This window comes from Sorex fumeus, unplaced genomic scaffold, assembly GCF_029834395.1.
Source record: "Sorex fumeus unplaced genomic scaffold, SorFum_2.1 ptg000034l, whole genome shotgun sequence".
Lineage (NCBI taxonomy): Eukaryota > Metazoa > Chordata > Mammalia > Eulipotyphla > Soricidae > Sorex > Sorex fumeus.
Genome location: NW_026606091.1, coordinates 13105042 through 13177130, shown reverse-complemented (window position 1 = coordinate 13177130; position 72089 = coordinate 13105042).

Below are 72089 nucleotides of genomic sequence, written 5' to 3'. Positions count from 1 at the left end.
TAATACTTATTGCCTGATTACTAAAATTGTCAGATAGAAACTTTACAGTCTTGTATATTTTGCTTGTATTTTTCCCCATTTTCTTGATTGTGTCTTTAATTTTGCTTTTAGTACTTTTTTACATAGAATATTCGCTTATATTTAACCTGGAACTTTCTAAAATATGACTGCCAAGTCAAATATGAATTAATAATTAATTTAAATTTTCTTTCATTTATTAATGTAACTAATGTATTTGGCTTTAGTTTATGTCACTTAAAAATAAAATCACTAAATGTTTACTATGTTTTCTACGTAGGTATTTTTTCAAATTAAGATTTTATTTCAGGTTATTTTTTGACCTTAGACACTTTTGTATATCTGTTTAATAGTTGCTTTTTATAGGATAGTTTTATGAAAAGAATACCATTCCCTATTTCTTTACTTAGGTTTCTACAATTTGTTTCTGGGGTTATCTTTTATTCACTTTGGTTGTTCAACTGTCAATATCATTGCCATGTAATTTTATTTATTTTTTAAATTTTTTCATATTTTATTTTTATAAAGTTGTTCACAGTAATTCATTACATTTAATATTTGAACACCATTCCCACCACCATTGTACCTTCCCACCACCATATTTAAAATGTTTCCACCACAAATTCCAGAACGTGTCCCCCAAAGCAGAACCGAAACCATTAATTTTGTATTGCTTGCTCTGAATAATCCACTAAAAATGGTCCAATAAAGTTTCCTTAGAGGAAAGTGTGTGAAGATTGTTGTATTTCATCCTGGAACCATTAAGCACTTGTATAAGGGATTACTAACATGTTTGTTAAAGTCAATCAAATATTGTGTGCTGGTGTAGACTATTTGAGGTTCAGGAATTCTAAAATTTAGAATATGATTATACAGCAAATTAACTCATGGGTGAGGTCTATGTTCTTCTCTTCCGGGAGCTTTATTTTTGAGTTTCCGGATGTTGACTATTGATGATATTATATGGTGGCAGGGGTAGTTTGTGGGTGTGACTGCAAAGCTACTGGTAAATTTGGGAGACAGGGGGCCCATTCCCACTCTGAGCGAGCTTGGAAATGTCAGTCATGGGTTCCACATACTTGGGTTTTTCTGCAGATTCCCTCATGGGTGAGGCTTGTCCGAGCCTCTGAAGAGTGTCTGTGAGCATGGCAATGGTTGGATTCTGGTAGTTTTCAGCTGCTGGAGCTCTGTTGGGGTGGGGAGGGAAACTCAATCTGGCCACATCTGAGTTGCCCAGTGAAGGCAGCCTGGTGCAGGGTCAGGGTGTTCTATCACTTTGTAATTTTATAAGCTTTAATACTATTTTGGAACATTGCATTTTTTTCTTGTTTTTTGTTTGTTGTTGTTTTTGTGTTATTTTGGGTCTGCACCCTGTTGTGCTCAGAGCTTCTACACTAAAGGATCACTCTTAGCAGGCTCAGAGGATCATATGGAAGGCTGGGGAATCAAACTCAGGTCAGCTTCATGGAAGACAAGTGTCTATCCACTAGACTGTCTTTTCTTTGCTTTTGATTTTGGGTTTGACTACTTAACTTCCAGGGATTTGACTATGTTGTCACTTTTTTTTGGATGCTTATTTTCTGGTGTTTTTTTTTTGCTTTGGTCATACCTAATAATCAGGGTTTATTCCTATCTCTGTGCTCAAGAATCTCCCCTAGCAGTGCTGTGGGGGACTATATGTGATTCCAGGGATAAGACCACAATGGGCTACAGATAAAGCAAGCAAGGTTTATCCTGGATGAAGAAAAACTAAAAGCCCTCTAAGATCAGGCACAAGACAAGGTTTCCCACTCTTGCCACTTCTATTTAATATAGTACTGTAGGTACTTGCCATAGCAATTAGACAAGAAAAAGATATCAAAGGCATCCAGATAGAAAAGAAAGAAGTAAAGCTGTCACTATTTTCAGATTACATGATACTATACTTAAGAGAAACCTAAAGCTACAAAAAAGCTCCTGGAAACAATAGATTTGCATAGTAGACTGGCAGGTTACCAAATTAATATTCAGAAGTCCATGGCTTTCCTATATAAAAATAGTGAAAGAGAGAGAGATTAGAAAAATAATACTATTTTTATTATTATTAGTCATGCCTCAGAAAATCAAGTATCTCAGAATCAGTTCAACTAAAGAGGTAAAAGACTTAAGCAACAAAAACTACATAACACTACTTCATGGAATAAAAGAGGCCAGGAGAAAATAGGAACATATTCCCTGCTCATGGATTGGAGTATTAAAATTCTCAAAATTGCAACACTCCCAAAATCATTATACAGATTTAATGTAGTCTCTTTAAGGATACCCATGACGTTTTTCAACGAAATATATCAAGCACTCCTGAAATTTGTATAAAAAATAAGCTCCCATGAATAACTAAAGGAATTCTTGAGAAAAATAAGATGGGAGGCATCACCTTCCCCAAATTCAAACTGCACTACAAAACTCTAGTAATTAAAACAGCATGATAGTGAAATAAAGACAGACCTGCAGATCAATGGAACAGAGTCTTATATCCTGACACAAACTTTCAAATATATGATCATCTAATCTTTGTTAAAGTAGCAAGTAATATGAAGAGGAACAAGAAAAGTCTCTTCAACAAGTGTTGCTGGAAAAAACTTGTTTCTCTAGGGCAGCTATGTGCAAAATAAAAAAAGAAAGAAATGCAAACACTATCTTTTGACAAGTTCCTCTATTATCTTTCTGGCCCTTGACTATGTAACTTTAATAGACAATCACTGTCACTGTCACTGTCACTGTCCTCCGTTGTTCATCGATTTGCTCGAGTGGGCCCAGTAACATCTCCATTGCAAGACTTATTGTTACTGTGTTTGGCTTATCAAATATGTCACAGGTAGCTTGGCAGGCTTTGCCATGCGAGCTAGATACCCTCAGTAGCTTGCCAGGCTCTTCAAGAGGGGCTGAGGAAACAAACTCGGGTCGGCCATGTCGGCCGTGTCCAAAGCAAATGCCCTAACCGCTGTGCTATCACTCCAGTTTAACTGACAATAGAGTGGAATAATATACTATTACATTCAATTAGTTAATTGATCTATTTCATCTGTTATAGGTACTACCTCTACTGGTGGTGAGGCAGGGCTTGAACAGAGGTGTCAGATTCAAGGCCTCATGTACTAGACATTTGTCTAACACATGAATTAGATCTATACCACTACGGAATCTTAAATCCTTATACATGTCTTAAATATAGAAGCATTTATGTGTTGTATGTATGCATGTAGGACATGAATAATTTGAAGTTATGGCCTTAAGCAGATACTATAAGCTTCTGTGCTATTTTTATAGGTATACATATCACTTTTTTATGTCTTTGTGTCCTTTGGGTCAGAAGTTCTTATTATTTTTGCTCATCTCTATTCACCCTTGCACTTAGTGAATTACTTTTCATTTTTGAAATGAATTACTTTTCATTTTTGAAATAATTTTGGTTTTTGTAATTTCTTAAGTTCAGTCAGCTTTGATTTCACATGTTTTAGTGTTTTTTCACTACTTTTCTGAGTTCTTCCTTTTGGTTTTTGGGTCACATCCAAGAGTTCCTATTAACTATTCCTAATTAAGTGCTGAGAGGGTCACTCCTTGTGGTGCCCAGGAAACTTACAGTGCCAAGGCCACCTGGTACATTCAGCCCATTGTGCTGTCTCTCTCTTTCTTCTGAATTTTTAATTCTGGATCTTTGATGTTCTTCCATGACTAGAATTGTTTCTTCATGTTACCTAATTTGTCTTAGAATGTTATGTAGTAATTTTCTTCTGGTTCTTAATATTTTCCATCTGTAAACAAACAAAATATGTATCTTCTGTTTTCTTATAAACCTTTTATTACTAGATACTTGATTTTTTTTGCTTATCTATATTTGTTTTACATTATTTTAGATGGCCAATAGTGGATAATTGAATAGTGATGGCATAAAGGTTAAAGAGGCTATCTTTAACTCAGTACCTTTCTGAGCTACAATTCAATATTATTTTAAGAAATAATCCTGGAGAGATACTCTGTGGGCTGGCCCAAATGCTTTATATGCTAGAGGCCTTGGTTTTCTTTCTTTCTTTTTTTGGGGGGTCACACCCAGTGATTTACAGGGGTTACTCCTGGTTCATCCACTCAGGAATTAGTCCTGAACGTGCTCAGAGGATCTTATGGGATGCTGGAAATCAAACCCGGGTCAGGCTGCATGCAAGGGAAACACCCTACTCACTATGCCAGGACTCCAGTCCTGGCCTTGGTTTTTAAACCCAGCACCATGTGATTCCTTGAGCTTTGCCAGAGCAATCTCTGAGTACTGAGCTGGGAGTTGCTTCTGAGCACCACTGGGTGTGACCCCAAACAACAAAACAAGCATAAAAAAGTAGATGTTTTTGTCTATGATTTTTTTGAAATTTGTTGTTGCTGCTAGGCATAAGACAAAACATACTGGGAAGGGAGATCACAACAGTTAGTATTGAGGATCGGATTTTATGTGAAGCAAGTGTTATAATTTCAATACTCTTACGTTTAGCCTCTGTAATATTTTAGTTACCTTTTAAAAATATTCTCCAAAAAACAAGCCAATAAATATTAGCTTTATTTTCAATATTCATTGTATATTCCAACCCTCCTGCCCACTCACCTATTTTTTTTTTAGTTTTTTTTTTTATTAGTGAAACACCATGAGGTACAGTTGTAGATTTACAATTTTTGTGCTTGGGTTTTGATTATACAATGATCAAATACCCATCCCTCCACCAGTGCCCATTTTCCACCACCATGGATAATATCACCCCACCCCCATTCTCCCCATCCCACCCTGCCTCTGTGGCAGGGCAATCCTTTGTGTTCTCTCTCTTCTTTTGGGTGTTGTGGTCTGCAAAAGAGGCATTGAGTGGCAAAAATGTTCAGTCCATAGTCTACTTTCGACATGCATCTCCCCTCCTGGGAGGATCCTCCAAACACACTTTATTTGGTGCTCCCTTCTCTATCTGAGCTGCCCTTTCCCCTAGAATGCCCAGCTGGCCTCTAAGCTATGGAGTAATCCTCCTGGTGCTGATCTCAGCTATTCTTGGGTATTAATATCAAACTTTGTTACTTTATATCCCCCAGATGAATGCAATCTTTCTATGTCTATCCCTCTCTTTCTGACTCATTTCGCTTAGCATGATACTTTCCATGTTGTACCACTTGTATGTAAATTTCATGACTTCATCTTTTCTAACAGCTACATAGTTCTCCATTGTGTAGATGTACCAAAGTTTCTTTAACCAGTCATCTGTTCTTGGGCATTCGGGTTTCTTCCAGTTTCTGGCTATTGTAAAGAGTGCTGCAATAAACAAACAAGAGCAGATGTCACTTCAACTATACATTTTTGCCTCTCTGGGATATATTCCCAGGAGTGATATTGTTGGGTCAAATGGGAGCTCAATTTCTAATTTTTTGAGAATCGTCCATACTGTTTTCCAGAAAGAAAATGGGAGGAATCAACCTCCCTAACTTCAAACTCTACTACAAAGCAGTAATAATTAAAACAGCATGGTACTGAAACAAGGGCAGAACTGCAGACCAATGGAACAGGGTTGAATACACTGATATCTCCCCTCAATCATACAATCATCTAATCTTTGATAAAGGTGCAAGAAATGTGAAGTGGAGTAAGGAAGGCCTCTTTAACAAATTGTGCTGGCATCACTGGACGGCTACATGCAAAAAAATGGGCTCAGAACTCTTCCTAACACCATGTACAAAAGTAAGATCAAAATGGATTGAAGACCTCAACATCAGACCAGAAATCATAAGGTACATTGAAGACAACGTTGGAAAAACCCTCCATGACATTGAAGCTCATGGTATCTTCAAAGATGCCACGCCACTGGCTGAGCAAGTGAAAACAGAGATAGATAAATGGGACTATCTTAAACTAAGAAGCTTCTGCACCTCCAAAGAAACAGTGACCAAAATACAAAGACAGTCTACAGAATGGGAAAGGATATTCGCCGAATACACATCTGACAAGGGGTTGATATCAAGGATATACAAAATACTGGTTGAACTCCACAAGAAGAAAACATCCAACCCCATCCAAAAATGGGGCAATGAAATGAACAGAAACTTTCTCAAAGAAGAAATCCGAATGACAAAAAAACACATGAGAAAATGCTCTACATCATTAATCATCAGGGAGATGCAGTTCAAAACCACAATGAGATACCATCTCACACCTCAGAGACTGGCCCACAATCAAAAGAACAAAAGCAACCGATGCTGGTGCGGATGTGGCGAGAAAGGGACACTCCTTCACTGTTGGTTTGGAATGTTGACTGGTTCAGCCCACTCACCTATTTTCTTTGACTCCATAGCAGTCTTTGGTCAAAATCATCAAAATCACAGTTTCTTAACCAGGGGACTTGAGGAACTATGTTTACCCCAGTGTATTTCAAGAGAGATGCAAGGGAAATCATATAAATGAGAATGTGGTGACATAAGATAAGAATAAGGGCTGACTGGTAGAATGGACTGGGAGAGCCCAGGAAGGAAGCAAGGTGGGAATGGGGCCACAGTTAGGAAAAGTTTGAGAAACATGGGTCTAAACTAACCAATTCTATGTTTCTTCAGATGTTTCCTCAATAAAATGAGGGAACGCTTTCTTTCCAAGTTGCTATATGTGTAGGGTGATATCTTTAATGAGCTGCTAATGTGGGCCCATTGCACACTGCCCCTTGGGACCCTTGTACACACCCCGCCTCCCTCTTTTAGTGTGGGCTTCACGTCGTTTGGGCGGTATCAGGTTTATAAGCTCTTGCCCGGTGGTGCGTCCAGGCTAAGTTAGCATGTGTCTTGACTGATTTTTTTACTCCTTGAGTTTTATAGCATTGTTGGAGAATGTATGAAGGGATTAAATGTATTCAATTGTCCTACAGAGACCTGGAAACCCCATATAAATTTTAATTATATGAAAACTCTCATATGACTAATTTCAGAATTCAATTAGAAAAGTTTTGTAGTTTATCTTATTAAAGTATGAATGTGGCTCTTATGACAGACATTATTCAATGGAGTGCTGAAAAAAAATGGGAGGAGGTTTTGTGTTCCAGCTATGCTCAAAGTTTATTGCTAGCTCTGTGTTCAAGGATCACTTCTAATAGGCTCATGGGAAACGTAGGGTCACAGGGATTCAACTGTGTGTATGCAAAGCAACTATATCCCTGAAAAGAAAAAAAATTTAATGTGGCATACATATATTTGTTTTTGGTTTTATTCCAATCATGTTCTATATGGTATATTATCATGTTATAAACTTTAAAGGTGCATTCTATATAGCACCTGTGGTGCTAAGTTTACACAGACCAACCTTGTCTATTTTATAGTGATGATGAAAATGGTGGCAATTTCTCTAGAAAACAAAATTCCTGGCATTGAAGATATAGCTCATTGGTAGAACAGATTCTTCATATGTGTAAGGACCTTTATTCAGTCCTTCTAAATAATATATATAAGGAATTTAATAAGAATATGGAAATTTATTCTTTCAAAAGTATTTTGAAAGAATTTTTATTCATTAGTGGTTTGAGTTTTATTCAGGAGTACAGGAGTACATCACAAATATATGTTCTTTTTTTTTTTTGGTGAGATAAGGGGTTTCCTAGGAGGATCTTAATGGACCTTGGTGCCACTTTCATTAACACGTGAACTACTGGCCAGTAGTTCAGGCTTAGAGTCTGAGATTGTAGTGCTACCTGATCCCTACAGTATCTGGGACACTCAGGGCCACCAAAATGGTGTTTGGAGGCCTGTAAGGCTGTTTCCAGGACCATAGGAAGGATATGTGGTGCTAAAGAATGAACCTGGGTCAGGTACATGTTAGACACATGCTCAGACCACTATACTACCTCCTTGGTCTGCAAAAAAACCTATTTTCTCTGCATTTAATATCCTAGACCTTCTTTGAGAGCAAAGGATATGTTAAAGCTAACGTATATAAGGAAACATATATGGCAATTGAATTGTTTTTGCCAGTTCTCACTCACTGGAAGTTCTCCCTGTCAATTTTTACACAGGCAGTAATTCAATTCATGCTTCACACTTGAGCTGATAAGGATGTTAAAGAGGTATCTTTTGCTTTCCAAGAAACATATTTTTATTACTGCCATTTTATTTGACAATGGGGGTTGAGGTAGAAACTTAAAGTAGAAAATTGTTGATGGATTCTTGAAGTCTTATATATATAATAATATCCTAAAACATCTTAAGGTCTCTGTGATGTCAATATATTCTATATATTGTGCTTTCCATCTATCAAGGTGATAATTTCCTTGCTTTCAGTTTTAAAACAAAAGATTAAATAGAAGTATCATTTTCTTGTATCAGTTATACTATCATAGGAAGCAAAATAAAAGAAAATATAGTATATAAAGAAAAAGGCAGAGTGATAATAAAATGAAAGTTTAAATCCCAAATTGAAAATTTGTAAGGAGAAGAGAAATGGCAGCTAAAATTCATATGAATTTTATGAGTTTCTGTCAGTGTGTTGTAAACAATGATTAGGACTAGAGGAATGTTATACTTAACCACTAAGCTTTGTACTATACAAAATAAAGATAACATCAAAGCCACGGTTAGATGGATATCTAGCTCTTAACAACACCTAGAAGTAGGTGTTTAACATGTCTTTCCACTATGATATTTCTAAAACTAAATGTTATAACCAAGAGGTAAAATTAATTCTGCAATAACACTTTGTAGTAAACATGATAAATTGCAAAGTTCAGAATAATAAAAACTGGAAATTACATAATTAATCTAATTTAAAACACATTACTTTGCTAGTATAGAGAAATGACATAAAATACACCAACATAAAATAACCTAGTATTCAAAAATTAGTTATACAAGCAGTATATTTCATTTCTCAGTCATTCATTTATTCCAAACAATAAGTGCACATTGGGAAGTATCAGTCTTAAGGATTGGTCAGTGAGGACAAAGTATCACTGTAGGACACTTACGTCTTAGGTTCATTTAATGGGACTGCACTGTACTGTAGGACTGTCGTTCTGTTGTTCATCGATTTGCTCGAGCAGGCATTGTTCATCCCTGTCGCATGCTAGTGTAGCCCAAAGGCATCTGCTCGCTCCAGGAACGCGAAGCGAGACTTCTTGTTATTGTTTTTGGCATATCAAATATGCCACAGGTAGCTTGCCAGGCTCTGCCATGCAGGCAGGATATTCTCGGTAGCTTGCTGGACTCTTCAAGAGGGATGGAGGAATTGAACCCAGGTTGACTGCATGCAAAGCAAACACTCCACCAGCTGTGCTATTGCTCCAGCCCATTTAGTGGGCATTTAGAGAAAATGATGAAAATGTATACCCAAGAATAATCCTATTGGTTAATAATATTTTATAATATTCACTGAGTATAATTTTTATTATTGCCCAGAATTTTGGTAACTTTTGTTCTAGGAAGAAATTTTCAAAGAGTGCAATCTGGAGTGCAATGTTTAAAGTCAAATAGATAAGCCTTCAAATTTTGATCGTGCCCCTTCTCTGGGATATTTGTTTTCAGATACTTTCAGTTATATTGAGCCACAGTTTTCATGTTATATAAAATATATTAACATATATTTTGTTATTAGATTGCTTTTAGATTAAGTGCAATAATCTTTATAAAAAGTCTGGTAGGGAAAAAAAATAAATCTAATTTCCTCTTGATAGCTTCCTTTCCTTCGATAAGAGGCAGGAAAATATGATAACCTAGGAAAAGTCAACACAGTATGCTCCCTATGCCTAAAGTGTTCAGTAGTTTAGTTAAGGTTTTGACTTTAAGGAGCAAGAATGAGAGGGACATAAAGCAGAAGTAAAACAAGGAACTTAGAGAGTCAATATAAGGATATGTTGAGTTATGATATCCATATGTTACCAAGTTTGATCCCTCTGGACCCTCTAATCTGCTTCAGGAGCTGCATTAGGAAGCAGGAAACTGTCCACTAACACCAGAACGGAAGAGTGGTTATCTATAAAATTCACATCCCTCATTGGCCAAAGGCTAAGGCTCTGGGCATTAACTACTCCACACTTCCAAGGTGTACAACTCTGAATGCTGCACTGACTCCCAGCTCAGGAAATTCCTGAGTAGGAAGAGGAGAGGTGTTAGTTTTCACATTGCACTCAACCCAAGCAGATCAAACTCCACTAAAAAACAGGTTATTGCAACAGTGGTTGTGTTGAGAGAATAAAAGGCTTTGAAGAAGTGACAGTAGTTTAACAGAAAGAACAGAAAATAGTCATTTTGGTTCACTTCCTGTGCCATTCATATCTCTGCCTTTTTCCTGTTATGTCTAGTCCTCCGGAATTTACTTTTAGGTTGCAATTAGCTTCCATCTCTGAAATACCTAATATAAGATAGTGGAGTAAGTTTTTGCTACTACTGCTGTAGTAGATGCCAAGATTTTATCTGTCTTCATTAATATATTCCTCACCATTAACTCTCTCCTCTTTACTCTAATTTCCCTTCACTTTTGGCCAATGTCTTGGGTTATTTTGGTTGTTTTGCTAGTAAGGAAACTGAAGAGTCGTTTTTTTCCTTACTCTATTTGGATCATAATTAAGTTTTATTTCCCGGTAAATTTATCGATGGATCCAGAAAAAACAAGATAAGTCCCAGTGAATTAGTTAGATTCCATATTTTCTTCCCTATCACGATTGCTCAGTAACAATCACAGATCATTTTACTAATTATATAGCCATGCCATACTTTATTTATTATACCCATTTCATTTCATCCATATAAGTAAATGTGTTCATGTTAAATATTATGTTTTGATAACTACTTTTTGAATGATCAGGTTAGCAGGAGTTTATCAGTAAAAACCAGAGTTGTAACAGTAGAAGTAACTGTAATGCATCAAACTCAAAAGCTTCATTATTCTATGGAAATAATCCTAATTCTCTAAATTATGTGTAAATGTTATCTCCCTTAAGTAGGGGATGGCTAAGGGTATAGTGTCATAATACCTTTCTCAATCTTCTATGTGGCACCTAGAACATATTTCTTTGCATTTCTATAATATATATGCCTATAAAATAATGGTTCCATTATTATGCTGATATTTTCCATATATTAGCAATATGTTATTTAGTATTAGCCTGTGAAAAAACAGTTTAGAAACAAAAATGTTTCACTTGTAGTTTTGTAGTTATTTATTAACAAATCGGGATCTGAATTTAGATCCATTGTCTCAGTACTATATTATGTCAGTAGTCTACTGACAGAGTTGAAAACCTGGCTTAGGATGATGGGCCCATTTTCCTGATATCTACACTTGGTGTCTTGACAGTAGACTTTTAAACATTTCACATAGTTTAGAAAGAATCAGTCACTTGACACAAAGCGGAAGAAACAGGTTACTATATCCAAAAATTGAAAACTGGGATAAGCATCCCATTTGTTAAGCTGGCAAATGAAAACAAAAATAGGCAGAAATCTGAAAGGACACGCACTGACCCTAACCACATAGTTGACCCTGGTTTCATCCCCCGGTACTGCACATGGTCCCCAAATCCTTGCAAGGAGTGATCCCTGAGCACAGAGCCAGGAGTAAGCCCTGAGTACTGCCTGGTATGGCCCCCAAACCAAACCAACAAACAAAAACTGATTTTCTATAGAAAACTGTGAAAGAAGTAGAGATACCCAAGTACTGTGGAAAAGGGGAAACGAGACAGAAGAGGGAAATGTAAGGAACCAGTAGAAGGGAGGTTGTGACCACTACAGTGAAAGAACACTTTCAAGGCTAAACTTCAGGTTTCAGAGTTTCACTCCTCTGAGAGAGAGAGAGAGAAGAAAGTATAACACATCAAAGGAAAAGGAATTAAAGGGTTGATTTTATCGAGATCATCATAATAATCTGAAATAGCTCTTATTCTGATAAACTGCCAGAAAATACATTTCATCCTGAAATGGGGCATTTGACAACTTACAGAAAGAAAATGTTGAGGTCATCTTGCAGATCTCACTTCAGTTAATAAAGTAGCAGTTCAAGCCCTTGTAATGACAGTCGTACTAACATTTTCTATTATTAGCAATTAATTACCATTTTCCTCCTGCTTGTGGAAGGGTAACTTACCAACTGGAGAAGCTATTTCTCTCACTGCTCATCTTTTGATATACTATAGACCTCCATATTAAGTAATTACTTTATTACTTAGCCTAGCCCTGCCTTAAAAAATAATCTTTGAAAACCCCTTTTGACCAATAGTCTACCTTATCAAAATTAGATGACTGAATTCAATGGAAGAAATCTCAGACTATATAGAAAGAAAGAAAGAAAGAAAGAAAGAAAGAAAGAAAGAAAGAAAGAAGGAAGGAAGGAAGGAAGGAAGGAAGGAAGGAAGGAAAGGAAGAAAGAAAGAAAACATTACTGTTCAAAAGAAACCTTAGCAAAAATTTTTCCAAATCTTTTAACTTACATCTGGCATGCTAATACCCAGGAAAGGTAACGTTTTACCAAAGTCACCTAGTTAACCCTTGACCGAACAGAAACTAAAAATCAATTATCCGAACATCCAACTAGTCAAATAAATTGCTATTCAAGCTACTTGTCAACAAACTTACACATATCTTCATCCCCCTTACCCTTTTATTATATCTTTTGAGTCCTTACCACTTGTTAGTATTATTCATTTTCAAATTTTTGCTCTTCAACACATTCAAGACCATTTTCTGAGTTAATTTCTCATTAATTTATTCATTTTACTGATAAAATGCTGAGGTAAATTAGATCACTTTCTTTCATTCTCTCTTTATCTCTCCTCTCTCTCTTTCTCTCTCTGACCTGAGAAACCTAAAGCTAAAAGTTTATAAATCCTTATTATGCACATATTACCCCTACCCCCGCACCCAGCCCTCTCTCCTTTCCCTTCATTTTTTTATGATTTTGCTGTCGTGACCAAGGGTTGCACACATACCTGGCCATGTGCTCATACATCTGCACACACACATTACCTTCTCTGTATATTCATAGTCACATAATTGTCTTCAATTTTTTCCTCTTAGCTTTTACTATTTCAGTAGTAATAATACCTTATCCATTTCTTGAACAGAATATAAGACATCTTTACGAAGTCCTAGGAACTCACAGTCTACTGGCTGACACTTTTACCTAAACCAATAATTACCACACTCTGTGATATGTTTTATAATACATCTTTATCAAGTGTGTATATGAAATGCAGCAAATGAATCTACTCAGCATTTGAGGAGGTGGGGGAAATGCCTTGAAATGTGCACCGAGGGAAACATTTATAGGATTATGAAGAGGAGAAAAGAATTCCAGATCTGAGTTGTAAAAATATGGTCAAAATTAAGCAAGGCGAACACATTGGAATCTGGTTTAAGGAGATGACTTTTGAGAAAGCATTTTATGTTTATATATATATATATTTTTTTTATCTTTAAATTTCTATTTTCTATAACTTCTGTACCTCACAGGATACATAAGGAAATGTATAATTGTGTAATTTCTAAAAAAAAATTAAAATTAATTGAGTGTGACTACTTCTAAAATTTTCTTCAGACACACCAAGGTTATAGTGGGAATATTTTAGTCTAGCATACAAGAAAAAACCTTGAAGTCCTTAAATAAGCTTATGAATATTAGTAATAAATTATGCATTTGTGATTGTCATCTGTTTATTTAATAATTAACTGAACTTAAATTTTGTCTAAATATCTTTAATAATAATTTATAAAATTTTCTGACAGTCAGTGATTTCAAATATTTTTCTGTTTCTTTCTTGCTCCTATTCCTCCTCCCTTTTCTTTTACCCACTTCTCTGTGCTTGAAGAGATGATAATAGGAAGGGATTGAGATATACTAAAAATGCTAATAATTTATTCTTTGTTACATAGCAGTGTCAGAATTGATAAACAATTTCAGATAAGTGAAATGTATGACTCATATATTTAAGAGCCTAGGAAGTCTGTGAAGTGTGTGTGTGTGTGTGTGTGTGTGTGTGTGTGTGTTTAAGAGCTCTAATTTTTTTAAAGAAAGAAATAATCTGCTTTCTTTCTTTCTTTCTCTGCCATCTGGTCCCCATTTTTTTCTATCGATCTCTACAGAGATAGAGGAAAACATGTTCTCACTGAGATCAAGAAGGGCTTTCTTATCATTTACGTTTTTTCCTTTATAACAAAATCCTAGAATATACCATGTATTTTGGGCCTTCGGTTTCTTTGAGAGGAGGCACACGTGGTGAACTGACTGTCAAGTGCTTTTTAAAGGAGCTATGCTTTTGCCCTGATCAACAAGAGAGTACAGGCCCCAAATGGTAAATGTTTCACAAGTGGGAATTTTCTCTCCCTTGCTTGTCCTCTGGCTCAGATTCTTGATACTAATAATCAGCTTTAATTAATAGGTGTCTGGGCCTGAAGTCACAGCACTCTCAACAACAACAAATTGCATACACAGCTTATTAAATCTTTTACAGCTCATGCCTTTTTTGCTGCAATAATACACCCCCATGCTTCTGTTTGTGTAGCAAAAACAGTGCCTGCTGCATTTCAGATGCAGAAAAAGAGATCTGTAGAATGAGTAAATTTATACTGAAAGCTGAACTCTTCTACATCTTTCTGTGTAATTCTATTTCATTGCTTAGAGAATAACATTATGTTTGATGAGGATAATATAATAGTATAATAATAATGCTCATAAACAAATTTATGCCCTGCATTTTAGTGTGCATTTCAATTTGCAGAATGTTTTTATCTATACAGGCTTAACAATTTTGTAAGAAAATCAAAGAAGAATTGAATTTACTTGTGTTTACAGATAGCTAGTACTGGTAAATCCAATCCAGGTAAATATCTTTATCACTGAGTTAATTATATGAAACCGTGACAATAATGCTTTATCTTAAACTTTAAGATGTTAGAAACAAGGTGACTCTTTATTCCTAACATTTAACATAAATTAAATATGTAACGTTTTATTTAAAGAAGGCTTCAAGGACATTATCATAAAAATATTAATTATTTACTTCTTTGATGTTGTGAAAATAGTATGCTAAGCAAATATAATTTCATTTTTTCTGGTCAGTATTTAGGGATTACTCCTGGCTCTGTGCTCAGGGATCACTCCTGGCTGTGCCCACATGATGCCCAGGACCACATTGAAGCACCACGAATCAAACCCTGGTTGGACACATGGAAGGCAAATGCCCTACCAGCTGTACTATTTCTTCAGTCTCCAAGCAAATATTATCTTTTAATAATTTGTATTTATTTAATGCCAAGACATACATACCATCTGAGATACACAAGAAGTGCTATCTCTGGCAATCAATATTTGGTTTGAGAATTCATTTGTTTGCTTTATTTACCATATTTTACCAACATTTTATGAAATTTTAACACAATTTTTAAAAGTGCATTTTTTATTCAGGATGGAAACTGGTTTAACTGAATGTGGATTACAGGAAAGTGTGAGCAAGGACTGTTACTCAGCTGCTGGAGTGTGATCAGCAGGCTGCCTCCACCCTGGCCCTTTAGGAATGTCTCGACTGCAGAAAATGGCTTTCTCTCCTTCCCCATCAGCTGACTGAGGGTGAAGGCTACCCCTAATATTCCAAACTCTCTCTAAACCAGTGACTTGGCATGAAAATGACTCCTCATTTTGTAGTTTGGGAGATCATCTTAATTTTTGCTTCTGAAATTCTTAGGGCCTGTAACATTCCTTTGTGTGTTGAGAATCTCTGAGATCAGATTTCACTGTCCAGTGTTTCCTCGATCTCGCCAGTCACATTTCACCAGACTATTGTTCTACAGAAACACAATCCAAATATTACAGAATCAAACATGCACTCATATTTTATTTACTTTTAAATATTTCTTTTATTTTTTAAAAAATTAGTTACTGAATTTACAGTTATCCATGACTGGGTTTAAGGCATATGATGTTTCAGCACAGATCCCTTGACCACCGTTTACTTGTCTCCATGAATGCCCTCCCCACCTCTGCCACTTGCTTCCCACCCACCTACTCTTCTATGAGAGGCACATTTTCACGTTTTTGCCTTTTTGGGTCATACTCAGTGATTCTCAGGGGTTACTTAAGGCTCAGCACTCAGAGTTACACCTGGCGGTGCTGTGGAGACTCTATGGGATGCCAGGGTTCAAACCCTGGTCTGCTGTGTGCAACCGCCCTACTCACTGTACTATTGCTCCAGTCCACTTTGTTTGTTTGTTTTTAATAATAAGTGTTTTCACTGTGGTTTACATTTGTTGCTGATTTAGTTCCATACATAACACTTTACCATCTTTCAGCACAAGCTCATCCACCCAGTTGAAGGCTTCCCTGCACCATAGATGTTTCCCCCTCCCTCCCCGTCCTATGCCTGGACCCCTTCATGTGGCATGTTTCCTACTGAATACCAGTTTGTTTTCATTTTCGTTGGGTATTTGCTGGAGTGATAGCACAGCGGTAGGGCATTTGCCTTGCAAACGGCCAATATGGCCAAACCGAGTTCGAGTCCTCTGCCCCTCTCGGAGAGCCCAGCAAGCTTCCAAGAGTATTTTGCCTGCACGGCAAAGACTGATAGGTTCCCTGTGGCGTATTTGATATGCCAAACACAGTAACAAGAAGTCTCACAATGGAGCCGTTACTGGGCCCGCTCAAGCAAATCGATGAACAACGTGAGGACAGTGCTACAGATTTGTTTTCACACCGTTAAGTTTCTTTATGTCACACATATGAGATATCATTCTGTATCAGTCTCTGGCCCTCTGAATACACTAAGCATAATACTCTGAGCAGTTTCCTCCAGGTAGCAGAAAATTTCGTCACTTCATTATTTTTATAATTAAGTAATATTATATTGCATATATGTACCATACTTCTTTATCCAGTCATTTATCCTTGGACTTTCTAGATTTGGGCTATTGTGTTAATAAGGATCACAGAGGTGCTAATATCTTTTGTGCAGTTTTGTTTTGGGACCCGTGGAGTGTATTCCAAGAAGTGGGGTTGCTGAGTAAAATGGAAGCTCAATTTCTAGTTTTTTAGAAAGATTTTCTGTAGCTATATTTGTGTTGTGTATGTGTGATTGGCTTTAAAAAATGCCTCCTTTGTTTGCTGGATATTTCTTTACCTCTGTATTTGTAGGTTCCCCCGTTTTTACGGAGAACAACTCCAGCACATCCCTGAGTAGCATGTGATGCCAGATATCATTATCATTGGGGACCAAACTCAGGGCCTTGTATATGTTGGGCATGTGCTCTGCCCTTGAGCTGTCTCCTCTATCCCTACTTTAAAATCTTTTTAAAAACTAGGTGCAGAGACTGTTCAACACCTAGTAACTTCTGGCACATAATAGTCCTGTCTGAAGTGCATGTTTATTATATAACTGAATATATCATGTACAAATGGTATTTGCAAATACCATTTGTACACAAAATCTGGTAAATCTGTCAGTGCCTGTGCTCACACTTTGTATTTCTAGTGAGATTGTTGAAAAAGATTTCTATGTCTTTTCAGATTACTAAATGATCTTTTGGAGAAAGTAAAATTATAGGAGTCTTTACAATGTCAAAAATGAGACCTTTGCCAGAGAAATAATACAGGAGTGCTGAATGCAGCGACTCCAGTTCAATCCCCAGCACCACATATGGTTGGTCTCCTAAGCACTGCAAGGAGTGATCCCTGAGCAGTCAGGTGTGGCCCAAACACGAAAAAAGAAAAAAAGAAAAGAAGGTCTGTATGTACCTGTGACTATGTAAGCTAAGTGCACACCAAAATAAAACATGACAGTCTTTTCTAAGTGAAAAGAAAAACCACAAGAGAAAGTTTTTGAGCATGTCCTTATATAAGCCACACTCCTGATGCTCATGCAGATTGTTTATTTAATCCTATGACAGGTACATAAGGTAGATACTATATCATCATAACTTTGAAGAAACCAATATTTAAAGAGATTAAATAAATCTCTAAAATTACTAATTAAATTTTAGAACTTGTGTGTTAATATTGCTTTAGAAACTACTGCATGTAACAGGAAATGTAATTTTTCTTGAATGGTTTAGAAGTTGCTACCTCACTATCTATATTAGCTGAAAAAGGTTGAGGTATATTAACTAATTCCAACTGATGCCTTTGGTATAAATTTTTAATATCTGTTTTGTTTTTGTGCATTCTAAAAATAATATGCATATAAATTAAAAAGAAAAACATCATTTATGATTTTGGTATTAATAACCTTCAAATTACATAATGATGATGCCTATTGTTTCTGTAACTTACTATATTGCAATTAATTTCTCTCAGTAATTTTCCTTCAATATCACTTTTTTAAAATAAACTTCATATTTATAATAATTTTAAGTTTATAAAGATAGAAATAGCAGATTCTCATATATCCTTACCTAGTTTCCCTTATTATTAATATTTTTATTAGTATGGCGCACTTGCTCAATTAAAGATTTAATGTTGATAATATTTTTATTAGTTAAATCTCATATTCTATACTGACTTCTTTAATTTTTACTCAGATTTTTTGGGGGAATCACTTTGATGATACCATTTTACATTTAGTCTTCATGCTTCCAAAGAAGCTTTTGAGTGCCACTGCTTTTTCATGTTTTTATGATTACTTGACAATTTCAAGCAATATGGCCATATTTTGCAGGTTCCTTAAATGAAAATTTCCTCATATGTTCATTATGATTAGATAGGGATTAGATGAATTTAATGTATACAACTACTGATTTAAATTATATGTGCCTGAAACTATATAAAGTTGTAATGAAGCATTATTTTCACGGTCACGGTTCTCCCATTGTTCATCGATTTGCTCGAGCAGGCCCAGTAACGTCTCCATCATGAGATTTATTGTTACTGTGTTTGGCATATCAAATACGTCACGGGGAGCTTGCCAGGCTCTGCTGTGCCGGCGAGATACTCTCGGTAGCTTGCTGGGCTCTCCGAGAGGGGCAGAGGAATCGAACTTGGGTCAGCCATGTTGGCCGCTTGTAAGGCAAACGCCCTACCATTGTGCTATCGCTTCGGCCCCTAAGAAATGACAATGCTAACAATCTGAGCATGCTGGCATTTCCACAGGTATAATTTAATTTGCGGTGTGTGTGTGTGTGTTTATGTGTGTGTGTGTGTGTAAGTTAGTACTTCCATTCTAAACATTATTTTCATTAAAAATAATATTTGAAAACTGAGATTCAAGAGAATTCTAAGTATTCTGAGGTTCAGAAGTATTATATTGGTAAATACTTAACTTAAGGAAGTTAAAATGCTATAAAAATATCTGAGAAATTTTCATGATCACGGGAGTGGGTAAACGTCAATATAACAGAATGCATACCCAAGAATCCAATACAGTTCATGACAAAATAGAAGATAAACCAAGTCTCACTTCTGTGTGAGGAGGCCCTACTTAACCACAGGAAGATTAACAAAGGCAGAGACAATGATTCCATGTTAATTGCATGCATGTGCATTTACATTGAATCAGTAAGGCTGGAGCGATAGCACAGCGGGTAGGGCGTTCGCCTTACAAGCGGCCAACATGGCCAACCCGAGTTCGATTCCTCCGCCCCTCTCGGAGAGCCCGGCAAGCTACCGAGAGTATTCGATATGCCAGACACAGTAACAACAAAGTCTCCAATGGAGACGTTACTGGGCCCGCTCGAGCAAATCAACGATCAACGGGAGGGCCTTTACCTTTACCTTTTACCAGTAATGAAAAATGTTAGCTACTATAGCCCTTCAACCTTTGACAAGTACTAGTCATTTTTACTTAAGTGATCTCATTTGATCCTCTCAGTAAGACTGTAAGGATATAGAATCCACAGTTAGTAAATGTGACAACTGGAAATAAGATGGTTTAAATGACTTGGCTAGTCTTAGAGTAGAAATAAAAAGTAACAGATCTATTAAACTAGACATCAGAAACTTTGTCATAGCTCTACAGATATAAAAATATAGATCAACGGTCCGAAGGAAGAGGCCATATCAAGATAAGGCAACATATTCCCTAACTCCGACTCCATCTTCCCTATGTACTGAAGACTTTGAGAAGTAATGATTATAATTTACAGGGGAAATTATTAAAATAATGAACTTAGTTATTAAGATATACTTTCAAAGTGTGCTTCTTGAAAATGCAATATTTTCTTAGAATTTGATTTCTTGGCCCTGGGATTATCTTAATGTGATATGATATTTATTTTGGGACAGAATTTGGCCCACATATGTATAAAGAATGTCCACTAAAAGAATCCAAGATAGAGAAAATAACATAAAATAATCTAATCTTAGTTAATCTTGGAGCAGGTATTGAAGGGAAGAAATTTAATGAGACTATTATATGGGTATATGCTTCAAAACAAAAAGCAGTTTTTTTCAAAGAGGTAGTTTAAGTATTTTAATTATGTGTAGTCAGAAAACACAGTCCTTTGGGGAGCCAGAGCAATAATACAGGGAGTAGGGTGCTGGTCTGCATGTGGCCAATCCTGGTGCAATCCCTGGCATCCCATTTGGTTCTTTGAGTACTGTAAAGTAGTAATTTTTGAATGAAGAGTCAGGAATAACCCCTAGCATCATCTGATACTCCTCCCCCAAAAAAGGGAATGAAGGAAGGAAGGAAGGAAGGAAGGAAGGAAGGAAGGAAGGAAGGAAGGAAGGAAAGAAGGAAGGAAAAGAAAAGACTATTGTGACCAGAGCAATTGTACAGAGGGTAAGGCCTTGCACATGGTTGGCCTGGGTTTGATCCTGTCATCACATATAATCCCTTGAGCCCTATTAAGAGAGAATCCTCAGCACTGCTATGGCGTCCCCCCAAAAAATGCAAAGCAGAAAAGCTTTAAATTAAATTAAATAAAAGCAAAAAAATAAGAAAAGAGTATCCAGTCAATAACCCTTTTAAAGAGGATTTAAGCAAGTTATATAAATGTGTGTGTGTGTTTGCCCCTAAAGAATATAAATATAAATCAGCAACTCTTAAAATATATATGTTGTGTTAGGGGAGTTGGAATGCAGCACCATAATTACTGAGGATGTGATATTAACTGATGGCAGTAAAGAATTTGGTTATTAGTGGTAACCACCTGAATTTCCAGAAATTTCCTCCTATTCCTAGGCACAGTCTAGCTCAGTATTTCCTTAAAAGAGTCAGAAGCATAGAATTCTTGCTTTCTATTTCAACCCAGAGTTCTCTGAGAGTAGAATTGCAGTCATTCCTCTTCCACTGCTCTGAATATGAGTAAATTGAATTCATAAACCCCCACTGCCGTACACCTCTGTGGCCTTGCCCCTTTAGAAACAGCACTCAGGAGCTCTTGTTTTGGAGACTGTTCTTCCCACATTCAGATTCGAATACAGCAGGGGATGGAAGAAGCAATTTTCAGATTTCATGGTGGGCTGGATTAAATTACTCCACAGGCCATATGTCTCACAGACCTACTAGAGTGGATTAAGTCTTTTTCTTCCTCTTTGCATTTGAATATTTTTTCCAGTAAAAGAAAGAAAATGTTAATGCAGACCTAGTAGGAAAGAAATAAACAAACAAACAAATTCACTTATAAAAGAAGGACTGGATATTTTCCTGTTGGTACCTTATAGCTAAGGCTGTACAAATTTGAAGATGGAAAGATTGAAGCACACCATTCTGGTTGAAATTTATTAGCTATGAATATGTGTTTTATGACTAAGATAAGCTAGAAGGTTTGGGAGATCTATTTCTTTAGTTTTTAATTTATTTCCATAGTTTGATGACCTAAATTATTAGATCTTAAAAGTATAATAATATAACTATAACACTATCCTCCCGTTGTTCATCGATTTTCTCAAGCAGGCCCAGTAACGTCTCCATTGTGAGACTTTGTTGTTACTGTGTTTGACATATTGAATACGTCACGAGTAGCTTGCCAGGCTCTGCCGAGCAGGCAAGATACTCTTGGTAGCTTGCCGGGCTCTCCGAGAGGGGCGGAGAAATTGAACTCGTGTTGGCCATGTTGGCTGCACGCAAGGCAAACGCCCTGCTGCTGTGCTATCGCTCCAGATCTTAAAAGTATAAAAATAAACTGAATATATCTATCATTGAATATGGATTAAAGATTATTTTCTAACCTTATGAACTCTGATAATGTTCAATAATTTGAAGAGTTTTTCATAGAAAATTGGGAACAATAATGATGAAGTCATGGTGAACATTTGTGGATATAAAAACCGTATTTCTTATATGGTCACTAGGTGCTGGGTACATTGCTTGTCATTTCATCTCTGGTTGTCATACGACTGTGATGGGACAAGTGAATCTTCTCAGAGGAACAGGGTTTCTGGGTGGCTTATATGAAGTATGGAGGAGAGAGGTGGCAGCTTCAAGATGTAAGTCTACTGCTTCCCTCTCCACTTAACCTTGATCATCCTGCAAAGTACCTGGAGAAGTTAGGACTGATGAAAGTCTGCCTCAAGCATTTACTCACTACAATCTCACCAACACCATTCAGCAGTTGTCAAGCTACATATAAATACCACTTGTTGTCCATGTCATGGGAAATGATCATGGGAAATGATCACTGCTACCTGATTTCTTGGGAATTTATGGAACTCAGGCTGGAGAGAGGAATTGCTCTTTGCACAAAAAGGAAGTCAGCCCTAAATCTTATCCAGGTCTTATCCAGATAAATTGACTTCCCTCACGGAAAGGAATTTTAGAAGACAAAATTGTGAAATCAAATAAGTTTATTTGGGAAATGAGGGAAGAGGGAGAGAGAGAGAGAGAGAGAGAGAGAGAGAGAGAGAGAGAGAGAGAGAGAGAGAGAGAGAGAGAGAGAGAGAGAGAGAAATACTCAAAAGAGATACAACAATACAAACAGGACCTAGCGGATAGGTCCAGTGCTTACCTCACATTCAACACATCTGGGTTTGATCACTGGCACCCTATATAGTTCTACAGTGATCTTTGTGTACAGAGCCAGGACTAAGCCCTGAGCACTGCCTGCTGTGGCTTGAAAAGAGAAGGAAGAGTGGAGGAATGAAGGAAGGAAGGAAGGAAGGAAGGAAGGAAGGAAGGAAGGAAGGAAGGAAGGAAGGAAGAAGAATTTTTCCAGAGTATAAAAAGTGAATACACATCCCAGGTAGATCTTCAATGAGATGTTGGCCATTTCACCAGAGTGGAGAAATGTGTCCTAAAATAAGAAATTACACATCTTTGGGAGAGAAGTGGGAAAATATGTGCCTTTGCTCTGTCAATTTAGTATTCCTACACTGACCCCCAAGGTCTGTTGTTATAGTGGTTGCCAAATTATTGATGGTTGCAATTATTGATGGTCTTCCCTTGATTTCCTTACCACATCCTTTGTTCCAGCAAACAATCTTTCTCCCAGGAATGTTTTGCAATGTCTGGGCTGGAATATTGCCTCTCAGTGGTTTTCTGGGTCTGTTCAGATGACTTCTGTGTCTCAGGGGCCTTCATGTTTTGGGGCTGCTTTTATGTTCCACACAAGTTTTTCCCAGTATACATTCCCTGTCCCCTTTTCTTTATCAGTCTGCTATAATACTGTTTTAGAAACAAATATACCCATTGGGGTTAAATCATGTATCCAGAGTTGATTGCACAATGAAGCTGGACATAAATACTGTTTTGTTAATTCTTGCATATAGATACTCAACCAGAGTTTCATATTTCTGTTTCTGTAGATAATACAAAATGAGACTTAGGATCGTCGCTACTTTTATTATATTTAAAGTGGTAGGGGACTCTGGGCCAGGGAAGGAGCAGGAGGAGAATAAAATTGAGAACACTTAGAGATTTATAAACATTTCTGTCATTCTGTATTTTAACTCCAAGAAATGGCAGTGAAGTTTAGTTTGCTACTGGGGGGGGGGGGGGAGGAAAGAGCAACAGGTACATGAGTTATTTTGACATTTGAAATGTCTTCCACAGATAAAGGTATCTAGTCAAAGAGGTAATGGGACTGAAGGGGGTGTGAGGTAGTAAGACAAAAAGGAATTTCCAGCTATCTCACTGACTCCCAGACAGATGGCAGGATAGCAGGGTATCACCCACGTATGTGTGGTCCTTGCCCAGAGATTCGAAAAGGCTGTGACCACCGGGAGATGCTGGCTACAGTCCTAGAGAAGCTCTGTGACAGGTTATTGAAAAGCAAGCCCAGCAAGGGGTCAGAGATGCCAGGGTTCCTGCTGCATCTCAGATGAGGAAAGCATACTCTGGATAGAGAAGGGCATAGGGAGAATACCAGGTCCTCATACACTGGAGGCAAAACTAACTGGCCGTTAGTTTTGCTGCTAACACCATATGCCTCCCTCTCCGTCTCCTGGATCACAAAGCATCCTGTTGACCTCAGAGATAGGCCCGTGCAGCACTACCAAACAGTGAACAGGAAATGTTGCACCACTCGACCAAGTGTCAGGGAACGGGTTTTCTGCTCTTCTGATCATTGTTTGGGAGACAATATGCCCTCTCTCCCCCTGCCCCCAAAGAAAAGAAAAATGTCATGTTCCCATGTGGGCACCTCCAACATTACACTATCTGTAGCATATCATGTTTTGAAAATGAACCTGAAGGTCAAAGAACTCAAAGGACTGAGGATATGCTCTCTGAGAGTTTACTCCCCGCTATTGGGCAATGCCGAGAGGGACCCCTGAGCACAGAACCAGGAGTAGTCTTGAGCACAGCCAAGTCTAACCAAAAAAATAAACAAAAGAAACTCCCATATGAACCTGACAGTGTCATTTACTTTTCTTTTTTTTTTGTGTGTGTGTGGGGGGGTCTTTTTTGGTGAAATCTGGCAACACACAGGAGTTATTCCTGGCTCTGCACTGAGGAATTACCCCTGGAGGTGCTCAGGGGACCATATGGGATGCTGGGAATTGAACCCTGGTTGACTGCGTGCAAGGCAAATGCCCTACCCACTGTGCTATTGCTCCAGCCTCTGATAGTGTCATTTTATTGCTCTCCCTGTGCACTCATCGTCCAGTTTGGTGAGGCAAAAACATGAAGTGGAGAGTTTTTTTGTTTTGTTTTGTTTTTCTCATGAACAGAGATTCTATAAATTTAGAAAGAATATGTACCTCCTAAAAACTGCGTCTAGATTTCACGTTCAGCCTAAGTTAGGCCTCACTCAGAGAATGTTACATTAAGAAATGCAGTGCCTCTCTGCAGTTCCAATGAAGAGATTAGTAGGGTCAAATACACACATCTAATTAGTGGAAAGTAAAACAAACACTCTAGAAGGTCTCTTAACCCTGTGATGGCACAAACTGCCAGATAGTATAGGGAGTGAATGCCAATCAAACTAAGCATTTTAGAGAATCGTGTACTCATTTTTGCTTAGCAGCAAAAGAAGGACTAAATAAATTGAATTTTAAGCCGTCAGTAGATTAGACCATTAGTCAAAGAGGCCAGTAAGTGGGCAGACACTCTGATTCTGCATATTTAATGATTTTTACTTTATTCCAATATCTTAGCTCGCCGTTTGGTTTAAATTTTTTAATTGAGTTGAATTTAGATGTAGCAAAGTATTATTTGGTTAACCCATTGCTTCCCAATTATTAAAAAAATTGGATACAGTCCTTAGTACCAAAGTGGTAAACACAAATATTGAATATTTAAAGCAGCCAGCATTGTTACAGATTTTATTCAGGAAGCTTGTTGAGAAGTCAGTGTAAGGATGCAACAACTGCACCAGGAAGTGCATATTTTGTAGAGAAAAATTTATATTTGGTACAGTGCATATTCTGCCTTGGCTGTCCCCCATACCTGAGCCCTACTACCTACACATCAGTTGAATGCTCTATTCCTTGCATTGAAACATACTTTCTTTGGCAAGATCTTGAGTTCCCTTTTTTGCTTTTTCTTATAGCCATGCTGGAATCAAACCCAGGTCTTCACACATATAACACAAGTGTTCTACTCCTGAATGACAACTCTGACCCCTTTAGCAAAACCCTAGTTTTTTTGTTTGCTGAACTATGGTTCACCTTATGTATTAGAATGATGAAGTGTAGTGTATCATTCTAAGTGAAGTGTACCATTCTGTGTAGTCCCTTAAGGGATAGTGTGTGTTAAACATCATTCACTCTGTCTCTAACCTGTAAGGACCATAGCATTGCCATTACTGCATTCTAAAAGTTTCTTGGTAATGTTTATTTTAATTGCATTTCGGGAATGGGCTGGAGTGATAGCACAGCAGTAGGGTGTTTGCCTTGCACGCAGCCAGCCTGGCCAAGCGGGGTTCAATTCCTCTGCTCCTCTCAGAGAGCCCAGCAAGCTACTGAGAGTATCTCGCCCACGCGGCAGAGCCTGGCAAGCTACCCGTGACATATTCAGTATGCCAAACACAGTCACAACAAGTCTCAAAATGGAGAAGTTACTGGACCTGTTCAAGCAAATCGATGAACAACGGGAGGACAGTGGACAGTGTTTATTCAGGGGATATTTCCAAGCAGTGCTCAGGGATTTGGGGGCTATTCCTGGTAATTCTCAGTCAACTGAATCAGATGAGCTAATGCTAGAGCCTGAGGCTGCAGAGATGCTTGGACACTATAGTGGTCCCTGGGACCACATGGGCCATCCTTTAATTCTCAGAAATTGATGAGGCTTTTTGTAACCGGTCTTAAACAAATTAGGATATCTGTAATCTCAGACTTCACCCAGCTGTCCTAGTGACACTGGCTCATTTTCATATATCACACTTTAAATATTTACAGAGCCCAAACAGGAATATGATCACTTTCACAGTTGTCTCCTTTGTGTCCTTCTGATGCCACCTTAAACCCAATAATGATATTACATATGAGCTAGTGCAACTACCTGTTCTGTCCCATAAAGATTCCTTAGGCTAAATGTTCTGTGTGGAACAAGAGCAATGGCAGCTGCAAAGCCATAGAATTTGAAACTAGTTCCGGTGAAGGAATATTTTATGAATTGCTTCTATTATATTATAGTAAGGAGTTTGTCACCAGAATCTGACAAGGTTAGGTATAATCTCATAATTTACCCTCCAGGAGACTCAAAAAAGCATTTTGAGGTTGAGAGTTCATTGGCACAGAGAAATGGTTTCAGTTATAGTGTTCTGATTTAGGTGGCTATAAATCACCATTTAAAATTAGTAGATTGACGATCTTAGCAAATTACTTTGCACAGTAGGTCAGTTTACTCAACATTTATTAATACTTTTTTCTTAGTTATTAGAAATTGTATAAATAAAAACTAAATTTAGTTTGAAATTACTCAAAAATCCTATCATGCAGAATCAACTGTCATAAATATCCTAAGCATGACATTTAGTCATTCTTCTATGAATATATACATATTTATACAACATTAAGATATATTATTTGTAAGTTAAGATTCTAGTCACCAATTCCATTGTGTGGGGTAGAATATTCTCATATGAGTGAGCAGTTCTCAAACAACAGCCCAGTGACCTACAATTCCACTCAATTCTGAAACTTTCTCTCCAGATATAGTAAAACACATAACACACAAACACACACACACACACGCATGCACACATGCATACATACATGCACATATATACACACACATGCATACACACACATACACACAGATGCCAGTTGCAAAGTCATTCTATTATTTGTACTCTTCTAATCTGAAATGGAGCTTCCAATGCCCCCTTTCTTGAATTTGATAGATTTTCTAGAGTGATTTACAAAACTCAGAATAACATTTTATGTACTAATCACTTGTTCATTATCAAAGAATAAAATCAGTATTATGCAGAAGAAAGAAAAACATAGGGTAATGTGTGAAGAAAAGTTGCTGAGATTTCATGCATCTTGGGATTTCTGTTCTTTCCAAATCTGTATGTGTCCAGAAAGTTCTGCAAACCCAGCTGTTTTAGTTTATTTTTAGAGGTCACTTAGGCTTGATTGATGAAATCATTGGTCTTGGGTGATTGAATTTAATCTTTAGCTCTGCTCCTCCCTCTGGAGAGTAGAGTGAGGGTTAGGGGTTGAAAATTCTAACACTCTCAACAATAGTTTAGTTCTCAGGACAACTAGGTCATGTCCTTAGATTGTCTAGGGTCTTTTCAAAAGTCACTCCATTAACATGACAAAAGACATTTAAATACCTTTGGTTTTAGGCTCTCTATTTTTTGTTTTTTTGGTTTGTTTTGGGGTCTTGCCTGGTAGTGCTGAATTTACTCCTAGGTGTGGTCAGGATGACTCCTTGCAGCCTTCGGGGACTATATAGTGCTGGGGATTGAACTCGCTATGGCCATGTGTAAGGCAAGGACCCTACCTACTGTACTATACCCCTGGCCAGGGTTCCAGGAGTTGTTTGGGTGGACAATTGATGAGAACCAAATACATAATTTGTCTAATCAGCCACAGCATCCCAGTAAGCTTTTGCATGGATACAAGCAATATTATTACAGGCATTTCCCATCTTCTTTGTTTTTATAATGGACTAAGTTGTGTTCTTCCGCAATTCAAATATTGATGTCTCCAATTCCAATATGAAGATAGAGTCTTTAAGAGATCTTTAATGTTAGGTTTTTTAATGTATAATTAGGTAATTATAGTGTGGTACCATAATCTGAAAAGATGTTGACTATATAAGAATGGATCTCTCTCTCTGTCTCTGTCTCTTTCTCTTTCTCTCTTTCTCTCTCTCTCTCTCTCTCTCTCTCTCTCTCTCTCTCTCTCTCTTTCTTTTTCTCCGCAGTTAGGAATCTGACTATGCTATTTTCTTTGATTTAATATTTCTAGCCTCTGTAAGACTTAGTACACACACTACTGATTTAAGTTGTCAGTTTATGGCTTTTAGTGATGGTAGTCTGAATAGTCTAAAGCATATAGACTGACCTAATTTATATAATTTCCTTTCTTCTTTGATGATCACTTTCCCTTCTTATTTCCCTTTCTCCCCTTTATACCTGGCAACTCTCTGTGCTGTTTATTTAGATATTGCATGCATTCTGCTTTAAAAAGAGAGAAATCTCCTATACCTTCCCAAGGTAAAGAAAGGACAAGCTTAGAACTTGCTTAAAAACAAATTGTGTTTGTGTCTTTTATGCAACAGGGATACTTGACAAGACATTAAAAATGAGAAAAAGAATCTTGAGACATAGATGGCCAGTTTGCTTTAATTTCACGGCAACCTTATCAGATAGAATGGGGTTTCTTATAAATTATATTTAGTATATTTGTTAGTTGGCATGTACATTAAGGTAAAGAAGTATCAAAATATGAGAACAAGGTGAGTGACTTTAATTGAGAAAGTATATATTTGTAGGACACAAATAATTCCATTTAAAAACTTTTAACTATGCTTATTCTTGATGGGCTATAGCATAAAGTCACCCAAAAATTTTATTAATTTATGATTATCTTATTGGAGCGATAGCACAGCGGGTAAGGCGTTTGCCTTGCACACGGCTGACGAGGGTTCGATTCCTCCGCCCCTCTCGGAGAGCCCGGCAAGCTACCGAGAGTATTCCACCTGCACAGCAAAGCCTGGTAAGCTACCGGTGACGTATTTGATATGCCAAAAACAGTAACAAGTCTCACAATAGAGACATTAATGGTGTCTGCTCCAGCAAATCGATGAACAACAGGAGGACTGTGCTACAGTGCTACATGATTATCTTATTAACACACTACTTTCCTATTCATCAAATATTATAATGAGTTTTCCTTTCTCAGTTTATATGAAGTGGTATAAGAACAATGTCCAAGGTGTTCTGAAATAATGGGGGAAAAAAGGTCACAATAAGATTTTAAAATATGGCAGAATAATATATAAATTTCATTTAGGTCTATTGGTACACTGGATGTGGAGCATTAATAAGTATATTCCAAAAATGTAGAATTTTTTTAGGCCTATGTCATGAAAAATGGGGATGAACATAGAGAAAAAATATATGGGAGAAAAACTAAATGCCTTAAGATAATTGGTAGCAAACTGCTATCCCAGATTCAATCCCGAACATCTCGTATGGTCCCCTGAGCACTACCAGGAGTGATTCTTGAGTGCAGAGACAGAAGTAACCCATGAGCATAGGTGGGTGAGGAAAAAAAAGGGAAAATAACAGAATGAGAGAAATAAAAGAAAAGGTAGGAAGGAAGGAAGGAAGGAAGGAAGGAAGGAAGGAAGGAAGGAAGGAAGGAAGGAAGGAAAAGAAGGAAAGTAGGAAGGGAGGGAGAAGGAAGAAGCATTGGAGGGAGGAAGGAAAGGAGGGAGGAAATGCCTTAAGATCATAGATAAGACCTTATTCTAATATTAATACTATTTAGTGCTATTTTATATTAATACTACTGAGGGAGACACAGAGCCAGAATCTGCAGTCCTCAAAAGTTGAAACAGAGGACACTGTATTCCAGGTTGTTAATAACTTTTCCAAGGTCACCCAACCAAAGAACACAGAACCAGAATTAAACTCCCCAGATACAAGTTCAGTTTTCTTTCCATTCGACAAAATGACAACTGTAAAGATCCTCATTTGCAAGTGTGACAGTTTTCATTTGTCAGATTTCAAGTTTACATTTACCTACTATACATAATCCTTAAATCAAAATAGAAAGAAGCTCTAAAAATAAAACAGATTTCATTTTGTATTTCCACTCTCTCTTCCTTTTCTCTGTTGTCCCTGTTTTATGCTAAAGACACTTACAGAGAATGTTACTTTCTGGGGAGAAATATAATACTTCCAAATCCCTTAGTGAATATTGGTTTAAATGCTCCATCAATTAATTTTGTTTCATAAGCACTCCAGAAGGAATACAAATAGTACCTGTATTTAGAATTGATTTTTCCCCCGCAGTGCCTTGGCAGTGAGGAGAAGTTGAAAGAGTGGCACTACTTGGTAAAACTCTTTGCCCTTTTCTTTTTTGTAAATGTTGTCTTTTTTGTAAATGTCAAGTCCAAATTATAGGTGAGTATTGGCAGAGTTGCACAGACTATCTGAGACCCATTACAGCCTCTGGCATTTGTGTAGCTAAATTTGTAATGAGTTGCAGGTGTTTGTGATTGAATTTTGTGTTGCCTTTGTGATTGGCTCCTGCTTCACAGTCCATTAAGGCTGTACTTTTTCTATCTTTCCTGATATATATGTATATATATGCAGACATATATATTTACACACACATATATACATATGGATACTAAAACCTTTAGTGGTATGAAATCTCCAATTAATAGACAAGGCAGGAAGTAAGAGATTAAACATAGAGAGAAAGATCTATATGTTTTAGACAAGTGTCAATTTTGACATCAGTCCATGGGGGCAGTCTCCAATGCAGGAATAGACTTTAAATATTATGATAATGGTTTGGAATTCTTCATTGACGACTGAAGTTTCAAAGTTAGAAGATATATTATTTAAGTATTCCATTTTATTTCCTAGCTTTCTCAGTAGGTAAGTATGAATTATAATTACTTTAGTGACTTTTTAAATACAGGGTGAGGTATTCTGTTGTCTCCTCTTCTTTCCAAAAGATTTCAACTCAGTAGGTATAGGTGTAGTTGCCATTAATCTTTCCAATGAAAGCATGTACAATATCTAGATAATTTTTTCATGTACAGTTTTTTGTAATGAACTATATATGGTTTATTAATTTTGTTATATAAGTAAAGGATGAAGAACAGAGATTATAAAAAAGATATTATGTTCCCTGAGTATTTCATGGAAGAGGAAAGGATGCCCAGTTATACTCATTTCCACTTCAGCGCAAATACTTTTTAATATTGTGTATTCACCAATCTTTTATTTGAGGTTGTTAATTAACATAGTTATGCTAGGTTAATATAGAGGTACCACATACTACACTTGTAAACCTAATTCCTGATTGTGATATGAAAGTATATTTTACAGGGAAGTAAAATAAAATGAAAAGGAAAATAAAATGAACACGTGGAAGAGTTTTTAGAATATTTGGCATTGAAGAGACATTGAGTATTGTATGCTATTATGACTAGGGAGACATAACTTTTCAATATCTGAATATATTTCAGGATTGGGATAATCTGAATATATCTGAATATATTTCAGCCTTGGGATCAACTCCAATAGTTGTTACATTAGTAGTGACTACTTTGTGAACATTACAGTGATATTTTGATGGGCATATATATGTATTATTTTAGTTCATTCTCACAATGACCTTATGAAATTGGATGATTATGTTTATCTCCTACTGGCAGGTAAGAAAAGAGAGTTGGATAATTTAAGTGATTTGTCCAAGATCAAAGAATTAGTAACATGTGACACTGGGTTTTGAATCCCAAACTATGATCCCATATAAGGAGTCCTTAAGAACCAATGTTCCATGGAAAGTATCACGTTAAGTGAAATGAGTCAGAAAGAATGAGATAGACACAGAAAGATTGCATTCATCTGGGGAACATAAAGTAACAAAATGGGAGACTAACACCCAGGAGTGGCCGAAATTAGTACCAGGAATTTTGCTCCATGACTTGAGGCCAGTCACATGTGCTAGAGGAAAAGGAAGTTCAGATAGAGAAGGGAGCACCAAATAAAGGGTGTTGGGAGGATCCTCCCAGGATGGGAGAAGCATGCTGAAAGTAGACTATAGACCAAACATGATTGCCACTCAATGCCTCTCTTGCAAACCACTGGACCCAAAAGGAGAGATAAGAACAAAAAGGAATGCCCTGCTACAGAGGCAGGGTGGGATGGGGTGAAGGGGGTGGGAGGCATACTGGGACCCGTGGTTGTGAAGGATGGACACTGGTGGAGGGATGGGTACTTGATCATTGTATAACTGAAACTCAAGCACAAAAATTTGTAAGTCCTTAACTGTACCTCATGGTGTTTCACTAATAAAAAAAAATGTTCCAACCATCTCTGCCTACTGTGAACAGGGGCAGGAGCAGCATTTCAGTATGGACCTCCAGACATATAATTACTGTTTGGTAAAATGATGAAAAAATAATGTATTTCTCTTATCTGAGTTATTCCTGCATTTATATATAATTTTGATGTATATTTAAAATGCTCATGTGTATACTAATACCTGAAGTTTGATAAGGCATTATGCATGTATGTTCATGTATATACCTATACTAGAATTATAAAAGTTTTTATTTCTAGGTTATGTTTTTGAAGTCAAGAGAAATAATAAAACTATAGCAGTTGGAACATACCAGAACATAAATGGTTGATTACATGTTATAAACCCACAATTTAATTTGGTGTCTTATTTTCTTTTGAATTTTAATTATGTCCAAAGATTTAATATCATACTAGTAAAAAGGTTTTCCACGATTCTTATGTTAGAAACAAGTGATGTGACTGAAGTCCAATTTAGTGCCTGCTATGCACTAGGAACTCAGTAAATATTTGTGAATGTGAAATCTTCATTTTCAGAGAGTACAGAAAATTCCCACATACAATATCTATGTCAGTCATGGTCCTACTGGAAATAAATTCTCCCCTAAAAGAGGTCAGCTAAATTTTATTAAGGAAACATATCTTTACATGTATTTGGTTGAGCGGTAAAAAATTCAGGCATTACCAATAGTGGGAAGATCCTATTCTTAAATAGAAAGAGAAGAAACTGACTTTAACAGTGTCAGGTGACAGAAGCAGAACTCATAGTCAGTAAAGAAAGGACAGTCCAAGAAAACAATAGGTGTCAAACAGGAAGAGGAAATTCGTCCCATTGTTGTTTTCAAAGAGAAGCTAAAGAGGAACTGGAAGATAGCACGGTGGGTCGGTGCTTGCCTTGCCCAGAGCCAACCTGGGTTTGATTCTCAACATCCCATATTGTCCGCTGAGTTCCATGAAGAGTAATTCCTGAGTGCAGATCCAGGACTAAGTCTTGCTGGGTGTGACTCTCATACCCCTCCCCAATCTACCCCTTCCCCACCCTCCCCAAAAAAGGAAAAAAGGAGAGAAGTTACAGTGAAAATTAGTCCAGGTAATCCAGTTCCTGGGTTCTAGCCAGGTCTGAGTGGGTTAATAGGTAGAGAATGGCTCTCTGGAGGGAGGGAACTGAGATACACTTGCTATCATTTCATGTCATCTTCTGAGCAATAGAATGCATTAGTAATTTTCTTCTTTAAAAGTCAGAGAAAATGGGTCAGATATTTAGCTTAGTGACAGAGCACTCACCTTGCATATGCGTGACCTTTGGTTTAATCCCGGACACTGGGAAAAATAAAATTAAAAAATTGTGTAGAAAAACAGAAAATTACATGAAATTAAAGGATTAAATAAAGATTATTTAGAAATGGTGCTATGAATAGGGTGGAGTTATTGGCCAACAAGGAAGGCGGCACACAGTCCACCATTTTATATTTTATTTACTTAATTATCCATAGAAAATTATTTACAGTCAATATATAGACACAAAAATCATGTAACAAGAAACTCAAGGCCATGCTTTTATTGAGATTATTAAAGAGGCAGGAGAAAGAAAATAAAACAAATTAATTTTAAAAAGGTCATTTCAAATAGTGATGATTTTTATGAACATAGTGCCATCTGGTCTGCCTGTGATAATCAACTGGGAGAGGTTGTCAAGTACTTCAGTTTAGGTGACCAGGAAAGGACTCGCAGATGATACTACTTAAACAGAAACTTTAATAGTATGAGGATTTGAAGAGGATAGTGTTTAAAAATCTGAGAGGGGTTGAAGAAATAGTACAAGGGTTATGGCATTTGCCTTGCACACAGCAAGCCCTGGTTTGATTTCCTACACCACATATGCCCCCTCCCTGCCTCCATCCCAAGTACTACCAGGAGTGATCTCCTGAGTATACAGATAGGAGTAAGCCCTGGGAACAGCTGGATGTTCCCAACACACCCTCCCTCCCGCAGTTTGAGAGTCTAGGGAAATAGTACAGTTGATAAGGTATTTGTCTTGTTTGGGTCCAATCCCAGTACCCCATATGGTTTCACAATCACCACCAGGAGTGACTCCTAAGCACAGAGCTAGAACCTGATCTGAGCCCTATTAGGTGTTACTCCAATTCCGCCTTCCCCAAGTCCACAATGGCATTACCATGCTCCATGCTGACGAAATTGAAGTCACAAAAATTGAAACAGTAATCAGCTCAGCAATTAAGAACAAAAATTAAAGAGCAAAGAAGTGTGCGTTTGTGATATAGGGACTAAGGTTGAGACTTACAAGAAAGTGAAGGAAATATAGTACAGGGCTCTCATATTAATATTTATTTAGGGAGCAAGTTTACTCTATAGGAGATTTTAAATAGAAGAGTGATATCATCTAATTTATGTGTTTAAAGGATTACTCAAGTTGTTGCTTTAAGAATGTATAGTAAAAGGACACCATAAGAGACAAGTGGCAACAAGTTAGGGGCACAGTGGTGGCTAGAGTGAGGAATGAATAGATTTGACATTAAAACATACTCTTTTGTAGTGTCAGTACTCTGATGTCCATAGACAGACAGTAGATAGCCAAAAGAATGATTATGGTTTGATTTTGAGTAACAGGATGAATGACAAAGTCATTGACTAAAATGGAGAAAACAAATGTGAAAAAATTAAGACTGAAAAAAAGGTGAAAAAATGAAGACTTCTGATCAGGTCCTTCCATATTTGAAATGCTTTCATGCACTGGGAGAGGTCAATGTCAGCGTTAAAATGGGCAGTCACTGGTTTATTAGACCATAAAGTTGGCTTGGATGACCTAGACAGAGAAGAGGGAATTGAGCACATGACTGTCTCAAAATTAAAGTGATTTTATATATATGGTATTTATCTTGGTATTTTAACTCTAATTGATGGTTAAACCAATTTTTTCTATAGAATATATTTGATCTATAAGTCAATGCATTTAAATTTATTATTATTTTTTTAGTACTAGAAGTCTTTGGCAAGGTAAATCTTGTAAAAGAAAAATATATATAAACTATATTGAAATTGTAGTTCTGTTTAACTAGGTGATGGGTATATGGCATTTTGAATATGCTTAAAACTCTTCATTAATAAAAGCATGAAAGAAATCAAGATTATAATTTTTCTTCTTGAAACAGGGGATGGAGAATGTTTGGCCAATATATACATTTCTTTAGCTTTTCTGATAGAATCAAAATAAGCTTTAAAGTTTCCTCCAGTGATGAACACTTTTGAACCATTTATATTAATTTTGAGCTGAAATATTGCACAGTCATCATATAAAATCCCTTACAACTGATATTTATTAATAATTATGAGCATCTGATGTATTGGTACTATTAACATCCCTATTTTGCAAATGGAGCAACTGTAACTCAAAGAGGTCATGGAATTGGCTCAAGTTCAAGTAGCTGTTAATTGGAGGAGCTTTTACTTAAGCTCAGGCTGTCCGACTTCACATTAATAACTACATTCATTACAGTAGTTGACATTTAAATTGACATCAACAAAAAATAACAGCCACAAATTTAATCAGTGCTTTACTAAGGACGAGAACTTTTTAATTATTAGTAGTAAAGATGCTATATCCAGGCTGTTCATTTCTTTACATTGTGAACCATCTCTGCATTGTGCTCCCCAGAGTCACAAAATTTTTGCTCTTTTCTCTTTCTATTTACAAAACACCAGTACTGAAAATGAATGCCAACTAGCATAACAGTGACTGGCATTTATTCTAACCCTGCTGAGAGAAAAATACTGAAGTTCAATGAAATGATTAGTTAACTTAAGAATGCAAAAACATACATATAGTAACACTAATTTAAAGGCATTTGTAATTCTTTTTCTTGACTAGATTACTGTCATTTTATTTTAGCTGAGATTTATGGCCAAATCAGGGAAGACTTTGATCACTTTTTTTTGTAGGGGTCAGAGTAGATCAAAGTTTATCATGTAACATTTCTTTATAGGGTCTCAGTGCAATGTTCAAAATTATTAAACAAATACAAATGAATAATTTGCATTAATGATGTCAAATGTAGCTTAGATATGTGAATTCCACAGCTTGATTTTATTTTTATTTTGATTGTTGGGCCACACCCAGTAGTGCTCAGGGTTTACTCTTGATTTCGAACTCAGGAATCACTCCTGGCAGGGATGGAAGACCCGAGGATTGAACAAAAGTTGGGTACATGCAAGGCAAGAAACCTCCCCACTGCACTGTCATTTCAGCCCCCGTAACTCTATTTTACACAATATTGTAAATAAAATAAGGGAAGAAAAGAGAATCTGCTATAAAAACATTCAATTTAGCTCCTTTTCTCTTATCTTTTGCTTCAAGATTATGAGTCCTTTTGTGTGTGTACTGTATGTTATGTATTGCAAGAAAATTTGTGCATTTTGTTTGGTTTGAGTTTTGTTGAAGAAGAGTGGAATGCGAAGCTAATTTCATAGTCCTTTTTGTGCTTTTTATTGTTAAACAATATAAAGTGTTTTAAACTTTTTTACATAAATTCCATTCATGTGTAAAGCACTCAGATTGGCATGAGTGTCCTCCACTGCTGAACTCATATCCAAGAATCTTAGTTTGCAGAATGTCTTTTAATCGTGGACATCACAACCATAAGTTTGATATTTTTTAGTCATGAAATATGGCAGAGGAACCCTTCCCATCTAAAATAATTATATCATAACTATCTGAAAGCTGATTTCTTTGAAATAAAATTATTTAAAAAATAACATATTTCTTATCTAAATGATTCCGTAATGATCTCTCTCCTCTATCCTCCCATTTCCCTATTCTTTCTTTTTTCTCCCTGACACAATTCCCTAATACTGTATCTTTACCTCTTTCCCACTGTCCTTTTCTCTCTTTTAATTATTTTCTGTGATTCAAAATTCCTCAAAAATAAAACAATGTTTTAATAATTAATTTAGAATGTTCTACAGTATTAATATGGCCTTCTATTCAACTTTTTTTAAATTTTATTAGATCTATGCTTGGAAGAACATCACACAAAATAATTAATGAATAATGATAGAATGTCAGTTTACACTCTGGGCTGTAAATTACACCAGAGGGCAGATCTGAAATTGTACTTCTTCTAACATAGAGGTCTAAACTAAAATAAATTAGAACCAGGAAAGAATATTAATAATTATCAAACAACCAAAAAAAACAAGGTTGCAACTTCACTCCAAATCTTTGAAATATTTTACTTGAAAAAAACAAAGGAAGTAACATGCAGAAGTCACAGAAAATTTGGCATAGTTGGGTGAGATTACTTTTCCCAGCTTTCAAAACCTAGATGAGTCCATTAAATTCTAGAAAATATAATGAACCTCATTCAGATACAAAAGAAAAACAATATTGAATGGAGTGGCTAAAGATAATTTCCTAAATCCAGTTCAGGAATTTCTGAATTTTAGTATTTCTAACATTATAAACCTGTGGAGAATATATGGATATCACAGCACTAATATTTAGTATTTTAATATATGTGTTTCTAATCATTAAACATTTGGACACAGGATAAGAATATGTATTTTGGCATCAATCTTGATCCATTTCTCTAGTCATTTTCTTTTTCTATGTCTTTTCCAGTATCTCTCTTGATAAGCACTGGAGAATTTCTTCTTTATAGGTGTTCACTGTTCAGGATAAAGTGTGTACATGTTACACTATCATAGTTACTCCAATGGTGAAGGAGACCACTAAGCATACTATCTGGGCATTAAACAAACAGAGGCTATTTTTATATAAAGATTATTTGGGTGCAAACGTCACCAAGAATTGAGAGAGTCAGAAAAGAGCTATTCTTAGAGATTCTCTTATATAAGAAAATAATGAAAATTTCTTAGAAATAAACACTCTGATAAATCTTTTCTCCAGTGTTTATTGTCATTAAAAATCAATGGAAATTTTTGGTCAAAATGAACCTGCAAGAGAGACACAGAAGTGAAACCTGGAAGATGGCAGTTCGCTGGAGATCTCTCCGTACCCCCGAACCAAGCCAATTCCATCATGGCACCTCAGATAGAGCAGGCATGCCCACTTTGCCTACTACTTCAGATGAAGTTCCAGCAACCATGAGCTTCCAGAAGCAAAATCCAAGTGTGAAAGTTCCAGGACTAAGACTCCAGCCCTCATGGGTGCAGCAGAGATGAGCTGTCTGTCCCTGTCTCCCCGCCAACTTGGGGTCCTGGCTATCATGCCCATGATCTGCCTCTGGGTGCCATCTTAGAGCATCAATGGTCTTGAGCCAGAGACTCCCAAATGAATCTTAAAATGGATTAACTCCCTACAGACATGTCTCTGGACTCCAGTCATTTACAATTTTTGAATTCCAGAAGCATGTGGCCACTTTTGTGACTGTACCACCTCTCACGATATTCATAATAAGCAATAGTAAATAAATTATCTAGCATCTGCCCCGGCAGGCAGGCTTGAATGGTGGTGGGAAAATTTGAACAAACCATAATGGACAAAAATAGAGAATGGGGAAAATTATCTGCCATAGAGTCAGAGGGAGGATTGGCATCCAGGGAGATATTGGAGACATTAGTAGTGGAAAATGTGCACTGGGTGTTCAATCATTGTATGACTGAAACTCAAACACGAAAGCTTTATAACTGTATCTCATGCTGATTCAATAAAAAAAGAAAAAAGAAAAATTAATCTGCACAATCTTTACTAAATCACCCTCAAAGGGTTAGAAATTTCCTCCATATATTTGTCTTCCAACAGTGTGCATTTCTAGTGTACATTCAAGTGTACATTCCTCTTTTTCTTTTCTGTAAATTCTTTACAAATATATATTAAAGTAGTATATGAACCTCCAGTTCTGATGGGCTCTTAGGAATTTTTCATTTTATTTTCTATTAGGTCACCTATATACAGGTAATATAACAATTTTCCCTTGTTAATGTGTTTGTCAGTTTAGTTTGTTAGGGGTGACAGACTGAACCAAAAAAGATAGAAAAACCAGTTTTTTTTTATTCCCCCTGTCAGTAGCATAACCATTGCATGTGAAAATATAAATGTGCTAAGTCTATATAACTTTTCAGTGTAGGTAGCATGGCTGTATTTCCAAGTAGAAGTTACTTGGCAAGAAGTATGAATAATTTTAGCAATGGAAAATAATAAAAACAATAGAAATAACATAGTAAATTCAACATAATATTTAAGGGTTGGTGAATAAATTGGTTTTACTAAAGCTCAATAAAAAAGATGACAACGGCCAACTGGGACCAGTTGTGTAAATTGAATCATGTCATTTGTGACATAAACATTTCTCTTTGTATAAGCAACAATAAAATCTGCAGAGGGCATATCCAGCAGTGCTCTGGGATTACTCCTGGCTGACTGTGTGCTTTGGGATCACTCCTGGCAGTGTTCAGAGTACCATATGTGATGCAGAGAATCAAACCTGCATTGGCCCAGTGCACAGCCTCATGTGTCTCACCTGCTATACTATCACTCTGACCTAAGCAACAAAAATTTTATCTTGTTCTTTTAAAATCGGGACAAGTAAGAGAACACAAATAAACATGAAGTTTTAAAACTAACTTATTTAAGTATTTTCAAAATCACTAAAGTAAGGTGTTTAGAGCTAACTGTTAGTTTCTTTTCAATGATAAATCTAAAAATCTTTTATATGAAGTTTTACCAGTATGCCAAAATTTTGTGTAGTAAAATCCATTGAAATAGGAATTATAGAATCTGTATTCTGTGGGGCCAGATATAGTACAATAGGATAGGCTTGCATGTGGCCAATTCTGGCAACCCATGTAATGCTTTGTGCCCTGCCAAGAGTGAACACTGAGCTCCAAGCCCCCAGGAATTAGCCTTGAAAATCTCCAGGCCTGGTGCCAAAAATTAAAACTAAAAAAAAGAATAATTTGTATTCTAGTTTTTGTCATGAGTTAGATAGCTTGCCTTACCTCTTTCACTTCTCAAAAAACGGTTTTAATAAATTTAAATATGCATAATTTGACATTTAAAATATTACACATCTTTAGCTTTTATTATTATTATCTTAATAGCACTGTAGCACTGTCATCCCGTTGTTTCATTGATTGGCCCGCTTGAGCAGGCCCAGTAACGTCTCCATCGTGAGACTTGTTGTTACTGTTTTTGGCATATTGAATATGTCAAGGATAGCTTGCCAGGTTTTGCTGTGCGGGTGAGATACTCTCAGTAGCTTGCCGGGCTCTCCAAGAGGGGAGGAGGAATCAAACCAGGCTCAGACAGGCCGGCTGCACGCAAGGCAAATGCCCTACCGCTGTGCTATCGCTCCAGCCCATTATCTTAATATTATCTTAATATTATAATATTATCTTAATATTATAATATTATCTTAATATTATAAAGTACTGATGAGTTATAATCAAACTGAAAATTATATGGAGCCTTACCAGAATTTTCTCAAATATATCTGATTGCATATAACCCCTAAGGTCCTACTTAGCTTTAGGTTAATAACTCAGTGACTGTTTATATTGTTTTATTTAGAGTCTCCTCGACTCTGACTTTAAAATGTCTTATCCTCCCCTGCACATTTGTTTGTTCGGGATTTATTTATTTATTGTCACACCCAGCGTTGCACAGGGGTTATTCCCGGTTCATGCACTCAGGAATTACTCCTGGCCATGCTTGGGGGACCATATGGGATACTGGGAATCGAACCCAGGTTGGGTCACGTGCAAGACAAACGCCCTACCCGCTCTGCTATCACTCCAGCCCCGGGATTTATTTTTTGAAACATGGATTTATATTCTTTTTCTGGTTCATGGCATATAACTCAACAAAGGGTTGGGATTATGAATCAGATCATTCCTGTGTATTCTTGTAGTAGAATTTTATTTCATTGTACAAGTTTTTTTTTTCTTTTTTTTATTCTTCACTTTAAATTATTATTATTATTATTATTTTACATTTTTATTAGTGAAACACCATGAGCAAAAGTTACACATTTACAAATTTTTGTTCTTGGGTTTTGATTATACAATAATCAAATGCCCATCCCTCCACCAATGCCCATTTACCACCATCATGGTTTCCAGTATCCCTCCCAAATCCATCCCCCCATCCCACCCTGCCTCTGTGGCAGGGCATTCCCTTTTGCTCTCTCTCTCCTTTTGGGTGTTGTGGTCTGCAAAAAGGCATTGTGTGGCAATCATGTTCAGTCCATAGTCACAATTTTTTTTTTAATTTTTTTCTTGTTTCTTTTTTTTTTTTTTACAGTTGTAGATTTACAATTTTTTGTGCTTGGGTTTCGATTATACAATGATCAGATATCCATCCCGCCACCAGTGTCCATTTTCCACCACCATGGATAATATCCCCCCACCCCCATCCCCCCTCTCCCCCTGCCTCTGTGGCAGGGGAATCCCCTGTGTTCTCTCTCTCCTTTTGGGTGTGGTGGTCTGCAAAAGAGGCATTGAGTGGCAAATATTGCAGCACTCTTTACAATAGCCAGAAACTGGAAGAAACCTGAATGCCCAAGAACAGATGACTGGTTAAAGAAACTTTGGTACATCTACACAATGGAGTACTATGTAGCTGTTAGAAAAGATGAAGTCATGAAATTTACATACAAGTGGTACAACATGGAAAGTATCATGCTAAGCGAAATGAGTCAGAAAGAGAGGGATAGACAATAGAAAGACTGCATTCATCTGGGGGATATAAAGTAACAAAATATGAGATTAATACCCAAGAATAGCTGAGATCAGCACCAGGAGGATTACTTCATTGTACAAGTTTTAATGTTTTAAAAATATTAAATTAAAAATTAAAAATGGTTTAAAAAATTAAATCCTAGTAAATGTGCCTGCGGACCTGCATCTATAGTATTATTTTAACTTTTTTTTTTTAGCTGTTTGCAACAGCTAAGTAGTGTATCTGCACTTGTCAACAACAGCCAGAAGGAAATAGATATTCTGTGTCTCACTAGAGTCCCTTCAATGAGATGTCAGTCAAAATATGTTAGTCTAGTTGTCAGTATCCACATTAATATTGAAATAAGCATGAGGATTTACAAAACAATAAAGACAAGTTGGAAAGGCATCAGTACCTCATTGATTTTAAACTTAGATTAAATATTTATTTTGACAAACTAAAAAAACTTAAAGACAACAGAACTTCTGTTTTTCAGGTCATTCCTCTAATGATTCAAGGAACAAGGGACTGGAAACTGTCTCCTTAAATGTCCTTAGTACTGGTAGTTTACAAATATGGAGCATTTATTGCTTGATTTTTGTCTTCCTTAAATCTAAGTTTGGCAGAAACCCTACAGCATATTTTCAGGGAAAAAGAAAAAAAAGACATTTCAACCATCTGCCAGATATACCTATCAAATTATTCATTTCTCAGGCCGCTTAAGGTTATTTAAATTCATAGCTTTTCAAACTACTGACAAGGTTTGCACACTGTGAAGAAAATGAATATTGTTAAGGGTTAAATGGACAGCTTCACACTTTAAATGCATTATAAATTCACCCCAGGCACTCTCCTACTGATTTTTCTCTTTATTATTTTATTTTAAAATCAAGGACTCTTCATAATTGTAGGCCATGCTGACAATCTGCATGACAACAGAAAGATTCAAACAAAAGTGACCTAGGTATAGGACAATAGTTGTATTAACCTCCAAGGAAACAAGCTTTCATATTAAATTTTATACAAACTGTTTCCAGAAAGAAGGATAAACTGTTGATTCCAAATTCTTTTATTATTCTTTTTCAAATACACACACACACACACACACACACACACACACACACACACACACACACACTTTGCATGACTTGACATGAAGATAAGACAGGATATCACCTTTAGAAGTGGTCGTCATTGAAATGCAGGCTGTCTATCAAGAGAAATTGTCTCCCAGAATCAATACCTTAAAAACCCTTGTGGCTGACTGTTCTGCCAGACACTTTCAAATTTTTATAATGCTGAAAATAGTGTAGTGGAAGTAGAAGTTCCATTTCTTTGATTTCTTTTTATCAGATTCTGTCAGTCCTCTATCACGTTTCATAACTCAAAGACATACATTTACCACCAGGTGCAGTTCAAAGGGATGTTGACCTTTGATTTACAAAACCCCTTAGCTTTACTCTGATGCTTCTCCTGAGAGACTCCACCAAAGTAATACCAATAAGGAAAATTCTACGGAGTGCAGGACATGGTTCAGGATGCGCTTGACCTTGCTCCCCCTGGTGGCCAAGCGGCCACACTTCATGAGTCTCTTGCCAAAATTGGTTTGGTGAGAAATTAAGTGCTAAATATTTTAGGACACTTTGTGGCAAAATGCAGTCATGCAGTAAGAGTCTGACAAGTGTTTCATGTTTGTAAATAGTTATACTTGGGTCATGGTATTTGGATTATAGGGTAACTGTAATAAAATCTTCCTCTTTCCTATAAGACACACCTGGCAAAAGACATTTGACACTTAGCACTAAATGAGTCAGACTAGACCAGTCATCCCCCATGTTTTTCTCACTTGTAAAGTAAGGAAACTAATTATATTAAGGTAATAGAGTCTTTAGATGCAATAAATAGGGGAAAATATTGCAAGGATTTAATCCATATTTTATAGTGTTGGAAAAATGGTGTCATTGAGTTATAACATGATAGTTGATATAATGTTATTATCATATAGACATGATTGATATAATGATATCTAATAGTTTTAAAGATAGTTTTGATTTTTATCTGAAATGGGATTAGACTCTTAGTTCATAATTTGCAGATATTGATCATTACTGGTAATCTTTCTTTTCAGATATATAGAATGTGGAAAATGTTTTTATTATTTTCTCTGCCATAGAATCAAGCTAACAGTTATGAAAAGCCACATACAGGCATGCTCATACAAGTCAAAAACTAAAATATCAGTCTTTTTGCATTGAAAACTATAGGAAATTGTGGGTTATAATAGCACTCATTCAATAAGGATACTAAAATTTTATATAAAACACACAGTGTTATATTAGATGTTTTTGCTTTAATGAAATTGTATTACTTGAAGTTGATAACTAGCTAAAGAGACATCTACAAACATTGGGGTAGTTTGGCCTTGCACTGACCTTAGCATTTAGAATTTAAGGGCAAACACAGTTTCTGGTGCCAAATGTTCTTAGTTTGAATTTTTGGCTGCATCACTTGAAGGTGACTATGGCCTTAGGAAAATTTCTAAATATTTTTGTACTTCAATTTCCACATTTGCACTAGAGGAATAACTATAGCTACTACTTCATAAGTGTTTTATTGAGGATTATATAATTTTAGCAAACTTTGGGCCACAAATTCTAAGTGTATGAAAGAAAACTGATAGCATCACCACTTATGTGCTTGTATGTGTGTGGTTAGACTTCATTTCTAGTCTTGTATGTACTTCTTGGTACCTGATAGATATTTGATTACCTATTTAAAACTTAGCCTATTAATTGATTATTTTAAAGATGTTCATTCGTAGTATTATGTTTAATACTCATACTTGAAATAATGAGGAGAGAAACAACAATGGTTCTTTTCTTCCCTTGTGTCATAGCAATGTACTAAATAAAAAGTAAGAACTGGGGCTGGAGCGAAAGCATAGTGGATAGGGTGTTTGCCTATCGATTCCCAGCATCCCATATGATCCTCTGAGCACTACCAGGAGTTAATTCCTGAGTGCAAGAGCCACGAGTAACCCCTGGGCATCACCGGGTGTGACCAAAAAAAAAAAAAAAAGAACGAACCACAGATAGACACCAATAGAATTTCCTAATGCTTATATATGAAACATGTTATTGGGGGAGGTAGTGGGTTTTGTTTTGGGTGGTTATAGCTTGTTATACAGGGTTAATCCTAGCAGTGCTGGGGGACCATCAGGTGTCATGGATTGAACTCACAGTTGTTACTTGCAAAGTCCTGCTGTAGCCTTCAGAACCATCTCCCCAGAAGCTTAGAAGAATTTTTAAAAGACACTGTTAAAGGTGAGAAAGATGCATTTGAAGTTGATTATATCTGAAAATTAGAGACAAATGTCTTTTATCTTACTTTGCTTTTTATAAGTGTATTTGTAAAAACTTAGAGCCAGAAACTGTTCTCCCTCATATTGTGAGGATGTGGATTCAAGTGGTGCTTGTGGAAATCAGCCATTAGAATCAGGACAGTGTGCAAATGATGAGCTTCCTCTGTGAGTAACTGGCTTTACGTTATTGCTGAGTAGAACAGCAAGCAGCATTTTCTGTAATACCCATCCATTTTTATCCCATGCTTATCCTCTCAAAAACTATAAAGAGGTAATAAAAACACTGAAGATAAAAGCAAACTACAAATAATTAAGTAAGTCTCCTGGCTTTGAAGAGATGTGATTGTGGGTAGTGAGAGTCAAAGATGAGTTTATTACAAGCTAATATTCACTGTGTGGTCCTAAATATGCAATAAAGTCAGACGCTTAATTTTTCTCACAGCTATCAGTGGACATATAGTTATATAATTCAGGTCTAAAAATTTAAACCAAACAAAACAATGAAAATAATGTTTTAGATAAGGTATAGTGTTTCTAATTTTCTAGATTCAGGGAGAAATTCTCCCATGGTTCCTCACGAGGACAGCTGGGGCTGAGGTCTCCAAGCCTACTCGGATTGGGACTGGGCCTTCTCCAACCAGACCCCCATCTTCCAGTAGGTAGGCGTCATACCCACCAGCTGCTGCCAGCGCCAGGTTGATCCCATCAACGGCCAAGACGCAGAGACTATAAAATCCAGCTCCCGGAAGCGCGCGCGCCTTGAGACATCTTGTTATCTTTTTTTTTTCCCCTTTGGAGAACCTGGCAGGCTACCAAGAGCATCCTGCCCGCACGGTAGAGTCTGGCAAACTTCCGTGTCGTATTCAATGTGCCAAATACCAGTAACAATGATGGGTCTCATTCTTCTAATCCTGAAGGAGTATTGAAATTGCTCTTTTAGAATCTCAGGGCTAGGATGAAGGAGACGTTACTGGTGCCTGCTTTAGGGAATCGACGAACAACAGGATGCTTGTGCTTGGGCTTGTGCTTCCTCACGAAGACCTCACCGTGCAATCAATGGGATGAGAACGGCCACGGTAGGGTTTTGGTAAATAAAGAAACAGATCCTGCAAAACAGGTTGAATCTTATTTCCTTCAAAGGCACTTAATTGTGAACAGAAAAAAGCAGCACACAGTTATAGCAATATTTGCACAAGTCACATAAGGTAAAGTTGGTCTATCAGCAAGGACTATGGCTTAAGTATTTGTCTTAAGGGATTCAGAGGTCACTATCCCTTCCCTGTAAGGAGATTACAAAGTAGTCAATACAAATAGAAACTGAGGGGCTGGAGAGATAGCACAGCGGCTAGGGCATTTGCCTTGCACGCGGCCGACCCGGGTTCAATTCCCAGCATCCCTGAGCACCACCAGGAGTAACTCCTGAGTGCAGAGCCAGGAGGAACCCCTGTGCATCGCCGGGTGTGATCCAAAACGCAAATAATAATAATAATAAATAAACATCTAAAAAAAACAAACAGAAACTGAAATAGAGAAAGAAGAAACTGAGAACCATTAATCAAAACAATTTAACAAAATGAAGCCAGTGATTCAGGAACATTTCCTAAACTGTTATATACATAAGAGTCAGAGTAAAAGCAATATAATGTTTTAGGAAGTCTATTCTGATTCAAGTAAGAGTAGGGCTGGAATAAATTTAGAGGCTGAGTTGACCAGGAAGATTTAACAGTGGTGTAAGCTAACATGAGGATTACTTTTCCTACCTTTCAAAAAAAATTTAAATTTGAATACACTTAAATAAGAAATATTGTAAATGAACATAAATATATTCAAACATTACAAACTATTGTAAGTTTCCCTTCTATCATTAAGTTTGTTTTGATGGCTTCATTTGAATGGTCAACAACTAAACTCTCAGTTGTATCGATTATTTCAGAAACACTATAAATTCCTAATATCTATATTTTATTGTGATTTCAATTTTAGATTTTGAAGCCTCTCATCTTTTTCATGCAACTTCCTGTTTTACTTACCTATCCTTTCAACTTATCTTGTGAAATAATTGCTTTTCCAAGTTTTGAACATATTATTCTTACAGCACAAGACAATGAGATTTTCTATTTAACCCACATAAAATTGTTACTTTCTTTGTTTTCTATCAAGGTTTATATATCAATCCTTAATATTTTAATTATGCCCAAGTGTTTTAGTGTACTGTGGCAGGCTGTGTAGAAATTAAGTAATCCAACATAGTAGATATAACAATAAAGAAAATAAATTTCTCTAACACTTTGAAAAACATTTATCTCTTCTGAGGACTCTTTTAACAAAGACAAAATGGAAAACTCAAATATCTATTTTGAAATTGTTGTCATTACATAGGTGACAGTGGTAGCAAGGGAAATCATTTTGAGCTTCAGAAAACAATTCTTTGCTGCTCCTCTTCTTTGTGAAAGAAAATTCCCCTGAAGGTATACAGATGAGGGTGAAGTTCAATAACATTTGGAGTTGTCTGACTTGGTGTCAGTTTGAAACTTTAGATTTCTAAATAAAATTGACAAAGTCATTTAGAGAAACTTCACATTCTTATCCTTGGGACTAATAGCAGCAGGGAATTGAGGCAGCTAACCAGCAAAATACAAAGGAAGGTCCCCTGATGCTTTGTGGTTTTTAAATGAAAATAATGCAAGATGAAAGCAAATTTTCATTTTGTCGTATTTGTGATATCTAATAATTATGCTTGTAGAGATGAAAAAAAATACTCATGGGAAAAAAAATTAAAACTCCATGGGATAAGTCATTCCAGTGCAGGCTTGATTGTATTTCTGTATTAAATCTTTTAGAAAAGAGTCTTTTCTCAGGGAGTTCTTTAGAAATGACTAGAGACTAGATTTGTTTTTCCTTGTAATTCATTTATTCATATCCAATAACATTTTACTATAACTATGTTCAAAGAGGTCACTGAAAAATATAGACAAGGATGTGGTGTCAATATTGTTCATAACAACACTGCATTTTAACTTTTGAATTGTCTCCTTAATAATTTTTGTGCTGTTTGTCACTGACATCATGTTTTCATTGTTGAATTTTAATGAAAGAATTTCAGCCTGGTAAAAAAAAGGAATGATTACCCAATGTCAAAAAAAAAAGCAGCACACAAAATCAATCTTCTGGAGGGTCAAAAAAGATAGCCCAAGTAGGATTATGGCTGAGGTTTTTCCAACATGACATATATGTATGTTAACAAACAGACAAAGAGAGAAGAAAAGAAAGGAGAAGTGAAGACCATAATCACCAGGGTAAGCAAGATACCTGCACCGATAAACCATCTAGTCCTTTAACTACTAAAGTTAAGATTATCTTTTATAACAAAGATGAAAGATATTTGAGAGAAGATAATGATGTTTAGAAAGAATAATTGTGTCAAACAATAATGCAATAATTAGTCATAGGAAAAAACACAAAGCAAAATTATAGGTTTGCAAATACTGATAGGAAATCTAAATTCTAACCCAAGTTTAATTAGAAAAGGCAATAGATTAGAATACTTTATAGAAGGTATTTTATTCAGGCTAACGAATTTTGAGCAAGTTTGATGAAGTACTTCTTATTCTATGAATTTAGCTTAAAAATATAATCTATAGATCCAAGAGATAATACAGCAGGCAAGGCACTTGCATTGCACACAGTCAACCTGAGTTCAATCCCTGGAACCAATATTTTCCCCAGAACTCTGTCAGGAGTCAAAAGTAATACCTGAGCACAGAGCCAAGTATGTCCCTGAGCCTTCCCCCATAGCCAAATACATACACACAATTTAGGAATGCACCAATATTTATGTAGCAATGGTCTGCAGTAAAAATTGACATTATTTGTATTTTTATAAAAAATATATATTTTATAAAGAGACATAAAAGCATACAGAACTTTAGCAATGTTAAGGAAATCTCAATACCTCATCTATTTTTTGTTTGTTTTTTGGTTTGGGGGCCACATCTGGTGATAGGTGTGGGCTTATTCCTCTCTCTGCACTTAGGAATTATTCCTGGCAGTATTTGGGGGACCATATGGTATGCCAGTAATCAAACTTGGGTAGGCTGAATTTAAGGCAACTGTACTGTAGTACTACCTACTTACTATCACTCCAGCCCCTAATTACTTCATCTAAAGAAATAGTACGCTGAATGTAACATATCATTTAAAAACATTTGGCCCTCCCGTTGATCGTCGATTTGCTCGAGCGGGCCCAGTAATGTCTCCATTGGAGACTTTGTTGTTACTGTGTCTGGCATATCGAATACTCTCGGTAGCTTGCCGGGCTCTCCGAGAGGGGTGGAGGAATCGAACTCGGGTCGGCCATGTTGGCCGCTTGTAAGGCGAACGCCCTACCCGCTGTGCGGGCTGGAGCGATAGCACAGCGGGTAGGGCGTCTTCCTTGCACGCAGCCAACATGGCCGACCCGAGTTCGATTCCTCCACCCCTCTCGGAGAGCCCGGGAAGCTACCGAGAGTATTCGATATGCCAGACACAGTAACAAGAAAGTCTCCAATGGAGACGTTACTGGGCCCGCTCGAGCAAAAACATTTGATGAAAAACATTTTCTCAGTTCTATTAGGTAGTTATGGAATGGGCTGGGGCTATAGCACAGTGGGTAGGGCTTTTGCCTTGCATGTGGCCAACCCCGGGTTTGATTCCTCCGTCCCTCTCGGAGAGCCCGGTAAGCTACCAAGAGTATCCCATCTGCATGGCAGAGCCTGGCAAACTCCCTGTGGCATATTTGATATGCCAAAAGCAGTAACAACAAGTCTCACAATGGAGACATTACCAGTACCCGCTCAAGAAAATCGACATTGCTGCAGATATAAAAAATTCACAAGAGCATGTACTTGATATCGTCCATGTATTAAACACAGATATACCTACTACAGTTCTCTAGTCAGCCCGTAGCAATGCTTTTATTTTTGAATTGGCAACCAAGCTCATAGGACAAAATTCCTGGTCCCCACCCTACAGCATCAAACTTACATTCTATTAAGAAAGATAGAATGTAGAATCAGGTAAAGGCCCTCCCGTTGATCGTCGATTTGCTCGAGCGGGCCCAGTAACGTCTCCATTGGAGACTTTGTTGTTACTGTGTCTGGCATATCGAATACTCTCGGTAGCTTGCCGGGCTCTCCGAGAGGGGCAGAGGAATCGAACTCGGGTCGGCCATGTTGGCTGCGTGCAAGGCAAACGCCCTACCCGCTGTGCTATCGCTCCAGCGTGATATAATAGACTTTGAGTGTCTAAAAATCATAGATTCTCCCCTTAACTTGAACAAAATTCTTGTTCTCCCTCTGTGTCTATTCTTATTCTTTAATCAAGAGGTGGAGCTATCTATGTCCATTCTCTTGAAATCTATCTTGGATCTTCAAATATTTAATAATGTTCCAGGACTTTCAGTCTAAGCATTCTGAAAGCCTGGCAGTTTATGTGTCTTCCTTCTTGGGATCCAACTGCTAAGGAGCTACAAGAACAGATTCCTGTGGTGAAACAAGGTGGCGAGATGACAGCCCCAGCTGTGCTTCCTGAGAAGAGCAGTCTCAGCGTGTGCGTGTCAATCCTCCAGCGCCAGGTGAGCCATCACAGCTGATGCTGGGGGGCTTCTCTCCTGACCTGTCCAGACAGAAATGAATGACGCTGATTTAAACCAAGTGTCAACACAACCAAGTTTCATTATGATTCAATAGGAAGCCAAAAGGACCTCGCTATAGTGGAACAGAGATCCAATGCTCATTGTTGTGACATCTCGCACACTCACCATGACTGAGGTCAAAAATTGCCTCTAACCCCAGTGCATAAAGAAAATAAAATAGCCTTTAATCACAAAGTGTTTCATGTTTTATGGGAAGAAGACAAAAACTTGAAGTTCAATTTTTTTTACTCTAAAGTGCACATTATTTATTTACATATTCATTGTCCTAACTTGTTTTCACATGTTCTGGAAGAATTCTTTTTTTTTTCTTAAATTTTTATTAGTGAAACACCATGAGGTACAGTTGTAGACTTACAAACTTTTGTGCTTGGGTTTCAGTTATACAACGATCGAATACCCATTCCTCCACCAGTGCGCATTCTCCACCACCACCAGTCCCAGTATCCCTCCCACCCTCCTTCCCCCCATCCCACCCTACCAGTGTGGCAGGACATTCCCTTTTGTTATCTCTCTCCTTTTGAGGGTTGTGGTTTGCAAGAGACATTGAGTGGCAACCTTGTTCGGACTATAGACTACTCTCATCACGCATTTCCCATCCTGAAAGGAACCTCCCAACACCCTTTATTTGGTGCTCCCTTCTCTATCTGAGCTGCCTTTTCCCCTAGCGTGTGTGGCTGTCCTCAAAGCCATGGAGTAATACTCCTGGTACTTATCTCGGCTAGAATTCTTATAGCTTCTCTTTGTACCATACTTTTTTGGATAGGCTTTTGAACAAGATCTATGTACTAGAAGGCTTTATGTTTGTTAAATATGTCTTTCTATCCCATGAGCAGATGTTCCACTCATTTTGCATTCGAAAATTTTGTGGGCACAAAATTCTAAACTGGTTAGTTATCAGTCACCTCAGTTCAGGGACACTAACTGACAAGTGTGTGACTTTGGCTTATATATGTTATAGTTAGGTAGTCCCTTGAGAGATAATAAATAACTTTTATTTTTCTAAAATAACTTGATTTTTATAATAAGATTGTTTAATAAACAATATGGCTACATCATTCACTTTTATACCAGAACTTTTACCATGGAAAAATTCACATTTTTAATGAAACTTTAATAAATTTCTTGACTTCACATTAAAAGGGGTATCCAACCAAAGAATAAATCCTCAAGTGTCTTGAGATAAAGCTAAGTCATGGCCTTACTGTTAAGTCTTCCTTTCAGTGAGGTCGATAATGGGTTTTTTTAAGCAATGAATTTCAGGAAGCCATGAGACCAGTAAATGCATACAGAGAGATAAGATATGATCTGGAATTATCCTGCTCCAGGGCCCAAATTGAAAACAGAGCCCAAAACTACGGTTTGATCATCTACAGGGACAATAAGACTTAGGGAATGAAGAGACCCTCATAGTTCAAAGTCCTTTTACTTGTCAAGGCTTTAGTAATAACTCTTCTGTACAAAGAGCCCAATATGAGATAGCATGGAAATGACCCTTATATTATCAATCTTCCAAAGTAAGCCTTGGCACTCTGTTCTTGAATTGCCTGCCTCTCTGCTGTGGACATGTACTTTCCCCTTTTTACTTTAGGTGTTTTCTCCTCTCTTTGGAGAAGCCTTTGTTATTTCTTTAGTGTCCCATCTTTCTTTGATAAATGTATTCTTCTTGACTACCTGTCTTAATTGTTTTCTGTGAGAAATACAAAGAATCTGGGCCTAAATGAGCCTAGCCTTGTGAGCAACATGTGCCTAAGCCTGAGAACCGTGGCTACCCAAAAACTTAGTTGATGGACTTCAACTTTCTCTCTTTACACTTCTCTGGTGCAGCACAATGACCACTTGAGAGAGGGTGGTAGGACCTTAGTCTTGTAGGAAAAGCCCAGCCAGAACTAAAACTGTTAGCCCCACTCCAGGTGTCTAGTCTTTTGACTTCATGACAGGCAAGAATTCAAGAGCAAGTAAGAGAAACAAAGTAGAGAGAACAGTTTACTAACGGGAAGGTGTACACTCAAGAATCAAAGTACAGCCATGTATAACCTAAGGAGAGTGATATATTCTGATGTAAGCGCTGTAGCATTGTCCTCCCATTGTTAATTGATTTGCTCAAGCAGGCAGCAGTAATGTCTCCATTGTGAGACTTATTGTTACTGTTTTTGGCATATCGAGTATACCACAGGGAGCTTGTCAAGCTCTACCATGCAACAATGTAAGATAGTTTATTAAAAGTAAATTCTCAGAAAGCATGAATTTCTCCACATATTTTAGGTTATGTTGATATACAAATATGCTAAATTAACATGGCTGAATATGCATGGAATTTCAGAGAACAGGGAGATTTGTGGAGTGTAATTATTCAGAGTCAAGGTACCATCTGAATTCTTATTTGGTCAATTCTGGAAGTTGCCATGGCAATGGTAAATTGTCATGGCATGAGCAAGTACGGTTTTTATAATGAAAATGTTTTCAAATTTTAGTGCCCAGTATGTGTAACTCATGAACTCTGTTGGCAGAATTTTACCAGATATCAAGACTTTGTGTATAGGTTTGTATGAAAGATCTGATTAAATATGGGAACTGATCCATGACGGAAAAGGGAGTGAAGTTGACATGTTAAAGGATAGGGTAAAATAGTTTCTCTTCCTTGTATTAGCATAAAGATCATTGCTTTAAAGAACGTCAGGCTATTATAGACACTGGAATTTGTAAGGTCTTCATAAGGGATGTTTTTTATCATGAGTCAAAGTTTTCTAATCCCTTTCCCATCTAGGTAACTTGTGTACCACATTTACACTAGTGATTAATTCCAGAAGCTTGTGGAGATTTTTACCAGTCCTTATCTTCCTGTAAATTTACCTGGGAGCACCCATGGTGATCCATCCAGGGGTGAGATCACCCTTTGTACTGCATCTGCCTGTTCCCACCTTATGGCTCCCCTTTCTACTCTCCAAGCACACTTCAAAAACAACAGATGCATGGACAAATGGAAAAATGACCACAAAGTTGGGGCCTGGAGAAATAATACAGCAGGTAATGTGATTGTCTTGTTAGCGAGAGACCTGGATTCAATCCCCGGCATCCCATTCAGGGTCTCCCAAGCATTCCCGGAGTGATTTCTGAGTGCAGAGCCAAGAATAAGTCATGAACACTGTTGGGTGTGGCCCCAAAATAAAACAAACAAAATGACCACAAAAATACACAAAACATAAGTTTGGTAATTATTTGATTAATGATGATTGCATTTTTAATTTGTACTTTTTTATTTTCATTTGGGGAGGGGGATTGGTGAGGGGACACATAAGTGGTGCTTAGAAGCCCAGAGACCACTTCCCAGTGATTCTCTGTCACCAGGTCAGCTGTTCGATGTGAGGGCCATAGGGTGTAGTGCTACTCAGGACCAGCGATACTTGGGATTACTCAGACCACCTTGATATCCAGTGCTCAGGGGTCTCCATGGTAATACACAGTAGTACTCAAGAGACTCCAGGGCTACACGTGGCAGTGTTTGAGAGACCATGTGGTGCCACGAACTGAACCAGTGTCAGTCACATGCCATAAAAATGCTTTAACCCCTGCACTATGTCTCTGACGCTCCCCCCCGCCCCGCCCACATCCGCATTTTGTGAATGGGCTTCATATGCAGTCTTTAGGGGCTGGGGAGTCATTCCAACTCATTGAGCTCAGTGATGAGGGCCTGACAGTTTAGAGATGGCCTGGAGTGGCAATGCAATGCTACTTAGATCTAGTAATGTTGGTTGATTCCAGGTCAACATCCTGCAGCAGTTGGGGGCTACCAGTACTATCACTAGTTATGGTCTGGGGGCCATGAAATGTTGGGTATCAAATTCAGAGCTCTAAATATACAAAATGCACGTTCCACCCTTTTGAGCTATCTTTCTGACTTTTTTCCATTTTTTTGTTTTTTATAATGTGATATAAATTAATAACCATAATACATTATAATACAACTTGTATGGAAAATGTAATGGGGGGTCAACTTTTTAGCTATTCTCTATTGACGTCAGACAGAAGGCATATTTATTTATTTTAGGAGGGGATCATTTCTTCTCTTGATCTAGGGCTTCTATAATGATTATAATTTTACAGTAAAATAATGGCTCTTAAACCTAGAGCTGTGAATGTTGAGTATATTACCAGGTTGATACTTTGGTAAATTGTGGGAAATATGCATCATGCAGCTTTTCTGCCTCATTTCTTAAAAAAAAAGATAGCATTGTGTTTTGGTCTTGGAAGGTCAGGGGGACATCTATGATCCAGTACTAATTTTGACAGTATAGGATGTTCCATGGTGCCCTGTTTTTCCTTTTCTCTTTTGGGGTCACACCCGGTGATGCACTCAGGAATTACTCCTGGTGGTGCTAGAGGGACCGTATGGGATGCTGAGAATCAAACCTGGATCGGCCGTGTACAAGGCAAACCCACTGTACTATCACTCCAGCTCCAATGATAGTCTGTTGAATAAGAAAATTCAGTATTGCTCCTTGCATAGTTGACATTCTTTAATGTAAAATATAGCTGGATTACTATATACTTTCCCCCATCTACCTGGAATTAGTAAATCCAAGTTCAAGTGCTCGCTGCTAAAATGCTGATTCAATGAGAGAGAACAGAGTTAATCCAGGGGGGAAAAAATAAAAGGAGGTTTATTCAGCTGTTGGAAACATAAAAAGATAGAGGACTTGTTTTCACTTCCCAACCATTTTACACCCATGTTGAGATTTGGTGTTAATAGTAAGATGGTTGGTATGGAAAGATAGATAGAATAAAAAAATATAAAATATGTAGTGGGTCAAGAGAAAGAATTCAATATTTAGACACAACTGCCACAGTTGGTGTCATTGAAAAAAACAATTTCCTGAAGAACAGTAATATATGCCTTATGGAACTCTGAGACAGCTTCTTTAAAAAGTATTCCTCTTCAGGAGAGTTAAATGAATGTCTTCAGGAATTATTCCTAGTATTTACTCTTTTCCCTCCATCCATAATTAGATCTTGTTTTGCATAAGGCATACTATCTATGGGACTGTTCCTTATGATTGGTAGGGAAGGCAAAGGCCAATAAAGAATGAATAGTTCTGAGGACATATTTAAAGAACAAGATGGAGTTTAATATTGACTCACTTACCTGTAGAGACTTTTCTTAGTGAGAAAGGGTACAAAGTAAAAGAATCAAATGCTTATTTAGGCAATCATCCCTTTAGCTAGCACTAATAAAGTTGATTCGAGGTGCTGAATTTTCTCTGATTTGCTCTTCATATTTATTACTCAGTTAAGTGAATCCTTATAGTGGGAATAGTAATGCAATATTTGCACTTTCAAGTCCCCACACTGGTAATTCTAAAGGTTTATGGTTTTTAAAGCAGTACATAATAATAATAATAATAATAATAATAATAATAATAAATTACCTAAACAGTGTCATAAACTAATATTGAATAGTTATACTGCCAATCATCAGCGTTGTATTACTTTGAATTGATGAGGTATAAAGTTTATAGCAATTATATAGATATCCAGAGCCATATAAAGATGGAAAAAATTTTGTGTTTGAAGATTTACTAGTATTTCCTTGCTAATTTTAAAAGGGAAAGTTTTGAAAGTCTCATGATTTATAGTGTGTGTTTATATGTGACAAGGCTTACATTATCTTATTTAATCCAATTAGCAATAAATAAAGTAGATTTTTATTGCCCTGCTTTATTGATAAGGCGCTGATTCATAAATATTGTGCCAAGTAACATGAAACTAGAATTTGAACTTAGGTTTCTTTGGATTCACTGTCTATGTGCTTAATTGTGGTGTTATGTTCCCTCACTCTTCAGCTCCTGACTACTGATAATTGAGTTGGGAATTGATAGCTCATTTCTCATTTTGCTTTATGTTATATGGCTGGTTCATGTGTGAAGATAAGTGCACCTGAGCTCAGTTCTCAGATCAGCAGTGAGCATTCATTTATAATTACCATGAATACCTCGTATCACATTTTCATATTCACAGAACTATTCCTCTTATATCTAACCACCACACTCCTATCTCAGTGGAAATTTTACCACTTGATTTAGATGTCTTGCCTTATATGTAGTTCTCATGTAATTGAGTTTGAATGCTCTGGATATTGCATTCTACAATAGTCATCTCCCAAGTTTGCAATATGCAACACATTTTCTGCTATTTTTGTTTGTTTCTTAAGTTACTGTAGAATCAACAAATGTGCGAATGTGCATAAGCATAAGATTGATAAAAGATTAAGGACAGTGTTAGGTGTTCAATCGAGTATGCTGACAATTGGAATTAAATTTCACACCACGATCATATTTCCAATGTAATAGCACACTTACTTTTTCTTTAATCAAAAAATTTACTTAAGCTGAAAAATTAGCTGCGTTGAATTAAATTTAGAAAGAGGATAGAATGAAGATTCATAAAAAGACTAATGAACCTGTACCACAGGTTTGCATCATTCAACTGTAAATGCATTCTACCTTTTGGAAATATATATTATAAATTTTATTGAAAGAAATTGATCCACTCTAGGAAACGTGCTGATTTTTAAATGTATTTTAATTGGTATTGTAGTACTCTATTTTTGTACTGAAAAATGGAAGATTAATACTACTCTGTAAAAATTATGCTTAGTGAGATTTGAAAGGAGTAAAAAAGTCAAGAAAAGTAGGTAGGGAGAATGAGATGGGATCAATGTAACATTAGCAGCAACACAAATGATACCTCCTGAGAGGAAGGTATTTGGAACATCTTTCTGGTTTACCTATTGAAATTCTTAATCATTTTCTTCTTATAAATATGGTAATAAAGTGTTTATTCCATAGGAAACTGAATAAAGTCAATTGTTTTGTAATTTCTTATGATCAGACATAGCATAAATATTCCTATATATAAACAAGATATTGATGTGATAATGATTTTTTAAATAGAAATCAAATAATAGACATTCAAATAGTATAGTCCCTCTGTCTAGAAGTTTTAAATACAGACAATCATTTTACATAAATTTGCATAAATATTGTTAGAAGTTATGACTAGTGTTATTTAAATATTACTTTTCATAAGTATGGCTTATATTTTATTTAGCAAATAGACATTTAATTTATAATCTTGTGTCTAGAATGGAAAAATTATTTCATTTTCTGTAAAATGGTTACTATCTTTTGAAGGGTATAAGTGTCACCTTGTCAGAAAATAAAATGGATTCCTTATGAATAAAAATTGCTTAGATTTCTCCAGGTTGAAGTAAATTGAAGCTCCTTCATTCCAGAATTATTAGACATTTTGAGAAAAATTGATAGTCTTGTCCATATGCATTTATATTAACAAAATCACATATATCCAATATAAATCTCAAATATTAGCATATTAAAGTTATTAAAATTAAAAGTTACCTCGTGCAAAACATTTAAATGTTTATTAATATTTTGACTCTATGAGTGAGGGGGCAGATGATCAGTATTTGTAGTCAATATATTTTTCCCCTTACACTCAAATTACATTTCTTGTTTAGTATATTTTTAAAAATATGATGAAACAATGAAAGCATTCTCCTTTCTGGACATTTAGTTTAGTCTTAGATCTCAACCTTAAGAAAGATCCTTGACATACAAATTATATTAATAATTCATGAACTATATTAATGGCTGAGTTAAAACTTTAACAAGTTGGTGTTACAAAACTGTCAAAAACGTAACAGTCCTGCCTTCTTTAATTTCAACTGCTTCTGATGAAGCATAGGGAAATGCCTTATTGGTGTGCAGTGTTACCAATTATCTGACAGAGCCAGGGTATATTTCCAGCTAATCAGAAATAAGAGTGCAGAATTAAATCTCCCGTGTGAAACTCATCATTTACATATTTATGATTCAGAAATGATAATAAAGCTAATGAGAAACTCACATACTGTCTTTAAAAGTCAAGTCAATCTTACAGTTAATTTTTAACAGATAGAACTCTTGATAACATGGTTGTCAAAATATGGCATTTGTTTATAAAAATTTGTTTTAATTAAATATTACAAGTTTTTGAGTGGACTTATCCATACCTTATATGATCTAAGAGTAATGTACAAGTTTGATGGAAAGGGTGTAGCACAAGATGTTTATACAAATATAATGCCTTGGGGAAAATGTTGATAATTTATACATTTATTCACACAGTTAAGACCCACAATGCTTTATAACATGTCTTAGAGAATCAGAGAGGAGGTGGTCAGCTGTAGTTTGTGAAGTCATTTTCACGCATGTAAGTGTTATGTGCAGCATTAACATTTCTGAGTTGAGGCAATATGTCAGTTGAGGCAATTATGCTCAGAACCAAAGCATTTGAATATGATCATTGCTGCAATATTATTAACTAAAGAGGTGACGTGCTCCCACATCTATGTCCACTCACACTATGAATTGCCTTATTCAAGTCATCAATTTGCTGATGCTGGCAGATGAGCCTTTCTCTTTTTAATATGCTTTTAATTCTCTTTAGCCACTCATATTTGACCAAGGATTTTATTATCTAGTGATCTAGTAGTCTTAGACCTTATTTTCAAAGTACACATTTCCCTCTCTCAGGTGACTTTAAATAAACTTGAAGTTTATTTCCATAAAAATATCTCTTCCTTCTTCCTTTTCACCAATTCCCTTTCGCTCACAAGGGGCCCAGGAGCAAAGCAGAATATACTCAAACATCAGCTGTACAGTAACATGTCCAGGAAGATTGCTGTGCTGAAGGTTCCCAGTCCAACCCCAGCAGTGTCTTTGGGGAGAGGTTCTATGAGGCCAGAGCTGGGGGTACTAGTTTGAGGATATGAGGTGTGAAGAATCAATAGAAGACATGCAAAGCCTGTACTGATCTATATTTCAGACATTCTATTAATTGTTGCAAAAGAAATGACAATAAATATTGACTTGAAATGATAAGCATTTCTTTTTCACAAGTACTTAAAGTAATTATACAAACTCATTCAGATTAATATGGTTATTTGTTTAGGGGTTCCTTGTCTTTGATTATTCTATTGTCTGGTGCTGTCGTTTCTCATTGGTGGCTCAATAGTGTCTTCCAAGCTTTGTTGGTAGAATTCAGTTCCTTGTAGTCATAGGACTGAAGCTGTAAGACCCTAGAGTGTATATACAATTTATTTCTGTTCAGCTCTCTTCATAAACAACTCACATAGGCAGTCCATCAAAGTATGTTGCATGTTTGAATTTGACAAAGGGTAGTTCAACAGTCTTACAAGATAGTATAGGGCAGAGAGATGGTACAGGGGCTGAGGAACTTGCCTTGGATGCAGGTAAACCTGGTTTGTTGCCCAATACACATATAGTCTTCTAAGCACTGCCAGGAATGACCTTTGAGCACAGAACCAGGAGTAGCCCCTGAACACTGCTGTGTGTGGTCCTAAAACCTCACCCCCCAAGACATTGTCTTAAATAAGGAAATACAAAAGAAGAATGACATATCATCTTTGTCATATTCTATTGATTAGAAGCAAGTCAGAGGTCTTGCTCTCCCTTAAAGGGGTATGACTCATTGTCGATCATTTTTGTGTTCACTAGACCACTACAACCAAATTGTGTTGTTCTAGAAGAATATATGCCTAGCTCACACCAGTTCAAATATCACTTCTATCATTCACTGAATGGCTGACACTCAGATGATTCTTCATCATGCTTGCCTCATTTTTTTATTTTTGGTAGAAGACTAATAGTAACGTATACACCTGACTTTGATGTGAGCATTAAATGTACAAATTCATGTAAATACTTACAGTAAGACTGACCTATACTATGTTCTAAATAATTATTAATTGTGGAGTGATAGCACAGTGGGTAGGGCATTTGCCTTGCACGAGGCCAACCTAGCGGACCTGGGTTCGATTCCTCTGTCCCTCTTGGAGAGCCTGGCAAGCTACCAAGTGTATCTCGCCTGTATGGCAAAGCCTGGCAAGCCACCCATGACGTATTCGATATGCCAAACACAGTAACAACAAGTCTCACAATGAAAACGTTACTGGGCCCACTCTAGCAAGTTGATGAACAAAGGGAGGACAGTGATACAGTGCTATTTTTAATAAGCATTAATATTTTATATATTGAATATATGAATGCATGATTAATCACTAATGTAACACATAAGTGTGAGAGCACCATAGTCTATTATGTAAGTACCAGAGGTAATTGTGAAACCTTTGAACATAGCAACAATGATAACAATAGGTAGAAGGGAAAGGTCAAAATTTATGAAGGATAGACTGAGAGACACTAGGATTTATTTTGTAGAGGACTTTGAAATAATGATAGTATATACTTGAAAAAATATTGATGCATAACTTCTAGATTAATTGGAGACCTAAGCTTCTTGTTGAAAATTATATTTCAAGTACCAACTGTATTTTTTAAAGAAAAATTAGATCCATCTCAAGATAATTATTGGAAAATATCATGCAAAAACAAAATACTAATGAAAAATATTGAATCTGCTGGAAAGGAAAAAGACAAAAACAGATATATGTAGATAGATAACATTAGCAGCAGTATTTTCCAAAAGAAAAGTGTGTAGTTTTTCAAACAATAATGATCATTATGTTTCAATGAATTTACTGTGTTCAAAACAATTTGTATATCATATGAGATATCTATTCATCTTTTCCCTTTTACAAATCAGACAGTTCAGACATTGACTAGTGAAGACACTAGCTGAAGAGAGACAGTTATGTTTCTTTGCTATATCTCAGCTCAATTATTCCTTAACAGTGAGGACTAAAGAGCTAGAGAGGTCTTACCGGGGTTAAGGCACATGACTTCCCTGAAGTTAATGTTGATTCCATCCCAGAACTGCTAGGTGCTACCCTGGAAGACCCTAATTATCACCTGGGTGACTTCTATTCCTCCTGTGAACCATCTGGGAGAAATAAAGCAACAATAATACAGAATACTGAGAGCTAAATACTCTTTGGGTGATTAAAACAGAAAGAATTAAGCTAAGTCATTTAAGAAAGTTTTCGAGACTGTGCGTGATTAAAGAAATAAGGGAACCCAGAGAGAATATACAGAATAGAGAATGACAAATGGAGTTTAAAAACTGTTGAATTGTATACTTGGTGTACTGCTTTTTGATTGATGACAAAAATTTAATCTATGAGTTAATAAAGACAAAAAATATAAAATATTAATATGTGTTCATTGGGATGACAGTTGCATCGTGTGTGTGTCTGTGTGTGTGTTTTTAATAGAATCACCATGAGGTACAGTTACAAAGCTTCCATGTTTGAGTTTCAGTCATACAATGATCAAACACCTATCAGTTGCACTGTTTTAAAAGTATAGTAAGGTTTACTTCTGTTTTGGAAAGAAAATTAAAATATTGAAAAATAAATACTTTGTTAGATGACTATGTCAGGAATATGTATTAAATTTTTCCCTAAAACATTATAACTCATATATCTTATACTATAACTTCTAAACTAATGAATGGATAAAAGAAAAAATATGAGTTAGAGAACATAACATTAATTTAACAATATTGTGAGAGAAAAAAACAAAGACAAGGATAAGCATAACATTCAGAGTAAGACAATGAAAAAAATTAAACTATATGATCAAAATAAATGTAAATTACTATATTTATTAACCAATAAACAAACATACATTTGGTAGAAAAATCAAATTGCTCTCTTCTGATTTTAGAATACAGGGCAAAAATTAGCCACAGTAAAATATTTCAAATAAAGGAGAGAACAAAATATATCTTGAAATTAGTCTGTCATAATAATTCTATTCCAATACAGTAGACAAAATTAGAGCAGAATACTTAGCATAAATAACTCAGAACATGGCATAATAATGAAAGTGACCCAGAACATAAAATTACATATATAAAATTTAAACAAAAATTTCAAACAAAAACTTTCAAATATATTTCATCATGCTCTTAAGTTCTGTAGATTAAAAATATTGAAACCCAAGCACAAAAATTTGTAAGTCTGCAACTGTACCTCATGATGTCTCACTAACAAAAATTATATAAAAAAATTAAGCCCCAAACTCTTTTATAAAAAGATTTATAATGTCAAATAAATAATACCTATAAGCATACTTTTAAAATCAGAAAGTAATTAGAATAGAAACACTTACAAAATTCTATTTAAAAAAATACAAGTCAGGGCTGGAGCCATAGTACAGCAGGTAAGGCTTTTACTTTGCACGCGGCTGACCTGGCTTTGATCCCTGGCATCTTGTGTGTTCCCTGAACACTTCCAAGAGTAATTCCTGAGTGCAGAGCCAGAGTAATTCCCGAATATCATGGGATGTGACCCAAAAAGAATCCCACCCTGCCACACACACACACACACACCACACACACACGCACACATACACACACAAATACAAGTCTCAGAATATTGAAAACATTCAGATCTCACAGTTTCTTTGAAATTCATTTGTTTTTAAAACGGTCTTGAAGTAGTATTTGATAGTCACTCATTTTCAATTTTATCTTGTTGAACAATTGGTACTGACAAGATCGTTTATAAAATCAACTTTATAACCATTGTAATTTTAATTCCTTCAGGATTTATATATTAATAAACATGTCTTTCATATATTCCTTTGAGTCATTTACAAAAACGATGACTCTGTTAACATTAAAGACAGACTTAAACTTTTAATGTCTCTAATTAGTGATGTAATAATGTCTTTACTCTTCCAGATTATTTAAAATTATATCTTAACGATATATTTAGTGTATAATAAGTATAACTATTTTAAAAGACATATCTGAGTGAACAAGCAAAGGAGAAATAAACCATAATGCATAAAACCTCTGACTTATATGCATAATTAGTTTTATAAAGCAGACAGATTTTTATTTGTTGACATAGCCATTACAAAAGAAAAAGAAAATTCTCAACAGCAATGACTTTCTGGTTCTTCATCACCCGACTTGAAGAATAAATAAATTTGCACGCATAAATTTAACCTCTAAGGAGTAACCTCAGGCATCTTAGATCCATTAGTAAAGGCCAAGAAAGTGGATTAACAATTTTATTTCACACATTATTTTATAGATTGTCTCTTCCGTTTTGAACATCTCATCAAGATAATTCAATGTAACAGACAAAAAATAACTATTCAAGTATTAAACCCTATCCAAAATTAAGAACTAAAGTGTGAATTAGAGTAAAATACTCTCTTCTGGGCCTCAGATTTTTAACTAATCTCAAAATTGGAAAGATCTTTTCCTCATCTGCTAAACGACAGGGTTAAACTAAACTAGGTAGGAGATTTCTTGTCCTAATATTTCACAGGCCATATCATGTCCCACTCAATTTATAAACCTCAGAGAAAAAATCTCTCTGTATACATATACGTCATATGTACATTCATTGGGGAATACATCTGAATATATTTCTCATATTTTTATTCTGATTGACAGATATACTTCTTCTGTTTCTTATTTAAACACGTTCTTTTTCCTTTCATTGACCTAGGTTTCAAATTTCATGGAAATCCCAGTAGTTTGTATGGTCTTTCTGCAGTTCTGTTTTAGTAAATTGGCTTTTTTACTCTCAGAATTTTAATTAATTCCTTTCCAAATCTCTCAGTCCTATGATATGAATCAATATTTCCTTTTTTATCACTTGATCCCTTTAAATTTTTTTATTATTTTATATTTTATTAAATCTCTGTGGGATACTCTGTTATCACTTACATATTTTTACACAGAATATCTTCTGCTATTTTCCTATGTTCACTAAAGTTAAGTTTTTATCCAAATGTAAGTATTTCCCAGCTTAATTGACTACATGGCCTCAATCTTTTTCAGGCATTTCCTAAGCCTACAGTTCTCTGCTGACTTGCAGAACTGTTTATAATTCCTTTTCTGACATATGCACTTCCAAATCAACATTATTAACTTTCTTTTCAAGATGGCTACATCAGCAAATCCTGTTTTTAGACATTAAAGGACACCAAATATTTGACATTATGTTCAGATTCCTTGTTGTAGTAATGTGCCAACTGCTGAGATATTATGGAATTTTAATGTCTGGTCATTTCAATATTCAATATGCTCTATATGAATAGAGGAAAATATAACTAAACCTAAGAAAACCAATTTCTCATTGGGAAAATTTGTAGATTCCAACAGATTATAAGTTAATGTATTAGTTGGTAACAGTTATTTTTTTATCTGCAAGTGAAATTTCTATCTTAAAAAGTGGTGACATTTTAAGTCAGTATTCACAGATATATAGTTAGTTCACATGGCAGAGGGAGAGAAGAATGTCAGGACATAATGTGAAAGTAAGAATAGATATGCTGTGCTTGAAATGAGAGACAATTTTTTATATGGTTAGAATATAAAGAATGTGTAGGGGTTGAATAGATGGTTCAATGGGGTAGAGCACATAATTGCGTGCTAGAGTTTCTGACTTTAACCCCTTTACTGCGTGGTCTCATGAACATAGCTAGGAGAGTAATCCCTGATCCTTGAGCTGGGAGTATTTTCTGAGTATCACTGAGTATGTTCCAAAAACCAAAGTAAATAAGTAAAAGAATATAAAGCATGTTTAGAGAAGTTTTTTAGGATAAGATTAAAATTGTAATCTGTAAAATCAAAGATGTAATATTTTAATTCTAATATTTTAAAATTAATTCTAATATTTTAATTCTAGTACTATTTTAATTCTAATACTATTTTTCAGTATTATGATTATGACACTCTTTTTAAATATTTTATTGAATTGCCATAAATTAGTTACAAATTTATTCATGGTTGAATTTCACGAATATAGTGTTACAACAATATTTTTCACCAGTGTCCACTTTCTTCCACCAATGTCCCCAGTTTCCCTCTTGTCCCCTCAGGGTGCCTCTATGTGAAGCACATTTTATTTTTCTATTTTCCATTCAGGCATTGCAGTTTACAGTATTGTTACTGAAAAGGGTGTTGTGCACATCCCTTTATCTCTTTCAGCACCAAGTGCTTGCGCAAAGTGACCACATAACTCTATCACTGTCTAGATGGTCTCTTCCCTGACCTATCCGTCCTACCCCCTCAGTGGTCAGCTTCTGACTAAGGACTGGTTCTGTTCTTCATTTCTATTGCCTTTAGGCATTAGTTATTCGCCATCTATGTTTCTTTATATCCCACATGTGAGTAAGCTCAGTATCTTGTTAGTCTGCCTCTAGTATTCTCCTTCTGACATTTCTCTCAGTATGATACTCTCCAGGTTCATCTGTGTAAAAGCAAATTGTCAATAATTTGTCTTTTTCTTGTGGTTGAGTAGTATTCCTTTGTGTTTATGTACCATAGTTTCTTTTTTCAGTCATCTGTTGTTGGATACTTGTGCTGTTTCCACATTTTTTGCTATTGTGAATAGAGCTGCAGCAAATATAGAATTGTAAATGTCTTTAATGCATTGTTTTTTGGGCCTTTAGGGTGTATTCACAGGGGTGGAATTGCTGGGTATTAATATGAAAGCTCAATTCCTAGTTTTTTGAGGAATATCCATATTGTCTTCAAAAAGGCTGGACCAGCTGACATTGCCACCAGTGGAAAATGAGTGTCCCTTTTACCACCACATCCAGCTCAACACTGGTTGTTGGTCTTTTTGATGAGTGCCAGTCTCTCTGTTGTGAGGTGATATCTCATTACTGTTTTGATTTTCCCTTCCCTGATGATTAGTGAGATAGAGAACTTTTTTTCATATATCTTTTGGCCATTTGTATTTCCTTTTTTTGAGGAAGTTTATATTCATCTTTTCTTCCCATTTTTTATGATGAGGTTGGAATTTTTTTCTTATGAAGTTATACCAGTACTTTTTGTATCTTGGATATTAACTCTTTATCAGATGGATGCTGAACAAGTGATTTCTCCCAGTATGTAGACTTTCTTTGTATCCTGGTCATCTTTTCCTTTGAGGTGCAGAACTTCTGAATTTAATGTACTCCATTTGTTTATCTTTGCTTTTATGTTCTGGTCAGTGTTTAATCCTTAGTGATGTCTCTAGCATTGTTGTCATGGGGAGTTCTGTCAGTGTTTTGCTCTGTGTACCTATAATTGAGGTCTAATCATGAGCTTTTAAATCCTAAAAAATAATAATAATAATCTTATTTCTTTCTTTCTTTCTTTCTTTCTTTCTTTCTTTCTTTCTTTCTTTCTTTCTTTCTTTCTTTATTGCTTTGAGAGTCACACCTGCCGATGCTCAGGGCTTACTCCTGGCTTTACACTGAAGAATCACTCCTGGCGGTGCTCAGGGGACCATATGGGATGCTAGAAATTGAACCTGGGTCTGCCACGTACAAGTCAAATTCCCTACCCTCTGTGCTATTTCTCCAGCCCCTAATTTTTATTTTTTTAATTGAGTCACTGTGAAACACACTTACAAAACTGTTCATGATCAGGTTTCAGTCATAAGTACCCATCTCTCCACCAGTGTCCATTTCCCACCACCAATGATCCCAGCCTTTTTCTATGGCTCTATGGTAGGCACTTTCCTTCTTCCCCTCCCTCTCCCTCTCCCTCTCACCTTTTAACTTCATTTTAATGTGACTTTTGTGCACAGCATTAGAGAGCAGTCTGGGTTCTCTTTTTCTTTTTTCTGCACTTGGCCAACCAGTTTGTTAAAGAAGATTTTCTTGTTTGACTTCATATTTTTATGCTCCTTTGTTAGATTACAGGATTAACAAACTATATACCTGATAGTTTGTCTTTGAATTTTCTGTTCTATTCTGTTGCTCTGAGTATCTGTGTTCATTCCACTATCATGCTGTTTTAATCACTACCACTTATAAAGTACAGTTTGAAGCTGGGGAAAGTAATGCTTTTTTCCTCTTTATCCCAAGACGTTTTTTGGCTATTTTGGGGTACCCCTATTGTTCCATATGAACTTTAGGAGTATTTATTGTATTTCTTTGAAAAATTTTATGAATATGATTATATTGACTATAAAATATGGTGATTTAATATTTCAAATAAAATTGTGAAACTTGAAGGAAAGCTGAGCTATAGAGGCATGTTATTTAAAATGTGGTTGAAGAACAAAGTCTGTGTTAATAATTTGTGCCTATAAAAATAATGCAAAAAAAATAATGTAAGACTATGGATCACAGAGTTTGATGTCATTATAATTAATAATAATGATAATAATTATTTTCTTCCTCATACTCCTCTCAGTCTTCCTCCTCATACTCCTGCTTCATCTTTTTTCTCACTCTCCAACTCCTCTCCTCCTCCTCTTCCTTTTCCCCTTCCCTTCCCTCTTCTCCTTTCCTCCTCTTCTTCTTCCTCTTCTTCCTCTTCTTCGTTTTCTTCCTCTTCTTCCTCTTCCTCCTCTTCCTCTTTCTCCTCCTCCTCCTCCTCCTCCACCCCCTCCTCTAATCTCACACTGATAAGGCAAATTTTGTACTACTGAGTCACATCTTTATCCCTGCATTTACTTCTAAAACTCCAAGACAACTGAGTCTTTAAATGCTATAGTTTTATATTTATTTGGCTCCTATAATATAAACTTCTTTTTGAAGTCATATATTACTAATATATCCTTAGCATGCATAATTCATTTTTAACTTTTTCAGTTAGTTTAAACCATAAAACTTAAATGAGTGATATTAATGGAGGGCATGGAGGTAAACTATACATTAAAATTGTAAAAGCAGTGTATATGACTCTTAGTTGCTCATTATATTTTCCATTAATATATTATTTTTAATTTTTTAGCCATACTCAGCAGTGTTCTGGGTTTAGAAATAACTCCTCAGGGCACCATCATAGGTGCTGGGTATTGAACCCTAGTCAGACATGTGCAAGGCAATTTCCCTCCCAATGTAAAATCATTCTGGCCCAGATTAATATTATTTATTATCTTCACTGATTTTTTGTTCATTAAAAATGATTTATAATTTAGGTTACATTTTTACAATAGTGCTAAATTTTGATGTTCACAATTACTACACATCTTCAACACCAAACTGTCCAAGACACTCCACAAATGCCCTTATATTTGATATTCCACCTGTTTCTCATCACCACTCCCTTCTCCTTACCTTGCCAAATATTCCTCGTTTTGTAGTCTAAGGACAATTTCTATGTATTTATTTCTATGTATCATAGATTTATTCTGCTGTTCCCTTATTTTGTTTCTCTATATACCACAGATGAATGAAATCATTTGGCATTCATTCTCTCTCTGAATTATTTTGCTTAACATGATATCCTCCAGTTCCATATTCCTTTCAGAGAACTGCAATTCCATATAATTTCTCATGGCTACATAGTATTGCATTGTGTATACATAGCACATCTTCTTGATCCATTCATTTGTTGTTGAATATTTGGGTTGTTTCCATATCCTGGTGATTATACTAGGCACTTCAATGTATGCATCTTCTCAAATTAATTTTATGTTTTGGGAGTAGAATACTAAACAGTGTTATCATTGGGTCATATAGAAACTATTCTGATTTGAGAAGTCTCATACTATATATTTAGTCAAAACATTGTCTTAAAACTTTTAAAGAAACTTTATTTTGATTCTCCCCCAGACCCTGCTGGTGCCCCTTGGTTGCAGTTTTTGTGATGACTCACACTTGGTTGCAGAGGTTAGAGATCATACACTTTAGCTAGGATACTTTGCACACACCTGGTTACAATGCACCAGTGGTCACATGCTTTTGGTTGGAGTTCCAGGGATCAAAAATGACATATTTTCCAGAATGAAACTTAGCATGTGAGATGGTATGGTACTGGGAATCAACTTTATCTTCAGACCTGAAAGGCTGGTGCTCTACTGCTGAGTCACAGCCTCAATCCCAAACTTTTCTTAAGTGAAAAAAAATTAATGTTCTTTCTAAGGTCTGAATATTCATAAAAATTTTCTGAGATAGGGAGTTTTTCTTTCTCCAAGTTACCACTATGTTCTGAATCCTGAAGCATCATTGTCTTCTTGTAATCTAAAATTCTTTTCAAACTCTACCAAATCTATTTTTTCACCATGCTTTATCCCATTAGATCTCATATTTTCCCTTCAACTAAGGAACAGTGGCAAAACATTTGGATTAAGTGATGATGATTTGACATGGCAGAAATGATACTACATTGTTAGTCATGCAAAATATCAGTGTAGCTCTTATTAATACATCAAAGTAAAATTATCACCACATTCCTACTTTCAGAAAGAAATGTCCTGCTGGTCATTCTTCTGTACTGAATTCTGGCTACAATCATGTATTTAAATATGCTTTTATCACCTGCACAGCCACTTGCTAAACCACAGCCACTCCCACCAAATCATATTCAACATATGTGTTTTATTAGCAAGAATATTTTTTTCTTGCTACATTTTTTTTGGTTTTGCCCTAGTCCTTCAGGATATGCTCAGATTCACTCAACTTCACTTCAAATAAGTGCATTAAAGTATGTCCAAAAACAGAAAAAGTGTTCTCCTGAGAGAAATTCTGGGAGTGAGCTCTTAAAATAACATTTTCTCTCTTAGTTCTAATGTTATAAATTATTCATCACTCTTATCATGTGGCAAACTATAGTGAATAAAATTCCTCTCAATATATGAAATCCTATTTGGTGTTTTTTCCCCCTTGAATACACGCAAATCTGAAAAACAGCATGAGTCACTTGAATGATTGCTATTTTACTTTGTGGGAATGAGGTATATTGCAAGAAACATTCTCTAAGCAATTGATTTTTAACAAAAATATGAAAGTGGTTATTTAGTTTCAAGAACAAATTCTATGTTCCTTAAAATTGTGATTGATAAACTATCCCAGAATTGTGACAGAGTTGTTCATTTGGAGAATAACACAAACATAAATTGTCTCTTAGAAAGCATAGAGACCAAGAATCATAAAATAGTGAAAAAATGGTAAGGAAATAATAAAAAAAATGGGAAGAACAATGTATTGAAGAGAGAACATGCCTACTTGAAATGAAAGGTACTGTTGCATACTGATGGTATAGTGGCTTTGAAATGTCCAGCTAAATAGAAAGACTGCACTCATCTGGGGAATATAAAGTAGCAAAAGGGGAGACAAACACCCAAGAATAGTCAAGATAAGTACCAGGAGGTCTGCTCCACGGCTTGGAAGCTGGCAGCACATGCTGGGGGGAAAGGCAGCTCAGATAGAGAAGGGAACACCAAGTAAAGGGTGTTTGGAGGACTCGCCCAGGATGCGAGATGTGTGCTGAAAGTAGACTATAGACCGAACATGATGACCACTAAATATCTTTATTGCAAGTCACAATACCCTAAAAAAAAGAGAGGTCAAAAGGGAATGCCCTGCCACAGAGGTGGGGTGGGGTGGGGGGAATGGGCAGGTGGGAGGTCTACTGGGTTCATTGGTGGTGGAGAATGGGCACTGGTGGACGAATGGGTACTTGAACATTGTATAACCGAAACTGAAGCATGAAAGTTTGTAAGTCTACAAATGTACCCCACGGTGTTTCACTAATTAAAAAAAAAGAAATGT